Source organism: Tasmannia lanceolata, unplaced genomic scaffold, assembly GCF_043159265.1.
Source record: "Tasmannia lanceolata isolate RefF3 unplaced genomic scaffold, GAP_Taslan_0.1 ptg000018l, whole genome shotgun sequence".
NCBI lineage: Eukaryota > Viridiplantae > Streptophyta > Magnoliopsida > Canellales > Winteraceae > Tasmannia > Tasmannia lanceolata.
The window spans coordinates 22,008,985-22,081,073 of record NW_027518695.1 but is presented as its reverse complement, the minus strand read 5'-3'; the positions used below and the strand labels follow the sequence as shown (position 1 = coordinate 22,081,073).

At 38.2% G+C, this 72,089-nt stretch overlaps 2 protein-coding genes across 4 annotated transcripts; one reads left to right on the top strand and one right to left on the bottom strand.

Annotated features, from left to right (window-relative positions):
• Nucleotides 1-11,200: 11,200 nt before the first annotated feature.
• Nucleotides 11,201-14,625, bottom strand: LOC143850190 (uncharacterized). Its single transcript, XM_077359458.1, has 2 exons — nt 11,533-14,625; nt 11,201-11,420 (listed from the first exon to the last, which is right to left on the bottom strand). The coding sequence occupies exons 1-2, from the start codon at nt 14,623-14,625 to the stop codon at nt 11,412-11,414; spliced, it is 3,102 nt and encodes a 1,033-aa protein (XP_077215573.1). The 3' UTR covers nt 11,201-11,411.
• A 13,400-nt stretch (nt 14,626-28,025) lies between these two features.
• Nucleotides 28,026-57,593, top strand: EMB1381 (embryo defective 1381). 3 transcript variants are annotated; one of them, XM_077359115.1, is made up of 13 exons: nt 28,026-28,271; nt 28,425-29,014; nt 31,224-31,384; nt 35,178-35,238; nt 35,418-35,483; nt 35,666-35,751; nt 36,079-36,145; nt 51,054-51,266; nt 55,907-55,972; nt 56,307-56,386; nt 56,478-56,605; nt 56,679-56,890; nt 57,118-57,593. In XM_077359115.1, the coding sequence occupies exons 1-11, from the start codon at nt 28,133-28,135 to the stop codon at nt 56,590-56,592; spliced, it is 1,644 nt and encodes a 547-aa protein (XP_077215230.1). In that variant the 5' UTR covers nt 28,026-28,132; the 3' UTR covers nt 56,593-56,605; nt 56,679-56,890; nt 57,118-57,593. The 3 variants fall into 3 exon arrangements, with proteins under 3 accessions (XP_077215230.1, XP_077215227.1, XP_077215229.1); XM_077359112.1 differs by having other exon boundaries at nt 28,027-28,271; nt 56,713-56,890; XM_077359114.1 differs by having other exon boundaries at nt 28,027-28,271; nt 56,713-57,023.
• Nucleotides 57,594-72,089: the final 14,496 nt, after the last annotated feature.

The window sequence follows — 72,089 nt, the reverse complement described above, 5'->3', positions numbered from 1 at the left end:
CGAATGAGTCAAAAATATATAAGTGAGGGCCACATTATAAAATGCTAAAGTGTGTATGAATGGGTTCTAATGATGCTAAGGGATCATAGAAAACTCTTCTTCAACTTAATAGTTCTAATATTGCTGAAATATTTCGAGTGAAATGGAAAACATATAAATTGAAGAAAAGAAAAAGAAAAAAAAAATGTTAACTGGATTAAGAAAATCATAAATAAGAATAATTAAATGACAATAGCACAACCACATTACATTATATACTATTTCAGCTAATCATTTTATCTTTGAATGGCTGCTAAAATAAGTTAATAAAAATTCTAAAAATCCTAAGCAACCAAATAATGATAGAACATACAGCCAAGTTTAATGCCAATATCAAAAGAAAGCAAGGGTTGCCATATTAAAAGTAGTGAGGACTTAATACCCATATGAGAACACCAATATGATTCTTTGAATGAATCATATTTCAACACTCACATGTTCTCATACAAATCATATTTTAGATATCCACAACAATCCAGTACTAAACGACAATGCCCAAAAGAAAACCATTTACATCTCACTTGGACGCCCATAACAGTTCAACACCTATGACTAAAGACTAAAAAAAAAATAAACTCAAAGTGTAAGTTACACAACCAAGTAATTATAGTAAACAAGTACCAAGTTAAAAACATAAGTTCATAGAACCTGGAAAAATCAAATAATTTTATCCAACGACCAAACAATAGACTTATTTCAATGACTTTGCATATCAAAATTACCATAATGATTTGTGCAAAAACTGGGCAGATTTGAGGATTAAATCCGTACAGTACATGGCTAAACATATGGACAGAATTTCATGCTAAACAGGGCTAAATATAAAGACAGAATTTTATGCGAAACTGGGGTTGGAAATATGGACAGATTCTGTGCAAAAATTGGGCATGAAATGTGGACAGATTCTGTGCGAAAACTATGCATGAAATGTAGACAGATTCTGTGCGAAAACTGTGCATGAAATGTGAACAGATTCTGTGTGAAAATTGGGCATGAAATGGGGTTAAATCTATGTTGAAACAGGGGCTAGTTTTAATCCAAAATAGGGGAGCAGATTTTGGGTACAGAACCTTTCAGATTTTGCGAACCAAATCTGTGCAGGAATTGGGACAGATTTCATGGGTTGAACTGGGTAAGAATTGGTGGGTGAAAAACTGTGCTTAAATAGGGGCTGAAGTGGGGCTGAATCTGTGTTGGAACGAGGGGTTAAAGTGAGTGAAATCTGTGCCGAAACGAGTGCTAAAGTGAGTGAAATCTGTGCTGAAACAAGTGCTAAAGTGAGTGAAATTTGTGCTGAAACAAATGCTAAAATGAGTGAAATCTGTGCTGAAATAGGTGCCAAATCATGGGCTGGATTTATGTCAAAACACAAACACAGTAATTCACCTGCAGAGCTTAATATACTATAAAAACCATATGACCTTGTTAATGTGATCGTGATTTCAAACTAGATAAAATCAATGATTTACATATAACATCAAGCTAGACTAATTACAGAATTTTAATAAGGGAAGACAACAACCATCAGCTAATATTCTCATAACTGATTTTGACAAAATACACATAGATCAGCTCCTTCTAAATGAATTTGATACCTCTATTCACATATGACAGTATAACATCTATATCTTGAGAAGTTCTAATTCATTTGAATAATCTTAACAGTTATCTTAATAACGTTTCCTTAGGCTTTTACTAAAACTACAACCATTAAAGAGATCTAATTTAAGACATGTATTGAACTACTTTGGAGTATAACCTTCAATGATAGAATCACATTTCTGAGAAATATAATATAAAATAAACACCATCCTATTAGAGCAATTATACCGAATTCAAATGCAAATCTCAAACACTCATCTATTAGTTCAAACTTCTATGGTCAAATATTGAGTGAGTAGTTCTATTATTTATTACATAATCAATATTATTAATAAATATCTGCAGACGAAATCAAAAAAACACAATAACTCACATCAAATTTCAATAGCAGAATGGATGTGCTGATAATTAAGTGGAAAAGGCCTAAAGCCACACTTTAAGTTTAATAAATCGATTTTAACATTAAATGATTAAGCTAACTGAAAATTCATATACTTTTCTACCTTTATCTATCTTGCGAGCATAAACCTCAATCATGTATACCTTTTCCTTATGCTATCTTAGCCTACTTTTGTGACTATAATGCTAAGACATTCCTATTCTAATTATTACACCTGAAGGTGAAAAGAAAATATCATGCCCAATGACTTGAACTCCATTTACTAATGTGTAAACGCCTTCTACCTCACATCCTGACAGTTGCAAATAAGCCATTTCATTTTTAAGTCTTCATGTTGCAATACTTATGAACAAAACTCTCATGAAAATCTAAATTCCTTTATCAAAATTTTGTGAAAAAGTAAATGCTTAGAACTATAAATGCTTTCTTACATATATGCCCTCAATATGAATTTGGAAAGAATTGCTGCCAGAACAAAGAGTATAACCATAGACTGGTTTGTACAAGAATAATTAGGACCAAAGCATGGATTGAAATGTGTAAAATTGTGCTGAACTATGAATTCATGTTGTACAAACAAGGACTGAACTACAAATGAATAAACTACACACGCATATACATATACACACAAAGACACACACCCTCACATCCACACACACAGCCACATGCACATATACTCACTCTCATATACATGCACACATACACACAGCCATATGCATATACACACACATATAAACTCACAAACTCACAAACACCCACACACAGACACATACATATGTATACTGTCATACACTCTCTCTCTTTCTCTCTCTCTCTCTCTCTCTCTCTCTCTCTCACACACACACACACACACACACATACACATTCAACCACAAACACACTCACAAACACTCTCACAACCACACTCACAAACACATTTCACAGATATATATACTCACAGACAGCCACAAACTTATACTCACAACTTACAGATTTGATAGACACACATCTACACATTCTTATAAAAATTGAGTCCTATTAGCAATAGAACATCAAAACTCTTTTTAGTAATAAACACCTCTTTTGTCCTTTCTTAGCAAAACAAATGATTATCATTTTCTTTTCGTATATTTCAAAATCAACAAGAAAGAATGCATAAAAATAAATTCTACAATCTAAACATCTGGACTATCACAAGAATACTTTTGTATTACTTTCCCAAAAAATAAAAAAAATTAAAAAAAAAAAAAAAATAAAAAAAATGTCATAAGCATACATTATTAAAGGGCTGCAATCACTAGCTTCATCATTTGAACAATCAGATATACGCCTCAATTTCAATTTTTCATTCTAATTTTTATCAACGGCTTTAATGTCGCTGTTTAGAACAGTTACATATAAAACAGGCGTTATCATCTTTGAATCAAATAACTAAAAAAAAAAAAAACACATATAAACCTTCAATCCTAGCAAAATTATTTTCTACCTAGCAAATATTACTCCAATCAAACAACACATTAACCTTGCATACAAGTCATTTTATTGCACTATTCATCTTAAACAACAAAATATTACATATTCAGAGAAGCATAAATTCTATCATCTAACAGATATTTATACATCATACAATGAAACAGAGGACTAAAAAAAATGAATAAATACCTGATGTGCTATTGAAGGCCTCCAATTCGAACACAATATATCTGAATTTGAAGTTTATACCTCTGATTTCCACAAATTTTGCCTAATCTGAAAATTGACCTGTTGATTCTTGCGGAGAAAATCTTGAAGCCGATCTCATCTTACTCATTAATTTTCAGTCAAACCTACAGATCTCACAAACGAAACTCTAAATTTGAAGATCTAAGGCTAGAATCAGCTATTTAGAAGTAAAGATCTAGAATAGAAAGATCATATCTGAATTTTGAAGCTCAAGGTTAGGGTTTCCACAAAATAGATCTGAGATTTCTAATCGTAAGATCAGTAGGAATAGAGAGAAGAGACTCGTATTAGCTTGAGCTAGGTCAGAATCCGACTAATTTGCGGATCTTGTGGCAAACAGCCGGAATATTGTCGGAGTTTTGGCCGGAGACAAAAGGAGAAGAAGATCAGAGAAAAAATGAAGAGGTTAGGATTTGAAGCCTAAGAAGAGAGATTTTAACTGAGATTTGAAGAGAATAGCAAGGATCTAGAGTTTCTAAGTTGAGAAAGATGAAGAATACAAGTAAATGATCGAAGGATAACCGAAATCTGGAAAGATCCAACGAAGAAGATGATCGGAAAAGGTAAAAAAAAAAAAGGGTTTCGATTTACAGATCTATTTTCTCTCTCTTTTCTCTCTCTAAAATTAAGCTAAGAAATCTTGATTAAAAAAAAATGAGAGAGTTAGTTTGGTATTTATAGGCAAAAGGGGAAGTTGATATTGGCACTTCTAGTTAATGGGCGCACATTTGGCGGAATTTTTGATAAGCGCACGGACAAATCATGTCTTTTCTGATTTGGATTACACCGTCTCAGAATAAATTCGCCCCCCTCTCATGATAAACTCACCCCCCTTTCTGGTTTACACTACGGTCTTCTCTTGGTTCGTTCGCTAGGCAAACGTGCTCGGATTTCGACGAAATTTTGCAGGGACCTCGGTAGGACTCTAATCTAGCTTAGGGTGAAATTTGGGAACCTACCTAGTTGATTTGATAAGATTTTGCACGAAATTGGAAGGTTCAGGGTTCGGTCAAAATGGGGTGTCTACAGATGCCCCTCTTTGGCAGAGTGTGCTTTTCACGCAAATGCCAAAGTCGAACAGACAACACATTTTGATCGACCCGAAAACAAAAGAAAGCAATTTTAGAGTTTTCGGTTCAAAGATGGTATCCACAAAAGGGCACTACAAGACTCAAAGATCATAAACAAATAGGAAAGTGATCTCTCACTATCCTCTAAAAAAAATGGTAATCAAGACATTTCAAAGAAATAGTCTCTCTCAAACGCTCATGACTCAACTCAACAATCACAAAACACAAACACTTTTCATTTTTGAAATCACAAATACTCAAAGAGATTTTGTTTTATATGGTGCCGCATAAACCAGCTCCATAGAAATCCAAATTTGTATGATTCTGCACAAACCAGATCCATATGAACCTCTCACAGATAGTATGAAACCAAAACATTCAAAGACTTCTTTTCCAAAAAACGCGGTGCTGCATAAACCAGCTTCACGCAATTTTTTTTTTAAATAAACGAGATGCTGCATAAACCAGTTCCATACAATTTTTCCAAATAAACGATGATAAACATAAAACCAAACACTCAAAGAGTTTAAAACCAGGGTGATAACTATACAGACCATTACTGAAAATCCATCTGTTTAGCTATCAAGGTAACTCTGACTCCTCTCTTTCAAGGTAGCGAGTCACCCAAGATTTATATGGTACCACATAAACCAGCTCTATGTAAATCTAGATTCATATGATTCTGCAAAAACCAAATCCATATGAACCTCTTCGCAGATATGCCTGACTCCTAACCAGTTAGGTAGCGGCACATTACGGATCAACCTTGATTTTATGGTGCCGCATAAACCAGCTCCATACAGATACAAAACCAAACACTCAAAGAGTTTTTTTTTTTTTTTTTTTTCATTGTATGAAAAAAAATTCACCAAAACGATTATAAAACCAAACATTCAAAGAGTCTCATTTTAAAAACTAAAGAAAAAGACCAAACCGCGCAGCACAAACTCCGATAATTTCCAACTTATTGGAAACTTCTCAAAGCGCTAAATGAAAATCAAGACCGTGAAACACGGAGCATTCAAATTCTAATCTTATTAAAAACTCAAAACAATAGATGATTGAAGGAAAAGACATTATAAACTTTCCAATTGATGAAAGAAAAGGACCAGGCCATAAGATACAGACCCTGGTAACTTTCTACCTTATAAAAAAAAAAATCTCAAAACAAATGAAGCAAAAGATTGACTCTTATAGATTTCATTGATGAACCGATCACTTCACACAAAGAGTGACTAAAACATACATGATCCTGGTTAAAGATCAGGCTCAAGTAACTTGAAGAAATTCTCGGGTACCAACTCTTTTTCAAAAGTGAAAAACATTCAACGGAGATCTAAAGATTGCTAGAATGAATTCTAGATTCCGCTGGGATAAAGAATTTCCAAAAGACCTGACTCCAAAGGAGAACAACTGGAATGAGGAGCTTTACTCAAACAAGCATGCTCAAACTTCTCTAGTCGTTATCTGATGAAAATATCCATCTCAAGCATCATCGCTTGCTTAACATCTTTTATGACGTAAGTTATAAAAGATGCCCCTAGTATGATTATTTCCATAACAAGATTCATTATAGAGCAACACAAGAAAAACAGGCCAAAGGCTTTTCATTATCAAACACTTGGGATTTACAAAAGATTCTTCTCATGAACACTTGAATTTACAAGGCTTTTCACAAGGTACAAGAAATTTGTTCTGCTCAAAATTCTCTTCATTTCTGCCATCTGCTGATATCGCAAAGGATTTTAAGAGTCTGTCATTTTCTGAACTTTGCTCGGTTTCACATTATCCACAGGAGCCATGAATTCTCTGTTTTTCTGAGGTTTTTTTTATCACCTCAGCTTTGGGAGAACTTTGACTAAAAAGACCTCAAAGTTTGAACTCGACTCTACAAAAGAAAGACTTCGACAAGTAATAAGACGAGGACTCTGACAAACATTTGACTTTTATACTAAGCAAGACTGAATCTGCTTCTTAGAATGATAAATGTTTTAAAATGGTAAAAGTCAACCACTCTTAGAATCCTTTGAATATCACGTTTAAAGGCGTTTCATCCCTCTTTTCGATATTTCAGTTATGGTTATTATCCTTTTGGATTGCTTAGTCTCAATCTCTCTAACTCAAAAGTATTAAAGAAAACCTTGCTGGCGCTTACTCAGACATTGAAGTAATGCTAAAGAAAGTCTAGCTGGCTCTGGGAAATTGTCATTTCTGTATGAAGTTACTGCCATGACCAAATCGCCTTTTTAGGTTTTCGATTCAGCGGACCATATGCCTTAATTTTTGCCTGGACTGTCTGCCCTCGCAGATTTTCCATCCAGCAGGCTTTGCACCCTAATTTTTGCCTAAGCCGCCCTTTCGGGTTTTCAGCTTAGCGGGGAATGACCCTAACTTTTGCCTAGACCGCCCTTACGGGTTTTCAGTCTAGCGGGTCTAAGACTCCATCATTTTTTTTTCTGTTTCTCTACAAACCTAGGCCTAAAATACACCAAAAGGACTTTCAAGTAGGTTTAGGTTCAAGCAGGGTAAACATTGGTGTGTTTAAATGTATTTTAACCGAATCTGGACCTTCCAGACTGCCTATGTATCCCTGAAGAAAATGGGAATCAGGTCTGCGTAGTTCGCCCATTTGGGATTTCAAGGATTTCTTTTCTTTTTCAAAATGTTACGAAAGATGTGACCGAACCTGAATTACTCAGGCTACCTACGTACCCTTAAAAAGGGATCAGGTCATAACGTAGTTCAGGTTCAATATCTTTTATGACACAAGTCATAAAAGATGCCCCTGGTTTTGAGTTTGTCAAAGAAAGGAAATATATTTTTTATTGGCCCAAAGGGTTTGCAAATGGTTTTAAACATATAGGTTGTTGGCTCAAAGCTCAAATCGATCAAAAATGGCCTCCTGGTGTATCAGGCGTAATATTTTTTTAGCTGATCCAGGTTTGTAGGTTCATTTAATTTTTCTCCATTTTCATTGAGGAGTCTTACGGCTTTTCCAGGCAGGACTTCATCAATGATGTAAGGACCAGACCAGTTTGGCCTGAATTTACCTCTCGGGTCAAATATTGGTGCCCTATTGGACTTCAAAACAAGATCCCCAGGCTTCAAATCTCGGACGCGAACTTTCTTGTTGAAAGCTCTTTCAATCCGCCTTTGATATCCCTGAATGTGATATAAAGCTCTCAGCCTCTTCTCATCTATCATCTGCAGCTCATCATGTCTGGCTCTTGCCCACTCAGACTCTGGTAAGCTAGCCTCTATCATCACTCTCAAAGAGGGAATTCTCAGCTCAACCGGCAAAACCGCTTCCATTCCGTACACCAAAGAATACGGAGTCATACCTGTCGAAGATCTGATCGATGTCCGATAAGCCCACAAAGCATATGGAAGTTTGTTTGACCAGTCTTTATAAGTCTCAGTCATCTTACTGATAATGACTTTGATATTCTTATTCGCTGCCTCTACAGCCCCATTTGTTTGAGGTCTGTAAGGAGACGACTTATGATGTCTGATCTTGAACTCTTCACACAGCTGTAAAACCTCCTTTTTGAAATGTGACCCATTATCTGAAATCAACTCGTGAGGTACTCCGTATCTACAAATAATATTCGCACGAATGAACTTCGCAACTGTGTTCGAAGTTATCGAAGCATAGGATGCAGCCTCAATCCACTTCGTAAAGTAGTCGATAGCTACCAAAATGTACTCATGCCCGCTCGAGGACTTCGGATAAATCTTCCCAATTATGTCTATTCCCCATACTGAGAATGGCCATGGCGAAGACAAAGAATGCAACTCCGAAGGAGGAATATGAATGAGATTTGCATAGACCTGGCACTTGTGACATTTCTTCACAAAAGCAAAGCAGTCTGCTTCCATTGTGGGCCAATAAAAACCAAGTCTCAAAATCTTTCTAGATAACATCTTTCCATTCATATGAGGGCCACAGACTCCTTCATGGGTCTGCTCAATAAGCTCTGCAGCTTTGTCCTCATCCACACACAGGAGTTGTATACCATCAAAAGATCGCCGGTATAGCTCTTCACCACAAATGATGAAGTTGGCAGCTAATCTTTGAAGAGTCTTCCTCTCTTTGCTCGAAGCTTCAGGAGGATGCCCTTTACCAGAAATAAGGTTCTTGATGTCAATAAACCACGGCTTCCCATCTGGACACCTAGCTGATATCTCAATTGCATTCACATGTGCCGGAGCCCACTGTAATCTCACAGCTAAGGGTTGAACCTCCATAGTTGCAGAGATGTCAAGCATCGAAGCCAAAGTAGCCAAAGCATCAGCAAAGTGGTTCCTGGTTCTTGACAAATGAGTAAAAATGATATTCTTAAATTTTTTAACCAGAAATTCCAAATATGTATTATAAGGAATCAATTTATCCTCTCGAGTTTTCCATTTCCCATTGATCTGACAAATAATGAGCATTGAGTCCCCAAACACATCTATGTCTTGAATTTGAAGAGCTAAAGCTGCCTCAAGCCCTGCAATACAAGCTTCATATTCTGCCATGTTGTTCGTGCACTCAAACTGCAGTTTGATGGATATAGGGATATACTCTTTCTTTGGAGATATCAGAACAGCACCCACTCCTTGACCTCGGTTATTGACTGCTCCGTCAAAATACATCGACCATCTGGTACTCGGAGTTTCTTCTTCAATATCCATGATCTCTTCATCAGGAAACTCAGCCTTCAGAAAAGTACTCTCCTCAACAGGAGCATCAGCCAATTGCTCAGCTATGACCCGTCCTTTGATGGACTTCTGAGTGATATAAGTGATGTCAAACTCAGACAATAACAATAACCACCTTGCAGTTCTTCCTGTAAGGGCGGGTTTTTCAAACAAGTACTTCAACGGATCCATCCGTGACAATAAAAATACCTTGTTTGATAACAGATAGTGGCGAAGCCTTTGGGTAGCCCAAACTAATGCTAGACAAGTTTTTTCCAAAACAGTATACTTTAACTCATATTCTAGCATCTTCTTACTGATATAATAAATAGGCTTTTCCCGCTTAGACCCTGCATCTCGCTGAGCAAGCATACAACCCATTGCAGTGTTTGTAATTGACAAATACATCAACAAGGGTTGGCCATGAATGACAGGTGATAAGACAGGAGGCAAAGATAAACATTGTTTAACTTTTTCAAATGCTTCCTGGCATTCATCATTCCACTTCTTCGAAGAGCTCTTCTTTAAAAGTTTGAAAATTGGTTCACATGTCATAGTTAAATGAGATATCAACCTTCTCAAGTATTGAACTTTTCCAAGAAAACCTCTGATTTGCTTTTCTGTTTTTGGTGGCTCCATTTCTTGGATTGCCTTGATCTTTTGAGGATCCACCTCAATTCCTCTTTCACTGACCATAAATCCAAGGAGTTTTCCTGATGTAACTCCAAATACACACTTGTTTGGATTCAGGCGAAGCTGATATTTCTTGATTCTCTCAAAGAACTTTCTCAAGGCAACTGTATGCTCTGGTCTAGTCTTTGCTTTAACGATCATATCATCTACATAGACTTCGACTTCTTTGTGAATCATATCATGAAGAAGAGTGGTTGCAGCCCTCTGATAAGTCGCACCAGCATTCTTTAAACCAAACGGCATTACTTTGTAGCAGTAAGTACCCCACTGAGTGATAAACGCTGTTTTCATCATGTCTTCGGGTGCCATCTTGATCTGGTTGTATCCCGAGAACCCATCCATAAATGATAACAAGGCATGTCCAGCAGTATTATCTACTAGAAGATCAATGTTCGGCAATGGGAAATCATCTTTTGGACTTGCTTTGTTCAGGTCTCGAAAATCAACACACATTCGAACCTTCCCATCCTTCTTGGGCACTGGTACTACATTAGCGAGCCATTCAGGGTATTCAACCACTTGGATGAATTTCACCTCTAGGAGCTTCTTGACTTCTTCATAAACTTTCAACTCCCATTCAGTTTTGAGTTTTCGGAGTTTTTGCTTCTTTGGATTAATGCCAGGGATCAAGGGTAATTTGTGCTGAACAATCTCCTCACTCAATCCCGGCATGTCATCATAAGACCAAGCAAAAACCTCCTTGAACTCTTTAAGTAAAGAGATTAATTCTTTGCGCTCCTCAAGAGATAAAGTTTTGCCAATCCTTATTTCTCGAATTAAGGTTTCATCACCAATATTCACGATTTCAATTTCCTCTTCTAGTGGTTTTGCTCGGCGACTTTCCTCCTGTTGAATCATGTGTTTGATTTCAGGGGAAGTTTCGTCGGCATCCTCATCAGAGGGGGAGTCTTGATTATCATTATTATTATCAGATTTTAAAGCAGATTCAGTAGATGAAACAGAGACAGGAATATACACAGAAGAAAACTCCTTTATTTCATTGAAAGTAGAATTGAATACATCCAATTGCGAATGGCCCACATCAGGCTTTACAATGGACTCATGAAATGTATTTACAGACTCAAATGATAGGTTGACATCAGTATCAACCGATTCAAACAAATGTAAAGAAGAAACGCCAGGCTCATCAGCAGAAACAGCCTCCAACTCGACTTCACTAGGTGAAATGGACTCATCACCGACTTCAGAAATAGACTTGACCTCTAAAGTACCTGCATTAAAAGAATCATTAGAAACGGAAGACCCTGAATTAGACTCAGAGAATGACACATACTTATAAACAACTGACTCTTTTGAAGGAGAAAGACAGGACTGAAAAGTAACCTGAGGTAGGACCTGAGAGGTCCAATTAGTCAAAGGTCCATCAGCCGGGGTGATAAGGTGAGTAGGATTCAGTACAAGCGGGCTCTTGCTGATCACGGCCACAGTCTGTGACCTCTCATGAAAAAGGGAGTTCAGTGCATCTGGCCCTACTGTATCTGCCCAATCTGTTTCAGTATCTGTTTCAGCTCTTGCGCCCTGTAGACTCATCAGCTCATCATCAAGTTTTAAGTCAAAGAAGATCTCAAAGCCTGGCAGCCACTGCCCAGTAGATTCATCTTTCCATGCTTCAGCAAAGCCACAGAATGGGATATCAGATCCTTCTTTGCGGAACCTCCCATTCATAGTCAGATCAAACGGTCCCATCGGCAAGTCTACACCTCTGCGGCGACACTCTGCCCATTTCATCATATATCGTTTCATTTCTTTGATCTCTGCCCTGGTTGGTTCATACCCAAGTCCAAATAAACCATTAAAGGTCTTGAACACTGGCCACTCAGTCATACCCTGATGGTATCTGCCAAGTCCTGCCCCTGGGATATAACCTTGTAGACGGATCATTCTGACGACGTTCGAATTGGTACTACTTAGGAAAAAGATTTCTTCATTCATCGCTTCTTTAATGGTTATAGTCGCAACTTCTAAGGAGAAACCAGTCAAACTAATATCTCCTTCTTTTCCCAGGGTCAATTCCTGCGAAATTTGACCCACTTCCAAATCCGGGTCTCCTTTAACAGTGACCACCTTATGGTTCAAAATGAATTTCAATTTTTGATGCAAGGTGGATGGGACAGCTCCAACTTTATGTAACCAAGGACGCCCCAAGAGCAACAAAAAGGAGGCTTTAATATCTAACACTTGGAATTCAATATCAAATTCTTCTCCTCCTATCAATACCTCTGTGACTAGAGTCCCGATCACATCTCTTCTGGTCCCATCATAAGCCAGAATACCCTGGTCAGAAGGAACAAAGCTCTCAGGTCCGAAACCAAGAGTAGTCGCTGTACTAAGAGGGCATACATTCAGTGCAGACCCATTATCAATAAGGACTTCGGGCACTTTCTTCTTATTACAAACGACAGTAATTCGTAGCGGCTTCGTATGGTCCTTCCCCTCTGGGGGCAAATCACTGTCTGCGAACGAAAGAGTCTTCGCTGCTTTAGCCACGGAAACTACACTGACAAGCTCGTCAGGAGTTATCTCAACAGACACCTGGGCAGAGTTCAACTCTTTCAACACCACTTTTCGGTGTTTCGAAGATGACATCAAAAGACCCCAAACAGAGATGTTTGCTTGGGTTTTCTTCAACTGTTTCAGAAGATTATCATCTTCTTCATTCACCACAAGCCGATTCTGCCTCTGGCCATCAGCAGCCCTTGCTATCTCAGCCGGATTGTCAGCACTCAACTCAGGAGGTTTAAAGACTCGCCCTCCTCGGGTCATGTGACGCATCTCGTCACACTGATCATCTAACAGTAACAATTCATCGTCATCCATATTTAAGACATAAGGAATTCTGACGTCTTCTTGCTCAAAGTCATCCATCTCTAAAACGTATGCAGCCTTCTTTCCTTTCCCCATGTCATCATTATGAGGAAGATACGATTGAGATGAAGAGGACTCCGCAATCTCTATGTCACTGAATGACAAAACATAGGGCTGCTTCCCTTTCACATCTTGAAGTTCTTCTTCATCAAACTCTAAAACATAGGTGTTATCTGTCATGATAGCACATATAAGGGCAGAGGGATCAAGGATGGGCTCATCACAAAAAATGGCATTAGCTGTAGGAGGAGGAGCAGAACGATGATTCGGGAGGGGATTCTGAGTAATATTCGGCCCTTTAATTGAGAGCTCATCCTTATCAATCAGATTTTGAATGGCATGCTTCAAGGCGAGGCAATTTTCAGTCAGATGACCTGAATTCCTGTGATATTCGCAATGTTGATCCAACCTCCAGTATGGTGGTAATGGATTTGGCACAGGTTTCAGATCCGGAAGTTTTATCTTTTTATCTCTTACCAGCTTTTTCAATATCATTGGTAAAGGGTAAGGGAGGGGATCGAATTGCCTGAAAACATTTTTCCTTACTGGTCTAGCCACCTCAGCAACAGCTTTGACCTCTGGTCTGAATGTTGGCTTGAAATAGTTCACTGCATGAACCTCTTTCGGTGGGGCCATAGGCCTCTTGCCTTCCCGCACATCGGACAATGCCTTCGCTCTAAGCCCTTTGGCTATAGCGTCCTCTGTCTGGGTGCCAGTTTTTATCAAATGATCAAAACTGGGATAATGCTGGGGTGCGATGAAATGAAAGTACTGCGGAGACAGGCTTTTGATCACTAACTTGATCTGATCTTCTTCTGGCATCCTCTGACTCAATTGTGCAGACTTGCGCCTCCAGCGCCTGATAAACAACGTGAAAGTTTCCTGAGGACCTTGCTTTAGCTGTTTCAGGTCTCTCTTTGTTATCTCGATCCCTTCTTCCATTGAAAACTGCTCAACAAACAGGTTCGATATATCGTCCAAAGATCTGGTTTCTTCAGGCTTTAACCTCAGAAACCACTTCTTAGCTATTCCTATGAGAGACATGGGAAATAGCTGAGCCATTTGTTCACGGCTCAACCCGTGCTGCTGAGAGAGGGTTATGAACCATCTGACATGGTTTCTGGGGCACCCAGTGCCATCATATCTATCATAATCTGGTGCTTTGAACTTCGGCGGCAAAGTAACAGTAGGAGTCTCAAAGTACTCAGAAATGTCGAATCTTTTCGGCCCCTGGAACTTCATGTTTTCAATGTCCTTGGCCATCTTCTGACACATATTGAATAACTCATTCTCCCTATTTGTCTGCGGAGCACAATACTCTTCAGCATATTGGCCCTCGTCAAGGTCAATCTCCTCAGCAGGCACGTGAGGTCTATTGGGAGCAGGAAATGCAGAAGGAGTAGGCTGGATGACAGGCGCTCTAGAAGTAGAGGTCTTGTCAGTATTCTGAGATTTCAGCACGGCCATTTCTTCTTTCAATCCCGAGATATCTCGAGACATGTTTCTCAACATTTCTTGAATGACCATCATGGGATCAGTTATATCAGTCATTTGGTCAGACTCAGATGAGTTTGATAACTCAAAGGTAGGGGATAAAGATTCTCTGGATGATATAGGTGAGTCAAAATGACGGACAAGTCTAGAAACAGAGGAAGATCTAGACCAGGTAGGTTTGGACTGGTTTTCTTTTGATGGAGCGATGGTTGCTCTCTTTCAGAATCCTGAATGGAAATTAACATATTAGATTAAATGAATGATGAGTGAAATAAGACATTCTGAGCAAATAAAGATAAGAGAAAAACAAACACACTTTCATTGATAAAATTTGAATTGTGATTACAACATATGACAATACGAATCTCTGATCACAATTTGGATAAGAAGATTGACAAATAAAAAAGGAAATACAGAAATCAAGATAATCCAACAGATATGAAATTTCAAGACTCTTCAATCCGAGCTCTCCTGCTTGCAGGCTCTTCCAATATTTCATCACGTCGGGCTTGGGATGATAAACTGAACCTCCTTTCCATATTTTTGTTTCCCCAAACAGCCACAATGGATCTGATAAGATCAGGAGTGAGATCCTCACAAAGAGGAGGGACTACAGCTCCGGGAGGACATAAAATTCCCGTAACCTGATGGAGAAATCTCATGGGTGCATAAAAAGATGATTTCTCAAGACCCATGAGGTAAACAAATGGATGTGGGTAAGTGCTAGTGAAAATTTGGAAGCACGAATGACTCACCCAACGAAACTGGCTCCACTCTACATGTTGTAACCAATTGTGCCATTCATCAATAGACTGAGGTTGATTGGCGATTGGTTTCCATGTACGGAAATTTTTCAGGGTATACGGATTTTGGTTTTGTCGCTGAAGAAATTGAAGTTTTTCACCAAGCCAGACATACAACAACTTTACACACCCACAAAAATTGTCTTTGATCTCTTGGGAAGCAATAAGATCTAGTCCCAAGAAGGTCTCTGCTAACATGGTGGGTATAGGATTCCTCCCCTCATTAATCTGATCTACCACTCTTAATAGGGTCAAAGATGCAACGTGGGAGTTTCCGCGAAGAACGTGTCGTGCGAAGACCATAAAGATTAAAGCGCTACGTCGACAATCTTGAAAACGAGAATTAGTAGGATCGACGTTTTTGGAAAAGAGCTTAATCAGGTCTTGAATTTTTACGCACTTATCCGTTAGACATGGCAGAGCATCCACAGTTTCATTTTTGAATAGTTTGCAAAACAGATTATGAGGAGATTCTATCCTTGAAGGTTTGATCCAGAGTCCCTCAGATGGGAGCTCTAGCAGGGCACACCAATCCTCAAATATGGGACAGAGTTCAAAACGACCAAATTTGAATACATGAAGAACAGGATCCCAAAGTCCAGCGGCTGCTTGGAGAAACTTCCAATTTATATCCCGACTGTTCAAATGAGTGAACGAATTGATGAAATGATCAGCCATATTTCTCTGTGACTGTTCACGCGGAAGAGCTTTAATTGCATCGACTATCCAATTATCCAACAAAATGTTCGCCATAATCAGACCTGACACAAAGATGGAAGGGATAATGAGGGAATGAAGAAAACTTGGAATAATCAAAGATTAGAGATAAACTTAATGATCAAACATAAGAAGGATACAATTGGTGACATCGAATATTCCAATGATGATCAAAGATGATCAGAAACTCAGAAACAAGACCGCGGTCACAAAATGACAAAAGTAGATCATAGACCGGATCTAAATCTGGAAGATGGATGTCAAAAATGTATGATCAAGGAGATCAACAATGATAGACTATGGCCATAGAGACAGTAGACAAACTATCGACCATATCTAAAGACAAAACAAGCAAAAACTTGATTAATATATACGAAATATGAATGACACAACAAAAGAATAGATAAATGAGGTTTGAATTTGAAGAATAAAACAGGTGAAATTTATCATCACTGGGTCAAAGAATAAACCGTAGCTATAAGTGTGACAAGTATAAGTCACTAGCCAGGTTTAGATCTGAGAGATGGATAAACAAGACAGACTGATTCAAGCCAGGGGTCTCTACTAGAAAGTAGGTCCTGATCTTATAATCAAGAGATATATGGACAAAATCTCAATGAGAAGAGCAAAAGATAGGCCACGACCATGAGAGGGGCAAGTAAGGCCACTGGTCGGGTCTAGATTTGAAAAACGGATTGATATGACTAATTAGATTAGACAAGGAAACCTCACTAAAGAGTAGGCCCTAATCTGATAATCAATATATAAGATATATACATATATATCCTAACCAGGGGCACCAGCCCTAAAATATGGTCCCATAGAGTCAAGACACTTGACTCCAGACAAACATGTGAGTGTACTAGGACCGCGCTGTAGTCACATAAAGTGAACTACAATAGTCTATGAATAGGACATGGCTCCTAAATCTAGGCTCCAACATGTGTGAGAAACACATGTTCGTCCTTATATGGATACAATATATATAAACACATGCAGATCCTAATTGGGTTTCACTAAGCCAGCAAATATATTCATGTACATAATATATGTAAAATGAAAGTAGAGCTCCGAACTCAATATATCGGGTACTATGCTTATGATCCATACTTAACATGTATAACACAAGTACGCCTAGTGTTATACATAGTATGCTTCATTGCTCATCGGCTGCTGTAAACACAAGTACGCCTAGTGTTTACGTCTGCAGCACCGGCGCATAGCTTGGTAATAGATACAACAATCCCAGCAGGGTAATGACATCCCATCTGGCATGTACTGTATCTATCCCATGGAGCCAATAATAATAAAATCAAATAAGAGCAAAAATAAAAACAAAATGATGTATGCCGTGCAGTGTGTGAATCCCTTGTTTTAAACACCTATTTGGTGCCCCTGGATTCTAAGCGATTAAATTCTCATTTACAATGATTTTAGCCAAAAATTCCTCAAAGTTAGTAACAAATGGCATTTTAACAGAGTTAGGCAACGTTTCAAGAACATCCCCAGCAGAGTCGCCAGCCTGTGGACCCCGATCCAGGAGAGAGGTGGGGGACGAGCCTCCAGCGGCCTCTTAGGATCATCCACGTGAAAGGAGAGCTCTACCAAGGAACTCTCAAAACGGTTGCCACCTTCATAGCATAGCACGAGTGGCGATATAAAAGAGATACCTCTCGATTCGGGAACAAGTCCGGATTCGAAACGTACCTAAACAAACTCAGAGTCGCCATCCACGGTATACGGCCATGGATCCTTTAAACAAAAATATGCTCTGTATACCATGGATAACCAGAAATATATATGGGTTCGTGCCTGATTACGAATGGAGAAGGTCTGAGAGCACCCCCAATTCGTCCGAGTGCAAGCACTTGGTCTCTTACGCCATTTATTATTAACTTCGAAGAGTTTCGGGCGAAAATCATATGAAATAGGAACAACCTTCAGGAATCGTCTACCTAAGCATGCATTTCCTGAGGATAAAGAAATAAACATACATAAAATGAAATGAAAAATATGTCACCTAAGCATAGCTAGGTTATGAGTGACATGCCTAAAAGGTGTCTAAGTTCTGATGTGCAAACACATGCAAACTATAGCTAAAGGTACAGGATCAGTACAAGAAAGTAAGAAAACACATCAAAACATACGATGACTACACAACAAATCCTAAGACTCTAAATTATTAGCCCGAGTCCTCGGATGGTCTGGTATTCATCCAAAGAAGCCTACGTATCCCCGCCTCCACGAGAATCAAGGCAACGTAGTTCTTCGCGCATATTCTAAGCTAGGATGCCTAAGACACCTAGACCTCTATCCTAGACTCGATCTAAAAGACCGGACTAGTTATTAAAGTTTCTTGTACGATTATTTAACTTCCAGTGAATTGTGGATTTTAGGACACCCTATATGCCATAGCTAAATGCAGGTTAGCCCTAAGCTAATGCAGGTGGTTCCTACAACCTATGTGTAACTAGGCAGTGCGTCCTAAGGAAAACAATGGGATCACTAACGCATCTTAGACCTAGTCATCAGTCGGCGATGTGAATCGCCAACTGACCGGACGGAGGCGCTCCTAGCTAGGACAAACTCCTAACTCTAACACAAACACACAACAAGCACACAACAAAAGACAAACTCCTAACTCTAAAACCCTCTATCTAGGACAAAATCCTAACTCTAGAGGAAGATCTTTTCGAAAAAATAATATTTTGGAAGATTTATATATATATTTTTTAAAAGGGTTAAAAGATTTATTTACAAAGTTAGGCTGGACTTGAGATAAGAATCTCAAGCTGCACTACGTACCTCGTGGAAGAGGATCAAGCCAACGTAGTTCGACTCGAACTCTCCTACTACGCTCATAAAGCTCAAAAGTATTTCAAAATGACTTAAGATTTTTTTATATTTTTCAACTGTTTTTTAATTTTAAGATATTTCAATGTTTTTTTGAATTTTAAAATATTCAATTGTTTTTGGGTTTCAAATTTCTAATGTTTTTGTTTTAAATTTCAAAGTATTCAAGTGTTTTTTTTTTTTTAGATTTTTAAAATGTTTTCACTCTTTTGGTCAAAGACCTAAAGAGAACATACAAAGCAACAAACTAGGGCAAAACCCTAAAGCTACGGGGAAACCCCGAACAAGCAAACTAATGTCAAAGACACTTGAACTAAACCAACAAACCAGTAGCTGAAAAATAAAAGAGAAAGGATAAGGATCCCGAACAGGTCAAACTCGAACAAGACTAAGCTAGTCTCTAAGCATAAACCTCTAAACCAAACAACACTAAAGGAGGTTACAAGTATATCAAAGACACTTTAAAGGAGGGCAAATGAGTCAAAGACTCTCTAAAACTCTAAGAGAAGGTGCAACTGAGTCAAAATATGACTGAAAACACAAAAGAGATAAACAAGGGTGCTAATGAGACTAAGAAAGTCTTCTATATACAAATGGAGGGGATTTCTACTTGGACTGAGCAAGTCCCCTAAGGATGGGCTTGGGCTAGCACCTTCAACGCCTCTAAATTACCCATAAAATGATAACTCAAATAGCCAAATAAACTTGTAACAAGTACTAGACCTTCAAATTCAAATATTGAACTCTCATATTCTTTTCCTTTTAAATTCCTATTCCAAACTATTATGATACTTAGAAACGATAATTCATAACAAAATAAAATGGTAATTTAATTCTATGGGTTATAGTCTATAATGTTTTCACAAAATAAAAGCAAGGAATTCAATGGCTTAAGAGAAACTTGAGCAAGAATATGCATAACTACATTCAATAGACACAAGTTTGAACATTTGAATAAGCAGATTAAAACAATTAATAAAAGTGTAACATGTTAACAATTCATTCTTTCAGAAGAAAGAAAGAAAAAAAAAATACTAAACTCCATCAAAATATAGTATCAAGGCCATAAGACCTTTAATAAGTAAACACATGATATTAACACCCAAATGAGTAAACTTAAGGTTCCGAATAAAAATCATTGGTAGGCTCAAAACCACTCAGCCACAATGAAAAACTATGATGAAGATCATTCAGTGGGTGGTTATAAATGAAAGTTTCTAGCTAAACAAGCCTAAAATTTTCAATAAAATCATTTGCCAAATTCCAAGCTTACTTGACAACACTATAGAAATTCAAACAAGAAGTGCTTAAGGGGCAGGCACGATATAATTTTCTGGATGGACAGATTTAAAATTTCTTTTTTTTATGAAAATCATTTAATGAGTTGTATCCCATCAATCTGATAACAAATGGAAATTTACAAACCCCCTAATGAATTGTAACCAGTTGAAGTTAAGCAATATCTATGTTTAAGCAAGGTCAAGTTGACATCATTTCCTATACAATAACTGATAAGAATGAACAACCTAAAATCATACACATGACAAGACATGTCTATGCAAATATACTCTCCACAACTGTGTACAATACGAAAATATTCCTCATACCATTTAGGTGTACAATAGTACTATATTGAAAATTCCGAATACAGAGTATTTCTGATTAGCTCTTCTAATACCAAAACCTTATGGATTCAGGATTGAGGTGCCTTAAACTCAAAATTCCTTGCAACACAATCTGAAATTCAAGATATAATATCTATACGAATGAGTCAAAAATATATAAGTGAGGGCCACATTATAAAATGCTAAAGTGTGTATGAATGGGTTCTAATGATGCTAAGGGATCATAGAAAACTCTTCTTCAACTTAATAGTTCTAATATTGCTGAAATATTTCGAGTGAAATGGAAAACATATAAATTGAAGAAAAGAAAAAGAAAAAAAAAATGTTAACTGGATTAAGAAAATCATAAATAAGAATAATTAAATGACAATAGCACAACCACATTACATTATATACTATTTCAGCTAATCATTTTTATCTTTGAATGGCTGCTAAAATAAGTTAATAAAAATTCTAAAAATCCTAAGCAACCAAATAATGATAGAACATACAGCCAAGTTTAATGCCAATATCAAAAGAAAGCAAGGGTTGCCATATTAAAAGTAGTGAGGACTTAATACCCATATGAGAACACCAATATGATTCTTTGAATGAATCATATTTCAACACTCACATGTTCTCATACAAATCATATTTTAGATATCCACAACAATCCAGTACTAAACGACAATGCCCAAAAGAAAACCATTTACATCTCACTTGGACGCCCATAACAGTTCAACACCTATGACTAAAGACTAAAAAAAAAATAAACTCAAAGTGTAAGTTACACAACCAAGTAATTATAGTAAACAAGTACCAAGTTAAAAACATAAGTTCATAGAACCTGGAAAAATCAAATAATTTTATCCAACGACCAAACAATAGACTTATTTCAATGACTTTGCATATCAAAATTACCATAATGATTTGTGCAAAAACTGGGCAGATTTGAGGATTAAATCCGTACAGTACATGGCTAAACATATGGACAGAATTTCATGCTAAACAGGGCTAAATATAAAGACAGAATTTTATGCGAAACTGGGGTTGGAAATATGGACAGATTCTGTGCAAAAATTGGGCATGAAATGTGGACAGATTCTGTGCGAAAACTATGCATGAAATGTAGACAGATTCTGTGCGAAAACTGTGCATGAAATGTGAACAGATTCTGTGTGAAAATTGGGCATGAAATGGGGTTAAATCTATGTTGAAACAGGGGCTAGTTTTAATCCAAAATAGGGGAGCAGATTTTGGGTACAGAACCTTTCAGATTTTGCGAACCAAATCTGTGCAGGAATTGGGACAGATTTCATGGGTTGAACTGGGTAAGAATTGGTGGGTGAAAAACTGTGCTTAAATAGGGGCTGAAGTGGGGCTGAATCTGTGTTGGAACGAGGGGTTAAAGTGAGTGAAATCTGTGCCGAAACGAGTGCTAAAGTGAGTGAAATCTGTGCTGAAACAAGTGCTAAAGTGAGTGAAATTTGTGCTGAAACAAATGCTAAAATGAGTGAAATCTGTGCTGAAATAGGTGCCAAATCATGGGCTGGATTTATGTCAAAACACAAACACAGTAATTCACCTGCAGAGCTTAATATACTATAAAAACCATATGACCTTGTTAATGTGATCGTGATTTCAAACTAGATAAAATCAATGATTTACATATAACATCAAGCTAGACTAATTACAGAATTTTAATAAGGGAAGACAACAACCATCAGCTAATATTCTCATAACTGATTTTGACAAAATACACATAGATCAGCTCCTTCTAAATGAATTTGATACCTCTATTCACATATGACAGTATAACATCTATATCTTGAGAAGTTCTAATTCATTTGAATAATCTTAACAGTTATCTTAATAACGTTTCCTTAGGCTTTTACTAAAACTACAACCATTAAAGAGATCTAATTTAAGACATGTATTGAACTACTTTGGAGTATAACCTTCAATGATAGAATCACATTTCTGAGAAATATAATATAAAATAAACACCATCCTATTAGAGCAATTATACCGAATTCAAATGCAAATCTCAAACACTCATCTATTAGTTCAAACTTCTATGGTCAAATATTGAGTGAGTAGTTCTATTATTTATTACATAATCAATATTATTAATAAATATCTGCAGACGAAATCAAAAAAACACAATAACTCACATCAAATTTCAATAGCAGAATGGATGTGCTGATAATTAAGTGGAAAAGGCCTAAAGCCACACTTTAAGTTTAATAAATCGATTTTAACATTAAATGATTAAGCTAACTGAAAATTCATATACTTTTCTACCTTTATCTATCTTGCGAGCATAAACCTCAATCATGTATACCTTTTCCTTATGCTATCTTAGCCTACTTTTGTGACTATAATGCTAAGACATTCCTATTCTAATTATTACACCTGAAGGTGAAAAGAAAATATCATGCCCAATGACTTGAACTCCATTTACTAATGTGTAAACGCCTTCTACCTCACATCCTGACAGTTGCAAATAAGCCATTTCATTTTTAAGTCTTCATGTTGCAATACTTATGAACAAAACTCTCATGAAAATCTAAATTCCTTTATCAAAATTTTGTGAAAAAGTAAATGCTTAGAACTATAAATGCTTTCTTACATATATGCCCTCAATATGAATTTGGAAAGAATTGCTGCCAGAACAAAGAGTATAACCATAGACTGGTTTGTACAAGAATAATTAGGACCAAAGCATGGATTGAAATGTGTAAAATTGTGCTGAACTATGAATTCATGTTGTACAAACAAGGACTGAACTACAAATGAATAAACTACACACGCATATACATATACACACAAAGACACACACCCTCACATCCACACACACAGCCACATGCACATATACTCACTCTCATATACATGCACACATACACACAGCCATATGCATATACACACACATATAAACTCACAAACTCACAAACACCCACACACAGACACATACATATGTATACTGTCATACACTCTCTCTCTCTTTCTCTCTCTCTCTCTCTCTCTCTCTCTCTCTCTCTCACACACACACACACACACATACACATTCAACCACAAACACACTCACAAACACTCTCACAACCACACTCACAAACACATTTCACAGATATATATACTCACAGACAGCCACAAACTTATACTCACAACTTACAGATTTGATAGACACACATCTACACATTCTTATAAAAATTGAGTCCTATTAGCAATAGAACATCAAAACTCTTTTTAGTAATAAACACCTCTTTTGTCATTTCTTAGCAAAACAAATGATTATCATTTTCTTTTCGTATATTTAAAAATCAACAAGAAAGAATGCATAAAAATAAATTCTACAATCTAAACATCTGGACTATCACAAGAATACTTTTGTATTACTTTCCCAAAAAAAAAAAAAAAAAAAAAAAAAAAAAAAAAAAAAATGTCATAAGCATACATTATTAAAGGGCTGCAATCACTAGCTTCATCATTTGAACAATCAGATATACGCCTCAATTTCAATTTTTCATTCTAATTTTTATCAACGGCTTTAATGTCGCTGTTTAGAACAGTTACATATAAAACAGGCGTTATCATCTTTGAATCAAATAACTAAAAAAAAAAAAAAACACATATAAACCTTCAATCCTAGCAAAATTATTTTCTACCTAGCAAATATTACTCCAATCAAACAACACATTAACCTTGCATACAAGTCATTTTATTGCACTATTCATCTTAAACAACAAAATATTACATATTCAGAGAAGCATAAATTCTATCATCTAACAGATATTTATACATCATACAATGAAACAGAGGACTAAAAAAAATGAATAAATACCTGATGTGCTATTGAAGGCCTCCAATTCGAACACAATATATCTGAATTTGAAGTTTATACCTCTGATTTCCACCAATTTTGCCTAATCTGAAAATTGACCTGTTGATTCTTGCGGAGAAAATCTTGAAGCCGATCTCATCTTACTCATTAATTTTCAGTCAAACCTACAGATCTCACAAACGAAACTCTAAATTTGAAGATCTAAGGCTAGAATCAGCTATTTAGAAGTAAAGATCTAGAATAGAAAGATCATATCTGAATTTTGAAGCTCAAGGTTAGGGTTTCCACAAAATAGATCTGAGATTTCTAATCGTAAGATCAGTAGGAATAGAGAGAAGAGACTCGTATTAGCTTGAGCTAGGTCAGAATCCGACTAATTTGCGGATCTTGTGGCAAACAGCCGGAATATTGTCGGAGTTTTGGCCGGAGACAAAAGGAGAAGAAGATCAGAGAAAAAATGAAGAGGTTAGGATTTGAAGCCTAAGAAGAGAGATTTTAACTGAGATTTGAAGAGAATAGCAAGGATCTAGAGTTTCTAAGTTGAGAAAGATGAAGAATACAAGTAAATGATCGAAGGATAACCGAAATCTGGAAAGATCCAACGAAGAAGATGATCGGAAAAGGTAAAAAAAAAAAAGGGTTTCGATTTACAGATCTATTTTCTCTCTCTTTTCTCTCTCTAAAATTAAGCTAAGAAATCTTGATTAAAAAAAAATGAGAGAGTTAGTTTGGTATTTATAGGCAAAAGGGGAAGTTGATATTGGCACTTCTAGTTAATGGGCGCACATTTGGCGGAATTTTTGATAAGCGCACGGACAAATCATGTCTTTTCTGATTTGGATTACACCGTCTCAGAATAAATTCGCCCCCCTCTCATGATAAACTCACCCCCCTTTCTGGTTTACACTACGGTCTTCTCTTGGTTCGTTCGCTAGGCAAACGTGCTCGGATTTCGACGAAATTTTGCAGGGACCTCGGTAGGACTCTAATCTAGCTTAGGGTGAAATTTGGGAACCTACCTAGTTGATTTGATAAGATTTTGCACGAAATTGGAAGGTTCAGGGTTCGGTCAAAATGGGGTGTCTACAGGGGGCTGATTTGACAAGTCACAGCTGAAGGGCTGGTGGAGTCCTGCGCTGCACAAGGGCACAAACAAGAAGATAAAGGGTCAGAGGACCAACCCGGAGTGGTGCTCCGGACGGGCGCTTCGACACTCAAGTCAGTATGAGCAGGAGTGCAGAGCAATGTCAGAGCAAAAGCTTAGGGTTTTGATTTTCAGATCCCTCACCTTAGCACAAGTGAAGGCTATTTATAGTGATTCTGAGCCACCTGTCTAGGACAGGTGGTAGTTCTAAGCCACCTGTCCAGGACAGGTGGTGGCCTCTGTATGGACCAGGTCTCATACCTAGGAAGGGTAGGTGGAAGTCCCTGATTGGTCCAGGTGTCACACCTAGCAGGGACAGGTGTTGCCTTTGCAACGGTCCTTGTGAGGGCCACGTGCCAGCAGCCAATTGGTTGCTGAGTTTGGACCTTATCAGTGCTGAGTTCGGACCCATCAGTGCTGAGTTCGGACCCCATCAGATATGCTACACGGGGCCGTGTTTGATCAACAAGATTATGTCTTAATGAGAGATTTGCTAGGCACGCGGTTTCATAGAAGATTATTTCACGACTCACTTTTGTAGGAGAGAACAGCCGCATGGGCTCACTTTTTAGCTGATTTTGTCTTATTCATATAATTCATTTGAGATGGCTGATCTCCGGTGAGCCGCAGAATGGCTTTCCGCGAAATTGCCAGCAAATCCCTCTTAATGGTAATCGTTTGATTAACATAGGGAACTCACAAATTTAAGCTTTAGATTCTTACTAAATACTAATGATGTGCAAAACTTGTGTGGCTCTCGAGGTCATTTAAAACTTTATATATGTAAGATTTCATTATTAAATACTTTATAAATAAAATTTTCTTTCTAGCTATTTAATTTTTTATGCATCCAAATTCCTCTATAGTTATAATATCTTACAGATGCAAATTTTTTTATAACTATTAAAAACACATTTATTTATGAATAATGTTCATCCATAGCATTTGATGTTCTCTTGTAGTTTTAAAATATAAACTTTCTTCAAATGAATCATGTTCTCGTTTTTGTTATTTTTTTACTAGGCAGTGATAAATCGACTCCCCAATATCTTAAATCGACCCCCATATCTCTCTCTAAGGCTCTGTTCACTTGCCTTCTTCAGAAAGGAAAGGAGAAGAAAATAAGCCAAAATTTTCCGTTATTGGACATGATTTGACATTTTCCGCCGTTCACTTGTTTTCTCGGGAAAGCATAATTACACAGGTGGAAAACATAAATAATGACGTGGAAAACGAACTTTCTTGCACTTTCCCTCTAAATTTTCTCACCAAAAGGGTGAGAAAATCACTTTCCTGAGAAAACAACTTTGCCTGCATACTTTCTTTTCCTTTCTCGGCCAAGTGAACAACGGAATTTTCTCACAAAATGAATTTTCTCACAGTTTCTTTTCCAGTTTTCCAAGTCAGATTCTTTTCCTGCTGGTAGAAAACAAGTGAACAGAGCCTAAGCGCTGCCCTATATGTAGGTTGATTTATCACTACCTTTGATTATTTCCTATGTTTGTTGGGGTATCGTCTAGCGCCAGTGTGCTGTGCCCAATAAGCTAGGACCTTCTATAAACTGCAAGAAAATTTTCGAAAAGGGCGATGGTTTATTCATCTCCCTTGGGGTGATGCGCCCCTCTTGCAACTTGATTTGACGTCAAAAAGCATTAAAGTTACCCACAATTCACGTTAGAAGGGGGGCGCATCATCTTATAGTGGGGTGAAAAAATCATCTCCCTTTCAAAAAGTTTTGAAAAGAACTTTTCCTAAATTTTCTCATCAATTGATTACATATGGAAAACAATAACTTGAACCACTGCAGTTCAATTTTATTTAAAAATGACTTCAATTTTTAATGTATCCCTCTAAATAAGACATAAAATTATTATTTCCATCTAAATAGAGGAAACAAAAAAAAAATCTTAGGAAAACATTTTCCGCAGAACTGTTTTTTCCTGCAATTCAAACAGGCCAGCAATCAAGCCTTCAAACGGAGCCCATCAGATTGAACCTTGGGCTACGCCCTTGGTGGGTTCAAAGGTAAGTTTTTTCCCCACCCGGCCATCCCATCACATCGTTAATGACAGTTATCACTTGATAAAATGCTTTGGGAAGTGATAAATCCGCCCCTTTTGATTACTCGAGGAAACCCAACAGCAGTGTATCAATAAGTGCAAAGGGCTAATGTAAGAAGGATTCAATAGGGCTGGGCGGATCCCCGGTTTCGCGGGTTTAATTGCCAGCCCTAGGTTTAATGTAGGGAGAAATCAGGTAAAAAAAAATCCACGAAACTAAATTTTAGTGGAAAAAAAAAAACAACCCATATCCAACATAGTTGCAATTTTTCTAGAGAACAAGAAATTCGATTATGACAAAAAGTTCCCTTGAAAATTAGTTAGCCAAATGCCAAAAGAGGAACTCATTTTCCATGATTTGTTTTTCACAAAAAAATTTCCATGACTTGCTTTCCACGATAAAATTTCCACCTATCCAAATATCCCAAACGCCTCAAGAGCATAGAGGTAAAGAAACAGAACGGCGGCAGCATTTCTGCTCGAGAGAGAGAGAGAGAGAGAGAGAGAGAGAGAGAGAGTAGAAGAGAAGGGGGGCGAGAAAGATGGGGAAGGGGTGGAAGATAATCCCAAGGCCATTATTAGAAACGATTCTCAACAGCCATGCCCATCACCACAAAGTCCCTCAACCCCTCATTCTCCATGGCCCTAGAGGCGTTGGCAAAACCACCATCATCCTCAACAGTAACCTACTCTTCTCTTCTCAAACAAAAATCAAAGCAATACAACACTAATACTAAAAATCCCATCTCAGTAACCTACTTTTCTATTCTCAAAAACAAGAATCAAAGCAATACAATACTAATACTAATCTCCCCATCTCATTTTCTTCTTCAGGGTTACTAGACGACTGGAATAAAGGCCCCCACATCACTGGGTATGTAGATTTTGGCGACCCAAATCATCATCCATGGTCCTCTTACTCCCTCGCTCCTCACAATCTCACCTCTCTCAAAACCCAGCTCGAGCTCTGCCTTGAATCCATGGTCCAAAAGGGTGTTCGTTTGGGCACTATTGGAACCCAACAGGTGTTCTCTATCCTCAACAAATGGCACGGTCTCAACACGGCTCTACGCCGTGTTATTGGTAATGATAAGACTTCAAACTCTAATACATCTACTTCGGTTTTGTGGGCTCGGGCTATTTTTGCCCTTACTGCGAAATCTAAGGGTGAGGACATTGATGCTGGTATTGGAATCAATGTAAAGGCGGTGACCCGCGAAGAATTGGCGTATTTTAGAGAGACTATGTTGTCTCTTAGATTGGCTAAGGAAATTATTGGGATTCACCAAGGTTGGAGGGCAAATGCTGTTGCTCATTTAAATCGCACTGGTGGGTTCTCTCGTTCCCTTGCGAATTCGTCTACTGACTGGCCTTGTCTCTTGTTGGAGCTCTTGTCTGCTGCGGCGGAGGTAGACTACTTTCAGGTTAGTTAGTCAATTACTATTTTCAAATGCTTCTATATCAATTCTGACAGTGAACTTCTTGTTAGAAAACAGCACATCCTTTCGAAACATTGCCCAAGATGCCATTGTATTTGTGTTCTCAATTTCACAACTTGATATAGCTATCATGTATTGTTCTTTACTCTTCTAATAAACTTGGTTCATTCATATGTAAGTGCCGAACCGTGTTTACATCTTATGCCATTTGGACATCTTGTTTAATCACCATCTGATGCAGAACGTGCGGTGTTGAACAAGTCACTTATTCTTCCACTTATGTTTTTGTCATCTTATATTTATCCTACTTTTAAGCATCAAATCTTGTTCTTTTTTGGCATGAATTTGGTATCCTTAAAAAGGTTTTTCGATTACCTATCTAACGAGCCTAAGATTGCACGTGATTTGAAGAAGTTATGGACGATTTACAAACGTGCTACACATCTATTACTATAGGATTTCTATTTTAGGGTTATTTTAGTCATGTTTTCTAACTTTTATTTGTGTTGCTTTAGATGGAAGATTGAGATTGATTGTTTAGGTCTTAAGTTAGCATATAGGGTTTCTATTTTTGGGTTTTGGTCATATATATAATGTAATGACATGAGGAGGAAAAAAATAGATTTGAATAAAGTTAATTTTTGGAATATCCTCTATGAAGAGAGCATTAGCTCTTTCACGTGGTTGAAGGAGTTTGGCTCCTTTCACGTGTTACATTAAAGTATTTATCCAAAACTGTGGTATGGGGTTTTCAAAGCCCAATGAGTTGTTTTAGTCGCTCTTTGTGTGATCTCCATCTTGTGTTGCTGCTCGACAGTTACTGCATCACCCTCAGCATGCATCCAAATATCCAATTGGATCTCCTGAAAGAGAATAAGGCCTTTCTCAGGCTTTGGCCACATGTAGCCTAATAAACATCCAAAAACAGCCTCCAACGAAGCTTCTCTGGTCATACGTGAATTTGGCTCACCTTTTGTACTTTAAGAGATATGTTATGGGGGCTTATGGTCCGCTAGATAAGGCTACCTATGAACTGGAAGTATCCAATGAAACTCTAAATTGGCTCACCAGCCCTCTAGTATGAAGCCATACACCTTGCTCTACAACAAAGAATGGTGTAGCTTCCAAGACCACTCCATCAATGCCAGGAAAAACACTAGAGGCCTCCTTAATATTGAATATCCAAAATTGTCTTCAGATGCTTTGTTGTTTCTGCAATCTAAACAATTATATCATCAATAAGCTCAATCAAAGTATAGTGACTCTTTTCTTGAAGGTCTATATGGCCAAGACAGCCGCAACAGATGTGGCTTTTTCGATGTTGTGACTAAAGTTACCAAACCACTGTTTTGGAACTTAAATTAGGGTATGGGCAACTCCCTTTATGATAGACATGGTGTGGACAACTTGGTGTGGCCTTTAATAAATTTCACATGATTTTTTGTATATGCAATGTTTATGTGGATTCATACGGAATGAAGAACACATACGAACTATGAATATTAATATAGACATCTTTAGGTATTGAGCCTCTCGCTGAATGGTGAAGGCGTTGTTCTTCAACTTGAAAGTCGGAGGTTCAATCCTAGCTTACCTACCAAAAAATACATGTATCTTTCTAAATTGCAATGACTACTGTGAGCAATTTTTATCAGCGGGCTCCTTTATCTTTTAAAGGACACAAATAAAGCCGAGGGCACGCACTTCTTTCTGCCCCTCAATTATCCTATGAAGAATTGGAAAGAAAGTTGTGGGTGGACTGCGACTCATTTTCTGTTATCTTTTAGTACCTTGCGATCCGGGATTGTGGCGTCCAACTCAAAGTGGAGAGAATTCAGGTGCACATAAATAAAATAACCTTTGGACAAAGCCAAAAAATTTATGTGCTTGGGGAAGACTTTTGATGTACATGCTGTGAACTGTAACGGTTAGCACTGAAATAATCTCTCTAAATTGTGTGAGACTATGCCAAAAATTTGTACTACTGATTGTTACCTTTTTTTTTCAAAGTTACCAAAAGAACTATATAGGTACTACTCGTGCATTATATTTCTACTTTCCTAGTATATTTTGGTTGTTGCATTTTGAACCAAAGGAGAGGCTGATTTCACGTTTGCTTATTGCGATCGACATTATGTATGCATTAGAAAATGATAAGCATTTTTATTTATCCTCACCTACACCTTATGAGCAGCCAAAGCTAGTCATAAACAACATTGATGTTCTGCGGAAGGCAACTCTAAAAGACGATTCAACAGTCTCTGCTGCCATGTACCATGACAGTTTGTTGTGGAGATTAATAGCCCTGGGTCTGAATGAGAGGTGCTTACCTGTAATACTTCTAACCTCGGATAGGTAAATCTTAAAGTTCGTTCATTTATATTTCTGTTCATTTGATCTCTTCACAGGATTATTTTTTTCTCTTCAGTGATTATTCTTCAGTTCTGAATCAAAATCGTACCAAAAAAGCGAAGGGGTCAGTTTCATTGGAGGAATACGCCATTCAAAAAAAAAAAAAAATCATACCAAAAATTGATATATTTGTTCTGCAATAATACTTTTCCCAAGGAGTTCACCTTTCTTGATTTTGAACTTTTGTGAAACAAATAATCAGTTTAATATTCATTTCGTTGAAGTTGGCTGCCAGTAAAAGTTTTTCTTGTAGTTTCCTATTCATGGTAAAGTCGGTAACATTGGTATTACTGATGATAAAATTGTTGTGGCATTGAGAAAATAAATGTTTAAAATGGAATGTAAATCGAACTGATAGACCACTTTAACGTCTTTTAGTTTTTTATTTTTTGCAGTAATACATATCTGTTACAATATGATAATTGTAGACAAATGGACCATTTGAAGCACAAAGAAGTAAGACATAAACCATTAAAAAAAAGGAGTAAGACATAATCAGTATAACCTTAAGGCCTCTTTATCATTTCATAGATAATCTTCTTAAAATTGAAAATGTTCAAATGATAAGGTGATGAAATGAATCATTTCTATAATTACGAGTTATATAGAGTCTTCTTAAAAATCTTGCAGAATAACAATAGAAAGCATAGGAAAGCAATGTAACTTTTAGGTTAAAGTATAGCTTAATCATTCATTTTAAAAAATTAAAGAAAATACATTTTGCATCTAATATTCATAAGTAAATAGGTGTTCCCTGATTTTCACTCTCTTAACAAGCTGCAGTGCCAATGCGTCCATATGAAATGTCATATGAGCATCCACTTAGGCTTGCATACAATAGCAAAAATAAATACAACTCATTATGCATACCATCTATCAGTGTTTTAAAACTCAAATGTTGGCCAATGCCTGGCCACATACTGAGTCGTCTCGTTTCTGCCAGATACTTGCTTGACTCAAGTGAGTTGTTAAACCCATTGAAAAAGAATGAAAATTCAAAAAATCCTAATAATCAATTTTTGGGTCCGTCATGGGAATATGCATATCTAATCGAGAGACATCCCATCCATATGATAATGGCCTAAATTTCTGTTACTTTACAGTTTTCTTTTTAGGATTGCTAGACCACTACACTAGACTGTTAGGACCAGTTCTTAGTGCCCATCTGAAACCTGTAACTATTGCTTTCAGTCCTGCAATAGTCACGTAAATTCGGCCTATGACTTGTTCTTTATGCACAATAGCATCAGCCATTTAAACCAGTGTTTAAAAATGCGGATGTTGTGCGGAATGTGGCCGAAGAAAATCATAGTCGACTCGGCATGATGCAGTTGACGCGGCTGAGTACTTGGTTGACTCAGTCATAATTCGGGAGAGTTGAAGGGGGAGTCGACGCGGCCAAGGTAAAAGGGACTCGAATCGGGGGAGTCGACGCGGATGCGAGGGAGTTTTAAAACTATGATTTAAACGATAACTTTACAACCCGAGTCGTAATTGTTCTATCCTCAACCTTCCACCAATATTCACCGTATTTTTCTGTCATAGAATTCACTTAACTTAATGTGTTACAACAGTACACCCTTTGCCTATTTTCTAATCGCTGCAGTTCTATTCCTTTAGCCCTTGCCATATTCCTCATCCCAGTCGACCAAAATCTGAGCCAATATTATCCATTACCCCAACTGTGATAAATATTAGCCAACCGATGTTCCCTTACCTTACTGTCCTACACCAATGTGGTATCCGAGTTACCTACCCCAGAGTCTTCCCTTTCCGTCGGGTGTATGGATGTCTAGCTGGATAGAGGGTACACCTGGGTGATCTCAAGGCAAGGATAGGGGAAAAGAAATGGTGCAGTCCGGATCTGGGTTGCAGAAAAAGGGGGAAAGGGATCGGGTGAATGGTTGAGTGATTAGGTTATGTGGGTGCAAGATTTTATGGATTGAGTAGGGACTATTGACTGATGGGTTTATTGTAGGGGTGCAACTTGGGTCGAAAAAAAGTCGGGTCAGGTTGAGGGTTTGGGCAACCCGACCCGAGTGAAACTCGACATTTTTATGAATTTTTTTTGTAAGATTAAAAGCTCGGGTCGGGTCAGGTTGGGTTCAGGTTGGCCACAACCCGACCCAACCCTACCTGATTTGCACCCCTTGTTTATGGATGTATGTAAGGCTTCAAAGCAATGTAATGCAAAAGAGAGAAAAGAGGACCTTTAAAAATAAGAGAAAAGAGGATGATAGAAAAGAAAGCAATGAAAGAGACTAGTTAAATAGAAGAAATAATTAATCTAACCTAGCATCACACTGGGAGAATCTCCTTGGCATTACACCATAGGCACTAGAACATCATACCTTAGGGTACAAATGACATCACACCAATTTCAGGAAGCAAGGGTTTCAATCCATTAATCTTCAGTGTCTCTCAAAGGCCAAAGGGCATTACAGTATATAGAATTTAACTTCCACAAAATTCATGATTAGGGGATGATTAGGACCCCTGAAACTCACACAAATCTAGTTGTAAACCCCAATTCATATACCTAGTAGGACTCCTATCAACTTAAGACTATTTTTACATGGACTTTCCTACCTAAAATAGAATTCTTAACATTTTGAGGACTCCTATTTCCTACCAATATGTCCATTAACTTATTCATCCTTCAAAAATGAAACTCGTAAATATAATATGGAAACTTAACACTCTCCTGTCCCAGGAAAATTTACTTGTAGGCCCTCTTAGTAACTTTAGTGACATGATGTCGCCTTAGGTCATGTGTCCAATTGGTATCACCTAGAATGATATTGGCACCCTATGATAATAATGCTCATAATGATAAGGATACCCTTACTTGATGTTAACCCACTGAAAAATTTAAGGTTCCAAGGATGGTCCCCCATCATTCTCCTCTGCTTCAAAATACTTGACACCGTCGAGTATAGTGGTCAGTAATACTTGTGGGAGCCCATCTGCCGTGATCCGCACGCAAGTTGAACTGGTCGTCCTTTCCATCGAACTAGGTACTTCCAACGTATGAATAGCGTTGAGCAATCAGTCCCCTAGTTTGACATAATATGATCATATGGAGAGCACCAAGGGGTGTGGCGATCTTGTGAGGAGTGGCTGTACCTCACTGCATCCCAAGCAGCTCAAAGGTTCCTATTGTACAGCTTCTGAATTCGCTCTCACCCACAATGCAATGCACCATAGAGGGAAGCACAGCATGGCAGATTACAGACACTGGCCTAAGTACCATTCCTAAAAAAAAAGACACTGGCCTAAGATTCCCATCGAAGACGCATTTTTTTCTCTCCTTCCACACCATCCATGGCTTTGGTACTGTTTTGATTGTGCTTCGTCTTAGCATATTTGATTAATCTACCAATGTTTTTAGATCACTTTCAGTTCAAGATAAGAACTCTCTTTCTTTGTAGTCTCTTTGTGGTGATGCCTTAAGAAGGTGATTTCATACTTCTATTCTCATAATATAAATTTATTTTGAAGATGGGTAAAACTTCACACATGATGGGACTGCAAAACTATCTTGGAAATCCATTACGAAAACTTTAATTTGCTTACATGCTCAAAGTTTTTACTGATTCCATTTTATGGCTTAATGTCTAAGCTATTCATCTATCTACCTTATCAGAATGACGAGCTGTTTCATTTTTTAATTTTGTTTCTCGAATCATTATTTATTTTAATGGTGTTAGTAAGTTTAGTACTTGTCATTTTCCAGCTACTACTCGTTCCAAGTCTTCAGGGATTTTGGACATCCAGATGTGTTCATCTCCCGTGAGGTACCATAGCCAAACTATTTCTCATTAGCAAAGACAGTTGTATCCTTCTATATCTACCTATCCATGTATCATGCATGCCTTTACAGCACTTAGAAATCCAGTCATTTGGTTGGGAATTTTCTTCCTCCAATATTTCAATACATACCTTATTTATATTACCACTTTATATTGATTTGAAGATGTTTGGATGGACTCCCCAAGAAGCTAAAATGCATATGGTTACTGAGTTCTTCAGTGAATCTGAGGTGTGCGTCTCCTTAAGATCACTTTGCAACTTTTTCCATTTTATCATCAGCAATTTAATTAAGAAGCATTTTTCATATGATAGTACATTTTTTCTTGGAAAAATTAGCAACTTCTCTTTTACTTCATTTTGATTACTGGCTTTCTTGGTGACCTTCTGATATTATGTTTGATGAAGTTGTAGTGGATGGTGATTGCTGATGTGCTTGGGCATAACACACGGCATCTTTCCGAGCTATATGCACTTAAGCAAAGCTCTTACTACGAGAAGTAAGTATATTTGCTACTTTATAAACCATTTTCTTATTGTCAAATATGATAATGTTTTCTAGGTATGTTGCCCTTCTCAAGTTACAAGGAAGAGTCATGTTAAATCATTATCATTAAAACCATTTTCTTTTGTTTTAATAAAGCACTTGATTATCAATAAAAAAAATCTTCTCAATTTCCCCTAAAATTGCACCCCATACATCCTGTTTACTTCTTTTGTTCTAAGCAAGGAACTTATGTTTTAACTATTCAAGCTGCATCATGCAAGTGTAGAGGTGCTTATTTGTCTTTTTCTCATCCAGATTTCCTTCTTTCTGTTGTTGGTAGGATCATGGAGGATGGCAAGGGGAGTACTTTTGATGATATTATCGATGCATACTTGGCCTATTTGCAGGTTAGTAATTCTATAATTGATTGGAAGAGTTTTTATAAGGTGAACGGCCGTGTAGTTCAACCAAAAATATTGTGGGGCCCACATAATTTTATAGTATAAACCATTCATTTGTTGGGACTCGAAGTAGATATCTTCCCGAAAGTCTTGATAGAATGCCAAATGGGGAAGTCATATGAAACAAGATCTTTATCTCTTTTCTTGCCAAAGACTGCTTTTTGTATCTCTACTTCAGTTTCTCGCTCTAGCCACCCTAGCTTTTTGTGAGCCAATCTTTTGAAAACAATCCCATCCACTGTTGGATGCCATTTCTTTTGCTTTGTATAGAGTATATTGAACGAGTGGATGATTGCCTCCTTAATTTCTTCTTTTTCTTTGTCTTCTCTCCCCTCATTGTATACAATGTATTTTTATTTAATATTTAAACTTGGCTTGCTTTTGCCATCCCGGTGAAAGAAAGGCTTGTTATTGTCACCCTCTGTAAGCTTAATTGCCCTTGATTTTCCCCTCCAACTAATCTCCTCCCATTCTAGTATGTTTTCAATGCATTTTTTGAGCTTGCCCCTTTCCATTGCTTTCTCCTCTTCCCATGAGGCTGATTCATCCTTCCTTTTGATTTCATGTTTGCTTAGGTTTTCGTCTTTTTTATCTTTTGTCTGCCTTCATGAGCTTTCCTTCATTCATTCAGAAAAGGTTCGGGGCAGGCAGTCCATTTGTACTTGTCCATTTTTTAGTCCAAAGTGAGTTTTAGGGGGTTGGGGTTGGGGGAAATTAAGTGGGAGGACATTTGTTGGGTGAGTCACCTCCTTGCCATGCTTATCTGGACCTATATTATTTACAAGCCATAGAGGGGTGGGTATTTGCAGTTGTATTGAGTGAAGGGCGGCTGGGTCTATAGACTGGGCCATAAGCATTGGGAGACCTTAAATAAAGCGAAATTGGTAGTTTGGATTGACTCCTTGGGTCACTTAGTTTGCCTAAATTAGGTATTGTCCTGCATCAACTTAGAGTCAGTTTACATATCAGGTCATGAGCTTTATAGGAAAGCTTAGGCCCCAGATCCTCAAGGTTCATAATATTTGTCTTTTGATGCATTTCCGGAGGATGATAACCCTGTCCACTTTGGAAAGAATATGGTTCGTGTCTACTCCTCGTAGAGTGATAGCTTTCATGTGGTGGCAGAAGGAAGATCAACACATGTGAGACTTACGAAAAGGAGATTCCGCCTTGCAGGTGGATCTATGGAATGCAAATATGAAACTCTAGATAATCTCATGCTCGATATCCCATTTGCACACAGAATATATTCTAAACTTCTTTGGGCTGTTGTGGGTGTTTACAAGCTCGATCGACTCCATTATTTTAGATTGGGGAGTTTCCCCTATTGGAGACATCCGCAGTACACCATAGAGATTAGCTTATATGGCATGTGGAAGGAAAGAAACCTTCGAATTTTCATGGGGCATAGCAATGCATAGCAAAATTATAATAATAGAAATTAAAATTGACTTAATCTGATGGGCAAAGGGCAAAAACTTCTATCCTGCGGTCCTACCTATCAATGGTGTTATTAGAAATTGGAGATCAATCATTGTTCATAGATTTCACTGAAAGTCAATATCCTGATGGCAAGTACCACCCCACTACTACAAACTAAATTTTGTGGCTGCTCAAAAGGGAAACCCGGGACTGGAGTTGGGGAGGTTTTAGAAACCATTTAGGAGAAGTAATCAATGCCAATTAGGGTTTGATTGGAGAGGTACATTCAAGCAAAGGGGAAATAAATGCTCTCCTCACTGGACTTTGGATTTTTAGAAACAAAATGTTTGGTAACCTTATGGTAGGGCTTCTAGAAATATATTCTCGTGTGCTCAAAGATTCTCATTATGTCAGTGGAGGCTTGTGGGGTTCATAATAGTGCTACTTGATCCTTGTACAGGTCTCAATTCAATTTTTGAGCATAGTCCACGATCATCCCAACAAATTTTAAAAAATTGGCAAGGGAAGTTGTAGAAAGACAGGTGCTCCCATTGGGAATACATTTTGCATGCTCATGTTAATTAGCGTGAAAGGTTGGTGTTTTTAACAGCAGGGACAGCTTGTCTATGCTGATTCATTATATATCTAGATTTCTATTCATTTGAATAAACTTATCTGTTACAGTTAGGAAAAAAAGAAGACAGAAGACACCTAAATGCTGATCTTGACATAGGTGATTGGAACCTACATTGTGGTTCCATATCTAATACTTCTGGAAGTGGAAATATATAATGAGGATGTGCATCTATGATATCAAGATACATATATGGATAGACGCCGACACAAGCATAAACAAGGGAACGGAGATACGAATCAACATTTTCTGAATTCTAAGACACGGATACACATACGGGTATCCCATGCCATAAGACACCATATGTTTAAATAAAATATCATACAATTTAACTAAATTTAACCCAGAAGGTGGAACTAATAGTAAATTTAAATACTATCTAAAAGATTCTCATGTTTAAAATTATAATTTCAAATATGCGATTAACAATAAAAAAACATTATAGTTAATTCGAAGAGGGTGACATGTTTCTTAGAAAATGGCTGTGGAGGTCCGGGATGATAGAGACCACCTCTGGCCTAAGGTAATCGATTGTAAGTATGGATCTACCCTTGGTAACTGGTATTCTAATGACAAGTTTTGTATCAAAGTATGACATTATGGACAACATTCTTAAACATAAGCACAACTTCCAGAAGGGGATAAGGCGTAGAGTTTATAAAGCTGATAAGATTAAATTTTGGCATGGCATATGGTGTGGTGACGAGCCCTTGAGTATCGGGTTCTCTGATATCATGAGGGTAGTGATGGATAAAGATGCCTTTGTCAAAGACTGCTTTCAGTGGGTGTAAGGTCTCCTATCATGGACAAATCAATTTAGATGGAATTTTCTTGGCAGGGAAATAGATCTGTTGGCAAGTCTGTTGGATCTGTTGAGCTCTGGCTACATCAAGAAGAATGGGAAGGATAGGATGGTTTGGACCTGGGACTCTTAAAGTGTTTTCTCCGTCGAGTCATTTTGCCAACACATCATTATGCGTCCTCTTTCCTTGTACTTGGATAGAGTATGATGCTCTTCAACCCTCCTAGGGTCCGTGCTTTTGCTTGGACGGCATTCCTTGACAAAATCCTCACAATGAACCACATGAGGAACCGTAATCACCGTCCTATGCTGATTGGAGATCATTGCTTTCTTTTATTGAGGCTAGGGAGTCAGTGGATCATATTTTTATTCACTGCAGGTATGTTGGTCATTTGGGCTGTATCCTAAGGAGATTTGGGATTTGGTGGGTTTTTCCTTCTAGTTTGGTCGACCTTCTTGACTACTGGTACTTGAACCCAGAGAAGAGAAAAGGGGAGAATCCTGTGGCAGCTCACCTTGATAGCTACTGTCTGGGTGATTTGGAAAGAAAGAAATGACAGCCTTTTGTAGCTCCGTCAAAAGCTCGTTCTTTGCATCCACCAAGATTATGCCACTTTTCATTTTTTGGGCTAAGGCGCTCCCATGTTTCAAGTTTATCTCGAGTTCATATCTATGGCGTCGTTGGAAATTTGTATTACTGGAGAGGTTAGGGACATCCCTCGCCCTAGGTGGATTCCCCCTCACCCTAGGATGCAAAAATTAAATTTCGATGGCTCGAGCATTTGGTAACCCGGGGCCGGCCGGAATTGGAGGCTGATGCAGGGGATGCCCCTGGGAATCTCTACACCGGCTTTGTTGGATCCTTAGGCTATGTTTATTTTTTGCTTTAGTAGGGTAGCTTAGTCATTTTTACCTTTTTTCATGTCCTTTCGCCCTTTTGGCTTATTAGGGGTAGTTTAGTTATTTTGACCACTTATTCTTGGTTTTTGGGTCATTTACCATAAGCAAGGGCACATAGGTCATTTTACCTTGCAATTGGCTATAAAATGGCCATTTCCCACCAAATGTAAGAGACTTTTGATTTGGAAATTGAAATTTGGGGATTTTTAGTAGCTAGACCTAATTTCTACAAAACTTTTATTTTAGATGGAAATTCTCCTTTTGGAGAAAAACATCTCATTTGAAATTCAAGGACGGAGGCGTAGAAGCTCTCCAGCTTGATCTTGCATTCACCAGCCATTACACCTTGTTTCTGCAAGGATCGTTGTGGAAAAGGCCAAGCATCAACTTGCTTGGTGGTTTCAGTATCTTCTTAAAGATCTTCAAAGAAAGAACAATGATTCTTATGCAGGACAATACCTAATTTAGGGACAATCCGACACTCCTAATGGGATTAAGACTTTATGACAGTTTAGGGCTTACGCGAAAAACTAAAAGAACACTTAACAACTAACCTTGGGCTGAATTAACGCCTAATTAATCTATGGACAACAGCAATAATGAGACCTAAATAGCATAAATAATTGTAAAGATCATAATTAAGCATGAACTAAACCTTATACAAATCAATCAAAGCAATAAGGATTCATAAGATGAATTGATAATCGAAGGATTAGTCTGAAACTAGGCCTACGTATGTAACCAATTAAAAGAACTAAAAGATAATGTAAAACCTATTAATTAGATGTAACAAAAGCATGCGAAATTAATAATAATCAATGAAGAAAAAGAAAAAAAATGTCCACCAGTAGGAATTGGGTCAAAACAGTCTAGATTTAGGCCGTAGGGGTATTTTGGTATTTTCAACAAATATGGAAATTGAAGGAAATTGCTCTCCAGATCTTAGGTAAGTGTTTATGTAGGTAAAAGAAAGGTAATTCTAGGGTTTAGATTCTGATTTGATAGTAGGTTTAGGCTATGGGTCTTTAAAATGGGTTTCCGAGCTTGAAAAGGGTAAAACTTGCAATAGGGTTTAAAAAGGTTTGAAAGTTGAGATTCTTGTGAGTTTTAGGTGAGGTTTAATCACTAGAACAATCCTGCAAAATCTCAAAACAAGATTTTGAAGAACAAGGGAGATCTATGGATTTTGGGTTTTTCTTGTTTTAGGGTTCAAAAACAAAGAAAATAGAAAATATGATTTACTAACCTTGTTTGTGCTGATTTGATTGAAGAAATAGAAAAAAATAGGTGAGAGGAGATGAGAGAAGATGGTTCCAAACCACCAGGAAGAGAAGAGTAGAAGTTCCAAGCTTCAATGGCTCACAAGAAAAACGTCAATTTTATTCAATATTCAAAAAGTCCCTTACATTGCTTTATGAGAAAAGAAACCCTAGAAGATAACTTAAAGCCTAAGCAACTAATCTCAACCATTCATCTAATCCAAAGTAAACTAAGTAAAGTTCAAAACTTACCAAAAATAGTAATCCAGTAATAGACGTATACCACTTCCTAAAAACACTCATAACTTTTTTTTTTTTTTGAATGGTATCAGAATTCATTAAAAGAAGACTGAGAAGGTCCCCCTTACAGTACAAAGACACACATACAAGCCACGAAAGACAGTTACAACCCCGCAATATTCAATTAGGGCGGAAGAAAATCAAAAAGCTCTAAAACCTGCTTCGAAACTCCATCTTTTGCCAACTTATCTGCCATAGCGTTAGCAAATCTTCTCACATGCTGGTATAATACCGAAAGCCCTTCTGAGAGATCTTTTATCTCATCAAAGAAATGAAGAAATCTCTACGGAGGACTCAAAGGGCCCCTAAGCCATCTTATAACATTAAGCGAGTCACCCTCTACAATGCAACTGCCTAATCTATCCCTTTCCATACTCAGAATGCCTTGGTGAACTGTTCTTACCTCTGCCTTACTCGAATCTGCTGTTCCGATTGGACCATAAAAAGCCTTAATGACCTCACCGGCACAGTCTCTCAGGACGCCACCGATCCCAGCAGGGCCAGGATTACCCAAGCTGGAGCCATCAAAATTTAATTTTACTAGCCCCTCAGGGGGAGGGCGCCAGACGTGAGTAGTTACATTAATATTCTCCTTACTATTACATACTACTCCCTATCCCTCCCACAGATCAAAGGCCGAAACAAATTGGAAAAGCGGAAGAGCCCGAGTCCAAGAGATAGTTAGTGAAATGGCCTTGATGAATAAAAAATAAGAAGATTTAGCTTTACCTTCGAACACTCTATTATTCCTTTCAATCCACAGAACCCATAATATGGCCATCAATGAAAGCCACCATAAAGTCTTTCCTTTTTTCCCCCATGGATTACATGGCCAGCCTGCAAATAATTCTTTAAGAGAGGAGGGAAAAACGCAATTCATTCCAAACCTTTCCAGAATCCTTCCCCATACCTCACGAGCTGCTTTGCAGTGGATGAAGATGTGATCTACCGACTTCCCTGATTCGATACACAGAGCACAATGGTCGATAATCAGCATATTCCTCTTTCTCAGAAAGTCCACCGTTTGGATCCTGTTGCCTAACGCTGACCAGCCAAAGAAACAAACTCTTGGAGGAGCCTTTATTTTCCACACCCTTGCTGCCAATGGATTTTCCTCGTAAGACATCAAACTATTATAGAAAGACTTGACTGAAAAGCATCCAGACAAATTTAAAACCCAAAGCCGTCTATCCACCCCTGTTAAGCTGATGTAATTCTGATCAAGGACCTGAAAGAAATTGAGCACCGAAGGCAATTCTCTATCAAAGAAATTCCTCCTAAAGAGAGGTTTCCATATAACTTTACCAGCTATTCTTTCATAACAATCTTTCACTAATGCTGACTTATCATCAGCAACTAAAAATAGGTCAGGGAATAAAACTTTTAAGGGGGAACTAGAGCACCACCGCATGGACCAAAAGGAGATCCTGTCGCCAGAATACACTCTGTATCTAACACCTCGATCAAAATTGGAGTTTAGACAGAGAATATCCCTCCAAATTGTCACCCCTGGTTTGCACAAGCTATTCAGAGAAACCCAGTTACCTGGAGCAACACCATATTTCCCTGATATTACTTTAGCCCATAGTCTCTCGCTTTTTCCTCCCCAAACCTCCACAGCCATTTTCCCATTAAGGCTTGATTAACCTGCTTGATCCTTCTGATACCGAGGCCTCCTCCTTGGACTGGCTTGCAGATATTTTCCCAACTAACTAAAGCCAAAGACCTCTTCTTCTCCGATCCCCCACACAGAAATCTTCTCTGAATCTGTTCAATACGCTTAATAACATTCACAGGACATTTAAATAACGATAACTGATAAATGGGAATATTGGCCAAAACTGCCTTAATCAAGGTTAATCTTCCTCCTTTAGAGACCAAATTCCTCTTCCAAGTATCTAGTCTTCTTTCGATTCTTTCCACAATGGGATCCCATGCACATTTGTGAGGTCGACCCATCCCCAAAGGCAGACTTTCCAATGAACAACCCATGATATTGGCTAGACTAGATGCTTCTGCCTCATCGATATTCACAACATACAATCTTGATTTAGAGAAGTTTGATCTGAGCCCTGTTACTAATTCATAACAACAGAGAATCGCCTTAAGGTTGAGAATCTTTGAGGCCTGGGGGGAGCTAAAATGTAAAGTATCATCCACAAATTGTAAATGCGATACCTCAATCCCATTTTGGCTGCATTTAACCCCTGAGACCAGACCCTCCAATCTTCCTTTCAACAACAGCACGCTCAAGGCTTCGGCTACAATTACAAATAGAAAGGGAGAGAGAGGATCCCCTTGGCGCAAGCCTCGGGAAGATTTGAAAAAACCTTTTGAAGAGCTATTAATAAGAATGGAAAAACAGGCTGAAGATAAACAGCTTCTAATCCACCCTCGCCACTTCACACCGAAACCCATCCTTTCAAAAAAATAATCTAAACAGTGCCAATCCACTCTGTCATACGCTTTTTTCATGTCCAGCTTACAAATAACACCTTGCTCACCTGATTTTGCCATCCAATCCACCATTTCATTTGCCACCAGCGAGCAATCCAAAATTTGTCTCTGGCTAACAAAGGCACACTGATTTTCAGAGATGATAAAGGGAAGGACCATCTTTATTCGGTCCGCCAATACTTTTGACAAAACCTTATAAAGGCAACAGACCAGACTAATAGGCCTGAAATCAGAGACTTTCACCGCTCCTTTAACTTTTGGCACGAGAGCAATAAAGGTGGCGCCAGTTCCTCTGTCCAACTCCATACCAGCATAAAATTCTTGAAAAAATGACATTATATCTCCCTTCACATACTCCCAACAAACCTGGAAGAAGGCGAGGCAGAAACCATCCGGCCCCGGAGCTTTGTCACGATTCATCGAGAAGACCCCTTTCTCCACCTCCTCCTCCGAAAATGGCCTTTCCGACATCGAGTTTAATTAGCATCAAGAGATTTAAAAACCACCTCGTCCAGCCTAGGCCTGACTATATTTTCCGCTGAATATAACGATCTGTAGTAGTCCACAATTTCCTTGGTAATCGCATCTTTGCTAAAAGATAAGGATCCCTTAACCTCCAATGCCTCGATTCTATTATTCCGTCTCCTTGCACTGGCCATATTATGACAGTAAGTGGTGTTTTTATCTCATTCTTTTAACCAATTTACTCTGGACTTCTGCCTCCACGATATTTCTTCCTGTAGGAGAAGGCCTTGGTGTTCCTCCTTGACTTTTCCCAGTTCATTCAAATCGTCCTCTGAAGCTAACCTTTCCTCATCAGCCAAAGAAATGACCCTGATTCGATTTTGTAACCATAATTTTCTCTCATGAATTGCCTCTAATCTGTGGGAATTCCACTCTTTGAGCCTTTTTTTAACAAATCTGAGTTTCTCCCCTATAATAACATCAGCCGCCTCTTCAACCTTGTATGATACCCACCATCCCCCCATCATCTCGTCCATTTTTGGGATTTCTAACCACGCTAAATCGAATCTGAACGGGGAGGGCCCCCATGAATCCAATCTTGGATCCAACAAAAGCGGGCAATGATCAGAAACTGAATGAACGAGCGCCTTCTGACACACTTCCGGGAACATAGAAATTCAAACAGGGCAAAACAAAAAACGATCTAATCGACTTTTTCTGGAATTTCTGGACCAAGAGAATTTAGCCCCCTTTAGCGGAATATCAATCAATTCATTCTCAGCAATGAAATCTGAGAATTCAATCATATTCTGAGAAGTTCTGCGACACCCCAGCCTTTCTTCGACCCTTCTGATTTCATTAAAATCTCCCCCCAAACACCAAGGATTTATCCATTTACTTCTAATCATAGTAAGTTCCTCCCACAGCTGGCGCTTCACCATCCTGTCTGTAGGACCATAAATTCCTGAGAAAGTAACCACATCCGCGTCTCCCACCTTTCTGAGAACTATTGAAACGGAATACTGGCCTACCCAAGAATCTTGGATCTCCCATTTTGATTGATCCCACGTGACTAATATACCTCCTGCAGCTCCAACAACATCCAGAGATAACCAATCCCAATTCGCATTGCCGCCTAAACTCATGACCAGAGCTCTGTTGACGACCCCATCTTTGTTTCTTGGATACAAACTAAAACCGGCTTATTAATTTTTACTATTTCTTTAACCTGAGCATTTTTTTCTAAAGACCCCAAACCATTTACATTCCATGATATAATCTTCATGAAAAACCAGACGACCGCGGTGCACTTCCCCTAGGGCAATTTCTTCTATTACCCCTCACATTACGAATAGCTTGCTTTCTGGCGGTAGAGTTACCATAATTCACATCCGATTTTAGTTTTGTTAGCTCCCGTAACAACTTCCTGACGCCTTCAACACTTGAAGGATCTGAAAAATTCCGATGATCCATTTCTCTTATCTCTGCAACTCTGAACATAGACCTCAGCTGATCTTCCGGCCCTGAGTATGTCAAACCTAAGACTCTGCTAGTGGAAATGATATGGTTCACAAAAATCTCCAATATTTCAGATTTAGGGTCGACCCAGGAAATGGGTCTAAGATTTTCCTCCACTTTTATAACTAAAGCTAGGCTGTCCCTCTCTGAAGCTTCTCGGGAAGGAGACCCACTTCCGCTATAAGCTGCCTCATCCATATTCTCCCACCTAGCGATTTGAGAAATACCGTCCATCGTTTGGCTAGAACAAAGGGAGTTTAGGCCTTTCTCTGATGAGTCCACCCATAATTGACTAGGGCATACTTCCTTTCCTGAGTGAAAACCCCTTTGTGCCTCCCCGAAGATTTGAATCGAATCACTTGAAACAAGAGAAGGATTGCCCAGATCTGTGGATTCCACATAATATTGATCCTGGTACCCCCCCCCCCCCCTCTTTAATGGAACATAACCCTCTTGATCACCTCCGAAACTAGGCCCATCATGGGAAGCTTCAGAAAATTCGTCGGAAAGATTGATCGCTAGACGAGATTTTCCATCAGAGGCCTTATCTCCGAGAAAACTAATACGAGATTTTGGAATCTTGAGATGCTCAACAGATACCGACAACTGTATCAACGGTGAAGATGGGCTACTCTCACCTACTTTGAAAAAGCCGTGATGACTTCATCCCTTTTCGATGACCCAGCCACTTTAAAAGGGGAAAGCCCATTAATAACCTTTTCATAAAGGCCCAATGCATTGGGCGGGCTACGAGGGGCCCACGAATCCAGAATACACGAATCCGACGGAGGGGGACTCTCTAATCGAATCAACGGAGATGGAACGACATGGGGAATTGAAATTTGAAAAGCTGATTTCCGCCGGATGGGAGAGCTTTCTCCATACGCCACAACACCCGTCCACTGTAGTCCAGAAACTACGTGCATGTCTCTTGTCCCATCTTTCCATTTTCTCACGCTAACACTGTTTGAAGGATACACGTAGCTGGGTAGGTGAAAAGAAGGAGAAGCGCATGTTAGCCCTACAACACCTTGTTTGCTACCGAGCGCCATCGTCTTCTCCGACTGCCCCTTTCCAAATTTACAGGGAGAACCCGACCATGGTTGCTGAAATAAAGCTGATGTTTCCTCTGATTGTCGAACATTGTGTACAGAAGGGCGAGTGACATTTCTTGCCGCCAACAACCAATATACTGTTTCATCAATGCATACCAGAAGCTTGATAGAATCTGGTGCGGATGATGTTGTCATAAGTAGGACCAACGCTTTCTCGTAGCCATCACCTTCATCACAGGAACCATCTGTTGCTAACACTTCCGATTTGACATCCTATTTTTCCGAAGTTTTCTACAACCCATGCATGGGGAGGGAGACCTTCAATCGACCACCACGAAGAAGTGAAAGTCCCTGAGAATTTATCCTTCCATTCACATAACTCTTCAAAAGGGTTATCCTCAGCAATAGACCATCGTAGCCTGCAGTCAATATACGAAGCATCCGGAGATGAAGTTATAGCGAACTCCCCTTTGGCAATCTGCAATATATCGAATTCTGCTGAAATCCCCGAAGATTTCTCTAGCCACCTCTTCAACTCCATAGAGTCTTTAACTGCTCCAGTTTTAGTTTTACCCCATATGGTTCTTTGGAGGCCAAATCTAGAGCCCAACTCTATGGATTCAGCCCATATTTCTTCAGGGCATATAGTAAGACTGTCTATCACTTCCGGAGCTACTGCGGCAGATTCCACCACCGGCTGACTCCCAACAGCCTCTACTGGGCTCCTTGATACCTCCTCCTCTGGTCTTTTATTCAAAATATTTCTGGGAAGTTGCTTCTTTAGAGTTCTGATTGAGCTGGACGAAATTTTTTTTTGGAATCCAGCTGGGATATTGAAATCAAAACCAGGCCACACCTTCCTGCATCTGTAACATTCGGGTCTTCTTCTGAAATTTAAGAAATTGCACTTTGAGCACCTCCAGTCCCCCAGGTTACTTTCTTTGCAATTGCTCCTCTCTGCGACTTCGTTTAATTTTCCAACTGACGTCTGAGCTTTCCCCTCCTTTGAAGTAGTATTTTTTCCCCCGGCCATCGTTATTACGATTTCCGAAAACGGGCTGGAAGGCAAATCGACTCTTCTCCAAACCATTTGAATGCATATTCTTCGTATACTCCTCCATTCGATCAGTTTAGCCAAACCAATCTTACCTGATTCACAATGTGCAGACCACTCTCTCCTCACACATCTGAGGATGAGTCGGAAGCAGAAGAAGAGAACGAAATGGGAAACGATTCAGAGACTGAAAATGAATATGATGAACCAGAAGTGTATACTGTAGGGGAGTCAGACTCGGAAACAGAGTACTTCCACCAATACAGACGAAGAAGAGGAAGAAGATGATGCAGGAGAAGAGGAAGGAACAAGCAGAGAATCAGAGACAGCAGGAACGACCGAAGAAGAAGAGACAGCAGAAATGGGAGGGGAGATAGCGATCCCACCCAGGAGACCCCACACCCGAACGTCTGGGACACGCCGGAGAAGACGCTCCACACCTGACACCCACGATTCAGAACCTTTTCTTTCAACCTTTCAAAACCCGTCTGCTCCCCAGAGGATTAGTCCGAACAGAATCAGTAGAAGTCCGAGCCCCATGTTCTACTTAGCTTCGGCGTCGGACGACGAGCCCCACTCACCGGACTAATCTTTCTTGGGAAGTTGATTTCTCCATCTTCATTCTTCACCGTTTTTCTTTTTATTTTTTGTTCTCATAACTTTCTCAAAACACATCCAAATTATGTGATCTTGGGCTCATTAGATAGGTAATTGAAAAACCTTTCTAACAATACCAAAACACGGCAAACGGATGAAAAGTAGGCTACAAATAAAATGACGAAAATAGGAAGTAAATATTAAAAAAAGACGCCCATGTCTGTGGTCCATGCTAGAGTCCCTACGATCAGCCTCATCCACGTCTACGCTTGTAAACCTTGAATCCACGCCCATTGTTGATGTCCCCATCAGATTCAGTTGCTGTTTGTTCATGAATCTTAAGTTTGATGCAACTTGCAAGTGCTTAGATCAGAGGTTTGTCTGCAATTGAATAAGGACTTGAGGCGTTTCTAGAGAAAAACTCAGAAATTTTAGACATGGCGGGTCTCAGTCTGATTGAATTGGTCCACCGATTACAGTCTTTGAGATTTTGAAGTCTTTTATGCTCGAGAACGGTCCTTACATGGTTGTAGCTGAAGTGTTAAATACAAGAATATTCAATATTGACTCCTGGTCGTAATTCCACTTAGATGAATAAATCCTGCCGCAAATGTCATGAACTCAGGGATATTTTGAGCTTCATACAACTCACTGTTTTAGGGTGAAACTGGTCCTTAAGTTTGATATGTTTTGAATGTAAGTGGCCTCATCGGATGTTATATGGCTTGTCATATGAATGGATCTGAATGTTGAATTAAAACCTTTTTTTTTTATGACGCAGGGTGTCCCCACGCCCTTCAGGAGTTAGGACTATTCCCATACGGATGCACGCGGTGGCCCACAAACCACTTGCATCAGGGTAATTCCGGGTGGGATTCGAACACTCGTCTCCGGGGAGCAAACCCGTGACTTTATGAGATGGTCAGAGGATACTTCACGGGTGGGATTCTAACACTCCCCTCCGGTTTTTTAGATGGCTGCTTGTGAGCCAACCCCCACATTGGAGGTTTCCGCACCTAATGGATGAGATTCAGGACAAAGTGGATGCCTATCCAGTTTCCTTCTAGCATGTTAGAAGGTCTGCCAATACCGAGGTGGAGGGTCTAGCTCGAGCGAGGGTCATTAGGCCTTGCCTGGAAGTTTTTTATTTCCTTCCTCCTTGAGACAGAGTGACTGAGTTTTTTGTATTTGTCATGTTTCTTTCTCTTCTTCTGACCATCCCTGTCAAGGTTGTAGTTGTGGATCCTTATTAATAAAAGCCCTTTACCATTCAAAAAAAAAATAAATTTGTAGATATTTTGATCAACATAAACATCCGTGAAGTATCCACGTATGAGTATTGGTATCGTAGTGTGCTGGACACAGTAGCTTGGCCTACACATGTATTCGTATGTCATAGATGCGCAAATGTATTTTGCAGATGTGAATAGTACCTGAGTTTAGGGTCATCACTATATGTTGTATTAATTTTATAGTTGAAATGGACTTAGTTTTTTTTTTTCTGAAATGGTTATGAACTTCTTAGCTTAGAATATTATCTTGTTAATTTTTCCGGAATTCCTTGTAATTTTGTGTTTGTACTATAATACGATCTCTTATTGATATTTTTTGGAATTCCTTATGATTTTTATGTTTTTCATAATTTTCTAGAAAAGTCATTGTGAGCCGTCTTGAAAGATAATTGTTAAAAAGTACAGTCTTGATTGATCTGAATTGAGTCTTGCTTGAGTTTGTGAACCATGTTGTAGAGTTTTGACCTCCCCCATCCCTTTATTCATGTTTGTAGTAAATGCAAGTTGGTAACTTATGTCTTTGGAAGTTCAACCATGTCTAAGTTATTGTGTTTAAGACATTGGCCTTTCTTCATAGCTGTTTACCTGGGGTATGGCTTTACTCTTAAATCTGAAGTCTCACGTGTGAATACTAAACCTTTAATGAAGTGTTTGCGCAGTATAGTTTAGTAGGATAAATGAAATAGCAATGAGTATGTTGTCTTCTCGCATTTATGCTATAGGATGAATCCTTCTTTCTCTATTTTCTTTTTCGGTAACTTATGTCTTTGGATGTTCAACCATGTCTAAGTTATTGTTTTTAAGACATTTGCCTTTCTTCATAGCTGTTTAGGGGTATGGCTTTACTCTTAAATCTGAAGTCTCACGTGTGAATACTAAACCTTTAATGAAATGTTTGGGCAATATAGTTTAGTAGGATAAATGAAATAGCAATGAGTATGTTGTCTTCTCACATTTATGCTATAGGATGAATCCTTCTTTCTCTATTTTCTTTTTCCTTTTTTTTGTGCATACTGGAGGTTATATTTGTACATTCATATGCATTAAAATGCTCAACATTGTTTTTTGCATAACCCATTCTTTTGATTTTTTTTATTAGGTGACTGTTGTGAACCCTGCCATGGAATCAGCACTGGCTATTCTGCAAAGATTTGCTGTCGCTGCCCACAATGGAAAAATCCCAAAAGATCGTTTGCGTTTTGGCGCTGCTTGGAGACATCCGCCTCACGCAGACAACCCTGCTCATTGTTTGGAGTGGGCAAAGCTTCAACTAATGGATTTTATCCAGTCTCTAGTCAATACTGAATTTGGGGTAATTGTCCTTTTACGTTTTATGGTTTATTGTCTTATACTTGTTGTTGACAAACTATTGACTATGGTATTGGATGAACTATCTGAATTTGCTGATGAACGAAGGCCACGTTTGGATACCTCATGTTTTTGTATTTGGATTTGAGTTTTCGATACAAAATACATCAATCATCCTCATGCTCATGTTGTACGAGAGAGAGAGAGAGAGAGAGAGAGAGAGAGAGAGAGAGAGAGAGAGAGATAACACAAGTTTTTTTTAACTCTGAAAGTCGAATACATCACGAGGACAAGGCTTCCCACCAATGCACCGTAAATTTTACAATACCCCAGCAGAAACCCCAAATAAGCACCTAAACAGAGTCCACGGTATAAGAGATCAGGAGTGTAAGAGAAACTAATCATAAAAACAATTAAAAATCACCAAAAAATAACCATAAATAGAAATTATTGTTCGCAACAAATTTCACATGCATGAAAAAGAGAATCACACATAAAAGATACTGGGATCAAATTTCCCTTTTGAGAGAAGATGTTTTATTAATTTTGGTAGGCATCGTACACTTCCGGCTTTATTGGCTGTTAATTACATTTCTTGAAGAAAGAAAATACCTCTAGTTATCCATCAAGAGGTCCCCTATCTAAATACAACTTTTAATTAATTATCCTCAAGAAAGATTTGATTTTTGTTAGTCTTGGGGACTTTCTTCATCTTCTCAAACTTTCTTCATTTTCCTTTGGGGAAGTGTCGTCTTTATCGTCTTTCTTCTCCAAGAGGAATGTCTTCTCCCTTTAAGGAGTCTCTGGGAAGAGATTCGTAAGGGACCTTTAGAGAGTCTCTAGAAAGAGTTTCTAAATGGATTTTCTTCTTTCTTCCGAAGAAGAAATGTCTTATTTCTTTTGGGGAAACCACCGTCTTTATCATATTTCTCTCGTAAGAGGAAGGCCTTCTCCCTTTAGGGAGTCTCTGGGAAGAAATCTTCCAAAGACTTTTAGAAAGTCTTTGAAAGAGACTCTGAAGGGATTTTCTTCATCCTTCTCATGAAAGAGAAAGACCTTTCTTTGGGGAAACCGTCGTCTTCATCTTTTTGGGAGGAAACCGCCGTCTTTATCATCTTTCTCCTAGAAAAGAAAGGTCTTCTCCCTTTAGGGAGTCTCTGGGAAGAGATCCTAAAGGGACCTTTTAGAAAGTCCTTGGAAGAGACTCTGAAATGATTTTCTTCGTCCTTCTCATGAAAGAGAAAGATCTTCTTCCCCGAAGAAAATCTGCAAAAGAAGAAGGAAAAAAGAAACTGTTAGCCAAATCTTTCCCACATTTCTCCTTCTGTTTCTTCTGTTTCTCCTTTCGCATAGCTTTTTCTCCCCAGAAAATCCGATTCTTTGCTGAAGGATCTTCCCTCTATTTATAGAATTTTTTTGAAGTGGTTAGGCAACTGTTACCTCACCCTTTATCTCTCAACTTCACGATCTCCACTTCCTCTTTTGTGGGGAGTTACGTAACCTCCTCCATTTTGAAAAGTGGATCACTCATCTCTTACTTTTGGGAGAGTTATTTTGCTCCCTAAAATCTAGGGATTTTTTTCCCCTTAGTCATGGGCTCATTTTTTTTTCATTTTAACTTTTATGTTTATCCTTTTTACTTTAAGGAATAACATGATGTGTAACCACTCCTTTTCTCTCTCGTCTTATTTTAATAAGGGATTTTACTATTATGCCCTCTTTGTAAAATTTCAATCCAACAATCATAAAGTGCAAAGTTTCTTTTGATGAGTGGAACCTTCTAAGACTTGGTTGCGTTGCTTTAATCTGTGAACCCAAAGATGTTCATTTTAACAGTTTTTTCTTCCCGAGTTCTCATTAGAAAGTCGTCTGAGGTCCAAACGGAAATAAGGGTGCAAACCAAGGTTGCCAGAGCGAGAAGCAAAGCAGAAAGCAAGGCGCTCAGGAAGGCGGGAAGCGTGAAGGGTCAGAGGATTTTTTTAATATTTAAATATTTAAAAAATAAAAAATTACTAAAAAATATAAGAAATCATAATATGAACCAAATATTAAAAAAAAAAACACTTTTTATTAAAAGATCCAACATTTACTTAAAGGAAAATCAGTATCAGCTAAAATACCTGTGTGGACCAGTCTGTTGACCAAGGTGTTGACCAGTCCTCACAAGATGAAAAAATTTTAGAAACCAAATTATGAGAATTTTTTTATTGGACTTTTGAGATTTAATAATGTTTGGACATGATAGAATTTATGAAATTTTAAAATTGGAAAAATATCCCATTGTTTGGAAGTTAAGATTTTGACCTAATTTGTTTTTTTTTTCGAATTTTGTACTAGAACTGGAAATTTGACTTTTTATCCTTTTAGATTTGGGTCTTGAAACTATTTTTAATAGATTCAAATGGGGCGCGAGACAACTCTCTCTAAGGAACTCGGCAAAATAGCCCCGTAACTTCGGGAGAAGGGGTGCCTCCTCACAAAGGGGGTCGCAGTGACCAGGCCCGGGCGACTGTTTACCAAAAACACAGGTCTCCGCAAAGTCGTAAGACCATGTATGGGGGCTGACGCCTGCCCAGTGCCGGAAGGGTATTCCCATATTTACATGTAAATCTTGAGTAAATGGACAATAAAAATATTAAAGAAATTTACCAAGAACAGAAGAGGACTAGCAAGAGACAAGAAAGATAGATAGGAAACATGCTACCCATAGAGTGGGAATGGCATTTCTAGGGGTGTAAATGGATATTCGAAAATTTGATTACCGTCCGCATCTGAATCCGTTTCAAGCGGCTATTATCCGAATCCGTTTATGAGATATCCGGCTCTTAGCGGATGCGAATCTGGTAAATGGTAAATCCAATCCGTTTAACATCCGAATCCGAGAAGTACGTCCTTTTTATTTATTATTAATAATATTTATTTTTAGTAATGACACACTATCTTTTGTTTCTAAAAGAAAAGTGAATTTTCTTTGTAGGTAAAGGTCTGGTTTTAGGGTTTGGAAAATTCATTCGAGGAGTAAGAAGGAGAAGAAAGATAAAGTGTTGCAATAAAATGTTCAAATTTGCCGAATAAACGGATACGGATAAATATTCGAATTTGAACAATATCCGCCAGAATCGAATTCGGTAATAGATATTAAATATCTGTCAAATTTGATTCCGAATCCGAATTCGGATAGTCTATACTGTAATCGAATTGGGATATAGCCATATCCGCTTTGAATTCTATCCATTTACACCCCTACGTGTTTCCCACGTTTCCGAAAGGGGATTCCCAAAAATTGGGGAATCGAGAATATTCCCTTTTCCGAACCGCATTTTGGGGAATCGCGATTCCCCATTCTGCGTAGAGATTCCTGCTACTTGGTTCAAACGGAAATATTTCTAGTAAATATTGTGATAAGACTGGGAAAAGTGAGGTTTATCTGGGGTCTGGAAGAGCATTAGGGAACTCATTTGACTTCTGACAATATACAAAATTGGTGCCACATGGTACCTGAAGAAACCATGTCACGGTTGGATTTCCCAGTGGATGAAGAGAAAACTGAAATGACTTTCACATACATACAGTACCACTGAATTGGGGAATGTGTGTACTACCACTGGAGCAAGTTGATTAATATTGGTGCTGCGTCTCAAATGTTCAGAACTCTATGCTTCACAATTACCAGTACTGTCAATGCATAAGGTGACAGTAAACCATATATGTTTTTGGCACCTACTGGTTTTGGAGAAACTCTTTTGTTTTATTCTCCAATTGATTTTCTTTATCTTCATTATTTCCTTCGTAATTCTGGCAAGGAGTGAGTCTCTGGCGCCTACTTGTTTGGAGGATATTTTTTTCTTTCCATTTTAAGTTTCTTTATCTCCAATACTATGTTGTAATTCTATCAGGGAGCGGTTTATAGTATCATCCTGCTTATTTACTGGTTTCATCAGTTTCTGCAATTGCATGTTCCACGTTCAGCTCTACTATAGCCAAAGATGGTGAACTGGCCTAGTTAGAAGCTTTAGTATTTCCGTTTTTTTTTTTTAAATGCTTTAGGGTTTCCATGAATTTTTAGAGTTTGTGCTTGATTAGGAAATTGTAGAAGTTTACTTTAACTAAAGATTTGGTAATTTTTGCTGGACTTAGTTAATTCAGCAATTTGATCATTTAGCAAATCATCCTTTTGGGTTCTTTTTTTAAAGAACCGAAATTTCCGAAACGTTTCGGCGAAGTTTGGTACTTTTCCTACTCACTCTGAATTTCGTTTCGTTTTCCACCGAAACCGAAATATTTCGGCCGAAACAAAACGTTTTGACCGAAATTTAAAACCATGTTTGGGCGGGGAGGGGGGGTCATTTTTGGCTAGTCCTGTATTATTTACCATTGAAAACAATCAAAGGTGAGTTTGACATTGTTGATGTTTCTTTCTCTTCGTCTATTGAGAACTATGATGGACGAAATTGTTTTTGGCTTGATCTGATTTTCTTCATAAAATTTTGCTTCTCAAACAAATCAACATGCTTTGAAAATTCATCTAGCTTATGCTGTTGCTTGAGATTTGAATTAATATGTCAGTTTTTAAATTTAATAGGATATTTTTCTCAACCTGTAGATGTATTCTTCATGTTTTATCTCAACTATTGCCTTGTGTAGGTTAATTATATCGCTGATTGTAGCCTTGAGATACTGGACGATCCTTGTACAAACGCATTGTTAGAGGTAGACATGAGTTCTCCATTACTGGACCATGATATGCCATTTGGTCGTTGTTCCTCCTTGTAAATCTACAGGGCCGTTTGGATACATCGATTTTACAATCACGGTCCTGGATTTTACAAGCTAAAACCTTGATTTTATAAGCTTAAAACCTCGGTTTTATAAGCCAAGAATGTGAAATCCAGGTTTCAGCTTATAAAATCCAGGATTTACCTTATAAAATCCAAGTTTTAGCTTGTAAAACTGGATTTTACAATCTTGAATTATAAAATCCATATATCCAAATGGCCCCTAATATTTTCTTGTGGTATTTTTGATCATTAAACATGTCATTCAGGTTGGTTTATTGTATGCGCAACGAGACCCATCTTTCATTCGTCCCATCAGTCGAGGTATTCAGAGGTGTCTTGTTAGATGGTGAGCTATTTTTAGCTTTTTAATAACCATGAGTTAGATGTGGTTTGTCATTCTCTGCTCTATATTCACTTTCGTTGTTGTTGGGTTGCAGGCTTGTCCATGAAAGGATGCAGTTGAGCTATCAGGATTCACTCTTGTATCTGTGGCATCGATTTATTCGCGGTCGATATTATCGCCATTTGATGAAAGAAGTGGGTTATAAATAGATCATAAATGAAGGTAACCATTTTTACATAAAGATTTATGTTGCTGTAGTCTACTTCAATTTCCGGATAATTAATTTTTTTCACAGGTCATATTTACACCCCCTCATCTGAATGCTGCAGAATGGATATTTGGGAGTGTGATTATTTGTGTTCCCTGTCAAGATCTTTGAGATCATCAAACCCTGTTGCAGAGCATAGACAATTTTTGCAGGCCATAGATTCAGAAATACATAATGGAGGTGGATTAGGGAAGTGAATAAGAACTTTGCTAGGGCTAACTGGGGTGTAGAAGTATTGGGTAGGTGACAGTTTCAGCAAGTAGGGTTCCGAATATCTTGAAATTGATCTCGTGTCTTTCTGAACTTGATGGTGTGTTCTATGCGAAATTGTTGATGGGATTCACATAATTTACTGATTATAGGACACACCTTGTATGTAATGGAAAGCATTCCTGATTCTTGTTAGAGTTTTGGGTTTATTGACCTCCTATAACTGAAACTAATGGTGGGTTTTCTTCGTCTGTAGGTTGGTCACAGTGGTGGAAGTCCAAACCTTAATATATATCTCGGTCTAGAAGACATAGAAAACCCAAAATTTTGAAGGTTGGGTTATTGCTTTACATTATTCTTTCAGTTCCAAGAAGAAGGATTTGCTTATTTGATGAGCCCCATTTTGTAGCATTTTGTTCATTGTTTAAGGGTGTTATAGTTAAGGGCAAACAGATTGTCGCTTTGCAGCACCCGCGGTTTTGCATTGCAAAGGGAAAACAGTTGGTACTAAAGAAAATTTCTGAAAGGGTTTCCATTTGATCTAAACATGAAACTAAAGTTATTCTTGCTCATCCATCTTCATATATAACTGGTTGTATTATGGGTTGTATTATGTTTACAATGTTAGAAGAGTTTTGAATCAAGAAATAATAGAAATGGGATTAGTTTATGTTTTGGTTAATTAAAGGTACAGTGCTATTTTACTTTACTGCTGTGATTTAAGTTTTAACAGATGAGTTGATTGAACGGTACTTTGTTCTAAATTGATCGATGCGCACGTTGTTTTGAGAATCGATTGTTAGTCCAAAACTTATTATTGGAATCATGATTACGTTTATTGTTTTGGATTTTGAGAACCATTTTTGTCAAAAACTGACTATTCGACTCAGAACAACAGCATAATCCCGAATCCAATAATCTCTCTCTCTCTCTCTCTCTCTCTCTCTCTCTCTCTCTCTCATTTTAGTTTATTTCCTCTTCTATCGACTACATTTCCTCTTCCTCAGCACTTATTTGTGTACAACATAAGTAGGACCTGGGACACTCCAATGGACTGTCCAGTTTGAATTTGATTGTGATCACAGATTCACAATAAAGAAAGATTGATTAAAAAAGGACTCCGAAATAGATCCGACTGATAAGAACCAATCCTAATAAAGGTGTCAACGGATCCACTTATGTCTTAGTCACGATCCATTCAAATCCCTTATCAGTCGGATCGGATTCGGTGTGTTCTTCGGATCCTACTTCTTGTGTCCCGGTCACGATCCATTTCTAATTGGACCGTCCATCTCGGAGTGTCCTAGTAGGTCCTACCTACAAAACAGCAAAAAATCTCAGCTTTCTTCATTTGAAATGAACTCTAAAATTTCATCAATTCAGAAAAGAATTAGTCACCATATCTAATAACAATCCATGATTTTGATGAATAATAGAATTTTATTGTTGAAAAGAACCCCAATGTTCGAGCGTGAGTGACGATAAACTTTCTAGTAACTAATCCTTGTTGAGGGTGAGGGGCAAATTTACTGGAAGAAAAACCGATTGAGGAAAGTAAGAGAAAAAGATGTCTGGAAAAGGGGGGAAGTGGAAAGTTGTAAGCGAATCAAAATTTACTTAATTTTATGAAAATACCCCTTCTTTAATACTTAATATAAGAAATACATTGAGGGTATTTTAGTAAAAGGACTTCCGATCGTGACTATACATCATATTTTTTTGCCATGTCTCGTTCACGATCCAAAATTTTTTGAATCTTAAGAAGAGGATCCAAAATATGCTCATGGATCCTTCTAAATTCGGACTATCCATTGGACCGTCCGGGTCCATTGACACCTCTACTCCTAATCAATACAAAGGTGGATCCGAATTGAAACTGATCCATTAACACCAACATTTATAGGCAGACCAGACATTCAATAAATTATTATTATCCCATATTTTTCAAAAAGTATTGTACGTACCACACTATAGGATGATCCAAACCGTCCATGCGATGGGCCATAACGTAAATAGGTTGTGCCCAACACACGATCAAAGAGAATATTTCATACTTCAGTGGTTTTGTGACACCATAAGAAGTGAATAGTCAGGCTTTCATGGTCAGAGGGGGCGGGTGCAAGTGGGAATAAGTCTGACATCTACTTATCTTTACAACCGTTCGATCTTAATCCAACATTCATAAGCCCCGCCAAGATCTTGCTTAGAGAAAATGTGGGAATAAGTCTTGCCACCTTTGAAGGGCAAGTCTCACATGGCTCCACATGGGAGTGATGACCACGTGGCAGTCAGAAGGTGGGGGTGTTTAAGAATTTTGAATTACTCGGTTGAGCAATAACCAGCTATACGCCAATTTTGGACCACCAACTTTTCTTATAAAAGAATATTTCGAAGCATATCCTGTTTCAACATAATAATTTTAGGTTTTATCATTACCTTTGGAAGAAATAATAGTTTGAGAGAAAGAGGGAGCCATAGAAGGGCCCACTCAAATGGCACCACCCTTGGTATGATGGGGGCCCCCACAGTGTAGAAGATATTGGTGTAATTGATTAATCATCAACTTGAAATGTAGGCCATTTTCATGATTCCATCGTTACCGTTCATTTCTCGGCTAGCCGTTGATTGAGTGGTTGGGATCATCTTAAGTTCAATTTTAAAGCTATCATCTCTATTGTCAAGCACTCAAGCTCAGTAAAATGATGAAGGGTGTGGATTTTATATGTGGGTGGGTGGGTCCATAATGCCACCATAATTTGTTTGATTTTAACTAATCAAATTTAAGTACGGAGACCGGTCCTATGAAGATGGTTCTGATGAAGATAGATCTTTAAATCTAACCAAGTCTGGATGCTTAGATCAATAGAATCACAGGCCTGGCCGCGAAAGATTAAGGACCACACCAAGCCTGATGTAGGAGTTGCATGTAGGAAGTTGTTAGTTGTTTGTTACTAGTGGTTAGGTGACGTGGTAAGTTGTTTTCTCTTTAAATAATATCTCATAAAGGAGGAGGACCCTTCCCTGGAAGTGGGTCAAGAGGCCGAGAAGATCAACTCGGTTGCGATCCGGATCGGATTCTTAACACAATGTCTGTTGCTCTCATTAAGCAACCACTTTTTTTGTATGAATATGGTTTAGAGTTAAGTTTCTCTCATGCAGGATGATCTAACCCTCCGATCCCTCTACTAATCAGAGGATTAGGATTTTCTTATCGAAATGATCTTCAAGGTACAACCTATTAATGTTGTGACCCAAGAAATGAACAGTTTGGATCATCCTATTAAGTGGGCTCGCAATACTTTTTGAAATATATTTGACTTCACGCGCCCACAGTATAGTGCTACTGATATTGGCGACATTTGTTTTGATAATTACACAAACTCACCTTGTCTTTTACTGTTTAACTACTGTAAAGATAATCACAATTTCCAAAAAGGAAGTTCTCATAAGCAATTAAGAAAGAAAAGACAAAGTGAGTTAGTGCAATTATCTAAACATGGTAGTGCCAATATCAGTAGCCTTATATGAAATCTCATATTTTACGTTTTCTTGGGATAAAATTGGGAATGAATCATGATAGTCTCCTCCCAGTGGGCATCCAATGTAGAATCCGTAACACTTGCTCTACCGTCATAGCTTTTCCTTTTTTATATTCTTCATTGTCACATGCTATCCTCCAAATGACTAAAACACCCCCAATAAGAGGTTTTCGGCTTTTCTACTATGAGGGCATCTACGGAAAATGACCAAGTTACCTTTTCTTGAACCACACTTATAATAGGTGAGTCAGTTGGCTGAAACGCTTTGCAACTCAGCCAGGTTGGTTTTTTTTTCTTTTCAAACTCGGAAAATAACTTGGGGGTGGGCCTCAAAATTTGTATTTTTTTTTTCGGTAACTCAGAATATGTATCTTTCTACAAGTGAAACTAGGAATGGGGTGGGTGCCCTTGTAAAAACTAGCTAGAAGGACCCCCCCCCCCATTGGCCATCTAAACAAATTTTATTTAAAAGGGCAAATATGGAAAGGGAAATGATATCAGGACAAACCATGTTTTAATAATTGCACAGACCCAACTTGTCTTTTCTTTTTCAATTGCCTTTTGAGAGCTTTATGGGAATTGTAATAACCATTTAACAGCACTTTAAACCTCAAAAGAAGACACTGTGTTAGAAAATATCAAAACAAAGTTGTGCTGATAGCATTTCCCTCTGAAAATGATGCACACAATTATAAAATTAAAGGAACAATAAATGTATATTGTTGTGAAGGACCAATAGGGGTGTCCCGGGCGCCGTGTAGATGGTTTTTTTAGAGGGTGCCCTTCATTTTATCGTTCATCCGCACACTGATCATGTTTCTTTCCTCTGTCATTTGTTTTCTTTGTGGGAAATTTTTTATAGAAATTTTTTACGGTGGTTGTTTTACACCTATACATAGTGGCAAGAACATGGGAAATACGAGATCTTCGCTGAGGGAATTTCATCGTCCTCGGAGGCACGCTGATTTACTGAGATCTTCCCCGAAGGATTTTTCGTCCTTGGAGGCACACTGGGGTCACCACGCCCTAGCTACAACTTGTTGGGACCAAGGTAAAACTCACCCTTAAAAGCTAGCCGTTAAGGGGAGGGTGCCCAAGTCCTTATAAAGCCCCCACATCTATTACTTATCCGATGTGGGATCTTTGCTTTCACATGGAGCCCCCAACATATTTAACACCCAGCCCACTATCTCTATCCAAATCCATGCATATAGTGGTCCCACCATTTTACACTATATTTTGATAGGGTTTTGATTAGGGCTGCAACTTGGGTCGGGTTTTACCCGACCCGCATCGACATGACCCGAAAATAGCTTGGGTTGGGTTCATGTTTCTCAGGTTTCGGGTCGAGCCGGGTCTACAATCCAAAAGCCCGCATGAATCTTGGGTCGAGCCAGGTTTGAAAGGGCCCGACCCGACCCGAGTTACTTAAGTTATAGTATGTATTTTTTTTCCAAAACTTTGTTACTTTAAAAGTGAAAACTTAAAAGTACAACTCACGCTCGCACGCAATCACAGGGGCTCTTTCCATCTTCTATTCGTTTCCCCCTTTAGCTCTAGGGTTTCAAGTTTCAACTAAATAGTTAATGCACTAAATAGTTTGTTGTTTATCTCATATGAGTATAATCATTTTCAATTGGTAATGCATCAATTTATTCTCTTTGAACTAGTTATTAGTTAATGCACTAAAGAGTTTGCCATGCTTGAGTTTTTCTACTTCTATGAGTTGAGTTGCCTTGCCAAACAAGAGTTTTCCTTAAAAAATTGCATCAACGTAAAAAAACCCGACCCGACCCTAGATTTATCATGGGTAGGGCCTGTTGTGAAATTTTCCTCTAAATATAAAATTATGGCGTACCTGATTTCTGAATTTTCTAGAAAAACAGAAAATAAATTTTTAGATGAAACCTTTTCGATGTGGCGAGATGAGGCACGGACTAGGTTGTTATCTTTAAAGTGATTTTACGTCTGCGGACAAAACCTCCGGTGCAACTGATCCGAACGCAATCACCCTCGGGATACAACAGCCCGACGCACCGTCGTTATTTATCTGAGTTGCACGATCAGATAAATCCGAACCAAACAGCGAACACTCTGAATGCCCAACAATTATAATAAAATAGAGAAGGAAGACAATAACAGAACACTATAGATATAATCATGTTCTGTTAACAACAGAGGGAACGAAAGAGGGAACGAAAGCAATGTTCTGTTAAGAACAGTAAAAAATAATGTTCTGTTAAGAACAGAGAGAGAAGACAGATAAAGATAGTATATATTAAAAACGTTGGTAATCATCTGTTTTTATAGACTAAACGTGTTTGTTTAAGACACCATTTTAAAACAGTAAACACGCCATTTTAAAAATGTAAATATCCTATAATGCGTAAAGACATAACCCTTTAATTAGGCCAAACCCAAACCCAAACCACACCACACGCACGTGCACCAGCGCCCACGCCCACGCCCCGACCTGACACAGCACGGCTCGGCTCGGCGCGCGCGCGTGTGTGTGTGTGTTTTTTTTTAATTTGTTCTTTGAAAAATTCCCATGGCAAACAAATTGAATGCCCTTGAAAAGCCTAAGCCTTTGTCTCAACACTCCATCTTATATGGATGGGAGAATTTTTCTCACTTTCCCATCTTGGACTAAACTTTTGAGAGGTAAGAGAGCCTCCTTCAAAAGTTCAAATGTTTTTGTGGGAAATTACAAAAGAAGAGAATCTTTTAAAAATTTGAAAGCAAAAAAGAATCTTTTGCAAAAGCAAATGTCCTTTCATTTTTAATATTAAAAATACTAACAATCCCCCACTTATTTTAATAGAAAAAATACTAGTAAAACTTAATGCTGGGCAATTAGCAAAGTATCACGTATAATAAAGGTGACTATGTCTTGAACCTTCACTTAGTGTTAATGCATTCTAACTGTAAGGAATTGATAGTGACTATGTCTTGGACTACAATCCTTGGGTACAGAGAGACGTGCACCACACACGTGATACTAAAGTGTTCAATTGGTTCCAAAAAGCTCGCACATTATGGTCATGTGCTACATCCCAGTATCCATGTAAGCATAAGAGAATCGGTCCTCTTCTCTTTTGGAAGCGGCCCACTTCCACGCTAAAATGTAGGTGAGTCTATCAAGGATGCTCCTGTCCTAGACTTCCATCCCATACGAGCTATAGATCTCATTAAGAATAATAAGTCAACCTTACAAACGCTTCAGGATATCATGCTTGGGTTACACCATAGGTATGGACATTGAGGTAAACTCGAAATCAGCATGATCGTCCACAAGTTACACTATGACTCATTTTTCCCATTGAAAACCTAGTTCTTGGGATCTCCAGTCCCTAGGTTGGGTATCCATCATAGGTAACTATTTACAAATGGGCTTTAGTCCCATCCCCCTCGATGTATTGCAGATTTTCTCCCTTGACGAGGCCTTCGTTAAGGGATCCGCCAAATTATCACGAGATCTCACAAAGTCAATGGTGACCGATCCATTAGAGATCAACTCTCTCACAGTACTGTGCTTCCAGCGTACCTGTCGCGATTTTTCATTTTAGTACTTATTATGTACTCTTCCAATAGCAGCTGTGTTGTCACAGTGAATCAAAATAGTGGTAACAGGTCTTTCCTAGATAGGTATATTGGATAAAAAGTTTCTTAACCAACTAGACTTCACATGCAGAGGTTAGTGCAATTAGATCAGATTCCATAGTGGACTGAGCAATAATAGTCTGTTTCTTGGATCTCCAAGAAATCACACCACTATCAATAGTGAAAACATAACCAGTAGTAGCCTTGGAATCTTCTGACAAAGTATTCCAATTGGCATCGCTGAAACCCTCTAAAACAGTAGGAAACCTATGGTAGTGAATCCCATTATTAATGGTTCGTTTAAGGTATCTCATGACTCGTGATATAGTATTCCAATGTTCTATATTAGGATTACTAGTAATTCTATATAATATACCTACGGCATATGCTATATCAGGTATGGTACAGTCTGTAGCATATCTTAAACTACCAATAATACTAGCATACTCTTTTTGATTAACACTAATACCTTCATTAGAATACAATCTAATACTATGATCAAAAGGAGTACATACTGGATTACAATCAAATTACTTATACTTTTTAAGTATCTTTTTTATATAATGGGACTGGTTTAAAGATATACCACTTTATGTTCTTGTACTCCCCATTTGAGGCAAGGGAGTAAGGAGCGGTTGTTTCATGTATGATTCCTAATGACTTAACAAATTCAGTGAATTCTAATGACTCATATTCACCTCCTATATCACTTCTTAGTCTCTTAATCTTCCTATTGAATTGGTTCTCTACTTCTAATAGGTATTCCTTAAACATTTTTAAGGCTTCACTCTTCTGTCTAATTAAATAGATGATAGTATACTTAGAGAAATCATCTATAAAGGTTATAAAATATCTTTTACCACTAAGGGTCAAGATACCATCTAATTCACATATGTCACTATGGACTAAGTCTAAAAGTTCTGAATTCCTTTTAACACTTTTGAAAGGTTTTCTAGAAATTTTAGCCCTACTACATTTTCACATTTTTTAAAGTCTTCTAAGACTACTTTAGGAATCATACCTAGTACACTCATGTTATGTACATATTTTCTGTTTAGATGACATAACATAGTATGCCTGAATTAACACAAGAAAGCATGTAAACAAAAGAATCACTTTATTCATTAGTTCAACATTTAGTTTGAACATTCCATCACATGCATATCCATTACCAACAAAGGATCCAAACTTGGTTACAATATACTGGTCAGACTCTATGGTTTGTTTAAAACCAGCCTTAATAAGAAAAAACCAGACACTAAGTTCTTCCTCATGTCTGGTGTATGAAGAACATCTTTCAGCATCACTTTCCGCCCTGAAGTGAAGCAAAGCTCAACGTCCCCAACACCGAGTACCTTTGTAGTATGCGAGTCCCCTAGAAGCATCTTCTTCTCATTATTTGCGGGAGCATACGTCTTGAACCACTTCCTGTCAAAACACACATGACGGGACGCACCAGTATCGACCCACCACCCATCAGATCCTCCAACAACACTAACTTCAGTGATCATAGCCACATGTGGCTCTTCTGTCACGTTGGCTTGAGAGACTGGTGCATTCTTCTTATGTCGACACATCCATGCAATATGACCTTTGAGACCACAAATATAACACACAACTTTGGAATAGTCATTCTTTCCAGAAGTTGGATTTTGGTTCTGATGCTTGAAGGTATCTCGGTTTTGGTTCTGTTGCTTTTTCTTCAACTTCTTTTTGGGCTTCAGATTCACTTGCGGTTTCTAATTTTGGTTATTAACTACAGAAATGACATTCACATTAGTTACATTTTTCTTATTCCCTTCTTTCTTATCTTGGTTACGATTTTCTTCTTCGATCCGAAGACGAACAAGAAGACCCTCCATAGATAATTCTTTAGTTTTATGAAGAAGGGAATTTCTAAATTCTTTCCAAGAAGGGGGTAATTTGTCAATCACGGCTGCCACTTGAAATTGTTCACTTATAGTCATTCCTTCTGCAAGGATGTCGTGAACAAGTTTTTGCAACTCGTGGGTTTGAGAAATCACCGTCTTCTCATCCACCATATAATATCTAAAATACTTGCTAACTGCATATTTTTTAGACCCGGCCTCTTCCGTATCATATTTCTTTTGTAAGGCTTCCCAAAGGGTAATGGAATCCTTACAATTACTATAAAAATTGTACAATTCGTCGGAGAGGCAATTGAGAATAAAGTTTTGGCATAGGAAATCAGAATCTTTCCAGTTCTTTTCCAAAGTAGATCTCTAACAAGTTCAAGTTCTAATCGCCAAGGCCTTAGGTCTTCCAAAACATGGGTTGCTTTCTTGGTAGTTAAAAAGAAAAACATTTTCTTCTTCCATCTTTTAAAATTAGCACCACTGAATCGAAATGACTTATTTGGATTTGAGGAATCTGACATAATCTCATCATAGGATGCCATATTTTGGAAAGAGGAAAACATAAACGAAAATCACCTTAAAATTGTTGTGAAAATTTTCTCTAAATATAAAATTATGGCGTAACTGATTTCTGAATTTTCTGGAAAAACGGAAAATAAATGATTAGATGAAACTTTTTCGATGCGGCGAGACGAGGCACGGACTAGGTCGCTCTCTTTAAGGTGATTTTGCGTCTCTATGGAAAAAACCTCTGGTGCAACAGATCCAAATGCAGTCCCCTCCCAGGATACAACAACCCGATGCATCGTCGCTATTTATCTAAACTGCACGATCAGATAAATCCGAATCAAACGGCGAACACTCCGAATGCTCAACAATTATAATAAAATAGAAACAGAAGAAAATAACAGAACACTGTAGATATAATCATGTTCTGTTAACAACAGAGGGAACGAAAGAGGGAACGAAAGCAATGTTCTGTTAAGAACAGTAAAAAACAATGTTCCGTTAAGAACAAGAGAGAAGACGACACAAATAGTATATATTAAAAACGTTGGTAATCATCTGTTTTTATAGACTAAACGTGTATGTTTAACACATCCTTTTAAAACAGTAAACTCGCCCTTTTAAAAACGTACATATCCTTTAATGCGTAAAGATACAACCTTTTAAACGTTATTCCAAAATTAGAGTCGTTTGTTAAAACTTTATTAAGAGGGTTCTAACGGGTTTAACATAAAGCAAAGAGACACGACTCTTGGTATTAAAAAGATAATCTTGTTTACGCACACGCACGCACATGACCCGGCACGGCTCGGTGCGCGCGTGTGTGTGTGTTTTTTTTTATTTGTTCTTTGTAAAACTCCCAAGGCAAACAAATTGAATGCCCTTGAAAGGCCCAAGCCTTTATCTCAATACTCCATCTTATATGGATGGGAGAATTTTTCTCACTTCCCCATCTTGGACTAAACTTTTGAGAGGTAAGAGAGCCTCCTTCAAAAGTTCAAATGTTTTGGTGGGAAATTACAAAAGAAGAAATCTTTTAAAAATTTGAAATTTGGGTGGAAATTTCAAAAGCAAAAAAGAATCTTTTGCTAAAGCAAATGTCCTTTCATTTTTAATATTAAAATACTAACAGGGCCAGGTTTGGGAATCGTAGGTTTTCCGGAAAAAAACCCGACCCGCCCGACCCGAGTTGCAGCCCTAGTTTTGATAGAGTGGGTGCCGCCAACTCCACTCAAAACCCCATGCATGAGGCAAGGCCCATCATTTTGCCTCATCTTTTGATGGAGTGGGTCCAACTATCTACACCCCATCCCATACATAGGGTGGGGCCAACTATTTTGCACTTTCTGTTTTGATAAGATGGTCCTATTATGGAATTGAGCCTGTAGCTCAATGGTAATGCTTTTTTCTTTGACCTAGACCTCGGGGGTTCAATCCGCTTACCTACCAAAAAGAACAGATGGTCCCATTATCTTACACGATATGAAAGGAACACGAGGAGGACATGCCACCCAGCCTTTGAAGAAGACAAAAAAAAGCCATAAAACAATGCAAAGGGCACCAGGAAGCACCTCAAGACAAACTAGAAATTGGGTTTGGTTAGGACATTCCAACTAGTTAGGTTTAGTAGATATTTTCTAGACCTAAAACGTGTAAGGGTGGGTTAAGTATAGCTCTCCAAAACAACCCAAACGCAACCTGCCCAACCAAATTATGTATAGCAGATGCACTAACTTATTCAAGGGCAGTGATAAATCAACCCCCAAATATCTAAAATATACCCCATATCTCTCTCTCTCTCAACTGCCCTATATGGGGGTTGATTTAAGATATATGGGGGTCGATTTATCACTCCCCTTTATTCAATTATCCAAACCATTCTTATGTTGGATCCCACATCCATGCCTCAAAAATCTTTTTCCTTGGACGATATTAACCCTTGGATTTGTAGATAGAAAGCTTTGGATTTTTTTTTCCTCTTTCCATGCTCCTATAGTCCTATCACTGCCATCTCTCAAGTCTCTCCTTGTCCACCCATCTCTAACAATGGCCCCACTAATATTCCATGGAATATTTTATCATGGTTGCCAAACATGACGGTATGTGCAATCGAGATCGTTGATCTTGTAAAATATCATGAGACAATCCACATTGCATTGGACTTATTTTCAATGGAAATCCCGTGCCTGTGCGTATTATAATGTACTATATTTTTTGGAACCCTAAGGCCCTGTTTGCATTGCTAGAATTTTCTTGAAAGTTTGGAAAGGAAAATATATCTAAAATGAGGAATTCTAGACTGAAGGGAGCCCTTGGAAAAAAGAGGTGAAAGGGCTCTCCTATTGGCTACACATCACCATCATGTATTAATAACGGCTGGAAAGTCAAACATGATGGTGATGCACAGCCAATGGGGGAGCCTTTTCACCTCTTTTTTGCAAAGGCTCCCTTCAGTTTAGACTTCGTCATCTAAAATTTCCTACTTTTTCATACACAAGGAAGATAACTTAAATCATTCAAACAAAAAAAAAAAAAAAAACTTTAAACAACTCAATTCAACTTTTACTTAGAAGGACCTTCGAGTTAAGATAATATCCCTCTAAATTAATTAAGCATAATCATGTCATTTCCCTATAAATTGTTTAAGGAAAATAAATTTTCACAAACAAAAATTCCATTAGAAACGTTTTTCTTGCAATCCAAATAGGCCTAAATGACGCTTGATGGGCCATGGGCTAAGGATAATCCGATCAAGGTGTTTTCAATGGCATCTGATCAGGCTTATGTTCTTCACTCAGACCAGGAGGACCCAATAAATGTGTTTTAGTTAAAGCATTTAGGCTCTTATCCTTTTAGCATAAAAGGATTTTGTAGGAGAGAACTGGCACCACATAGCAGATTTCGTCTTATTTATTTAGGGAGCTGATATTTCCGCTCCATTTATAGACTAATCCACTCCAACTTGAAGTGGATTGGTCTAAAAGTGGAGTGGAAATATCCAAAGCATAGGGGAATTGATATTTCTGCTCCCCTTTTAGGCCAATCCACTCCAACAGCTCCCCTTTTAGGCCAATTTAGGCCAAGTTGGAGTGGATTGGCCTAAAAGGGGAGCGGAAATATCAATTCCCTTTATTTAATTCATATGAGGTGCCAAATTGCTTTTTGCTCTTGAGTCTTGATACATCAATCCTCTGTAAGGGCACAGCTTGTTTATTTGTGGTCCTTTATATCTTATTTACCCTGTCTCTTCCGTATGGGTTGCCTCGTGACGTTCTACATAACTATCATGGTTTTAATGCATGCCTTGGGCCCAAAGTTAGGCTCCCTAAAATGGGCTTTAAACAAATTGTACTCACATTTTTTAACCTAAAAATAGGCATAGTTTCTTTTAACACACATAATCCATCCAAATAAAAAGAGCATAGAGGTAATAGTGACTGATCATGAATTATTATTTATGATTTTTCTTAGAAAAGATGACCCAATAGAAGCACAAGTGGGCCTCCTTTTTCAATGGTCCTAAGTCAACCATTTACCACAAGGCTTGATCCGGACGAGTTCTCAACTCAACTCAATAAAGCCTTTGTCCCAAACAAGTTGGCTAAATGAATCCTTTAGAAAAATTTCGTGATGAATGTGAAAGGAATCTATCCGGTTCTAATCCTAACTCTAGTCTGGTTTTTCTACGTTGATCATTTTCTTCCATTCTGCCATATTTGGTCATGTTCTATGTTATGTTCCTAGCTATCAAGTCTTTCCTCACTGTTTCTACTAGAGCTACAACTTGGGTCGGGTTTTACCCGACCCGCATCGACCCGACCCGAAATAGCTTGGGTTGGGTTCATGTTTCTCAGGTTTTGGGTCGAGCCTGGTTTATGATCCAAATGCCCGCATCAATCTCGGGTCGAGCAGGGTTTGAAGGGTCCCAGCCCAACCCGACCCGACCCGAGTTACTTAAGTTATAGTATGTATTTTTTTTTCTAAAACTTTGTTACTTTGAAAGTGAAAACTTAAAAGTAAAACTCACGCACACACGCAATCACAGGGACTCTTTCCATCTTCTGTTTGTTTCCCCCCTTTAGCTCTAGGGTTTCAAGTTTCAACTAAATAATTAATGCACTAAATAGTTTGTTGTTTATCTCATATGAGTATATTCATTTTCATTTGAAAATACAACAATTTATTCTCTTTGGACTAGTTATTAGTTAATACACTAAAGAGTTTGCCATGCTCGAGTTTTTTCTACTTCTATGAGTTGAGTTGCCTTGCTAAACAAGAGTTTTCCTTTAAAAATTGCGTCAAAGTAAAAAAATCCGACCTGACCCGACCCGAGATTTATCATGGGTAAGGCCGGGTTTGGGAATCGTGGGTTTTTCGGAAAAAAACCGGACCCGAGATATTTCTCGGGTTGGGTTGGGTTCTTCAAAACCTGACCCGCCCGACCCAAGTTGCAGCCCTAGTTTCCACTCAAGTTGTTTTTGATCCGGATGGGTTATGCATCAAAAATTCAAAATCCACTCTGTGCCATGAATGTTAAGAGTGACGAGTCATTGCTTTTCTGACCGCCCACTTAATGGCCCCTCGTTTCGGTATTTGTTAGGCAATTTTGTATAAAGCAATTTCACGAGTCACTTTTTCAATACGGAACAACCACATCATATGAATTAAATGAAATAGAGATAAATCATTTGATGTGGTTGTTGTCCGCTGAAAAAGTGAGTAGGCGGAATGGCTTTATGAAATTACGTATAACAAGTCCCCAAAAGAAAAATAAATAAATAAGCACGCAGCCATCACGTGACTGTATAATGCTAAGGCCTTTCTAGAAAAGTTGGGGAAGCATAATTGTTTCTCTTTTATTTGAGGAATGGTAGAATGAAGGGGGCCTCGCAAAAATCAGCTCCAAGGGCGCCCCTATTAGTTGATTTATGCAAAGTGCAGCCTAAAAAAGTGGAATGCGTGTTAGACTCTGCATAAATCAACCAATATTAGGGGCGCCCTTGGAGCTGATTTTTGCAAGGGCGCCCTTCATTCTATTATTGCTCTTTTTATATAAAGGACCTTCAATTATGATGAGATCCCTCTAAATTAACGATAATCATATTACTTCCTTTTAAATTGAGGAACGAAAGGAAATTTTATGATAGAAATGTTTTTAGGGTGTTCGTTCGGTTATAACCGAACCGAATAGACCGAAATTTGATAATCGAAATAATTTTGGTTATCAAATTTCGATAACCGAAACCGAACCAAAATTTCTCAAAACTGAATCGAAACCGAACCGATTAAAAATTCAGTTATTCGGTTATAACCGAATAGTGGGAGAAAAAGAGGGAAAAGCAAAATCTTGGTTTGGATCGGAGGGCTAGGATCATCCTATCGAAATGATTTTTTTAGCACAACCTAATTAAGTTGTGATCAATCAAATGGACGGTTTTGATCATCCAACGGCATGCCCATATAGCACTTTTTTTTTAAAATAATGTTTTTATCATAATTTCGGTTATTCGGTTAACCGATTTTTTTTGTTGTTGAGATAACCGAAACCGAATAACCGAATTTCAAAAAAAAAAAAAAAAACCGAACCAAAAAGGAAAAAAACCGAACCGAACCGTATAATGAACACCCCTAAATGTTTTTTTCGTGCAATCTAGATAGGACCCAACCATTTGGATGCTTGAATTATAGAAGTAAATGGAATG

Coding starts and splice junctions, on each gene's coding strand:
- EMB1381 (XM_077359115.1), top strand. CDS start 28,133: ATGGGGAAGGGGTGGAAGATAATCCCAAGGCCATTATTAGAAACGATT. Junction 31,385..35,177: donor ATACTTCTAACCTCGGATAG/GTAAATCTTAAA, acceptor GTCATTTTCCAG/CTACTACTCGTTCCAAGTCT. Junction 35,239..35,417: donor ATGTGTTCATCTCCCGTGAG/GTACCATAGCCA, acceptor ATTGATTTGAAG/ATGTTTGGATGGACTCCCCA.
- LOC143850190 (XM_077359458.1), bottom strand. CDS start 14,625: ATGACTGATATAACTGATCCCATGATGGTCATTCAAGAAATGTTGAGA.